Below are 72089 nucleotides of genomic sequence, written 5' to 3'. Positions count from 1 at the left end.
CCAAGTCACCTTTTATTTGAATCCCTAGTCAAAGGAAGGTTTGACTCTATTATTATTGGTCTGCGAAAACAAAGTTCGGGTAAGAAATTCTGTTGACCGGAGAGAAGGTGTAAAGCACTCCCCGAGTCCCGTGGCTCTAGCACAATCGCTTTATTGACTACATTTAACTTATATTATTTTTGAATAAACTTTGATTTATTGGTTTTCATATTTTATCTATCTGCTTTCAATCATTAAAATTACTTTAAAAAAATGATTTGAATAATACGTTGTCATAACCACGCCTCGCAAAGGAATGTGTGATCGAGACAAAATCAATTAACTTATCATAATCGCGCCTCGTAAGCGAATCCGACATCATGACAATCAAATATTTGTACTATTTTGAGAAATTACTATATTTGGGCTTGAGAAAATTATTATTTTTTGAAAATTATAAAAAAAGTTACTATCGCGCTACGCAAGCGAATCTGAGAGTATGGCAAAATGATTAGAAATTAATTAAAGCTATACAGCCTAGTATGATGTTATTGAATTAAATTATTGAATGTTAAATATCATGCTACGCAAGTGAATCCGTGAATGAAAAAGTTAAAGCGCGCCTACTAATTGCCTAGCGTTTAAATTAATTAAAAAAGTGACCAAGTTACTAATTTACTTAGTATTATAAAGGAAAACAAAACAAATTTTTTGATGAGCTTATTTGACTAAGTTAATATACAACAACTGGGCCAGCCTATAGAGTTTGTTTGACTAAGTTAATATACAACAACTGGGCCAGCCTATAGAGTTTGTATGTTTTACCCGAAAGAATCAAGTTCATTTGACCCATTTATTCACTTTGTGACCACATGGCCCAATGACTTAGTTGCCCTAGGTTCCAATCTTATTTCTCAACCCAACCATATATATTATATCCCAACAACATTTCACATTTTTTACCTAACTGTAAAACTTAACAAAAATCTAATAATAAGCATACCCATCTCTACACATGTCCATATTAATACAAACTTAAAAAGAGGGAAAACTAATTATAGATTGCAAATGTTAATCCTGTTTTGAAACTACCAGACAAAGCAATTATCGGTGCATTTCATTGGATTGACCATATGAAAGAATATATAAAGAATATATATATTCTATCATTTTTTCAAGAATTTAATAATGGTAAGCTCATGTCAATGCAGTATCCAAAAATAGGCATCAACATAACAATGACAAGAATAAAAACCAAAAGAAAGAAAAGACTTTAAGCGAGTAAATTAAATTTTTTTTTTTTTACTGCTCACTATTTTAGCCATGCCCGTGCCTCAAGAAAGTTGAGCTTTAACTATTCAAAATAGTCTATACAAAGAAATATTTTTTATAACTGAGATTACTTTTGAAGTTTAAACTAGTTGACCAGAGATCTAAATATGGACATGACTTTCACGAAAGAAAGGAAACAAACTAACATTAAAAACATGCAAAACAATCAGAATAAACTCAAAATATCTTTTTCTTCTTTTATCATTCATTTATATAAAAGCTACATAGATAGAGTTCCAAAGGGTACCTAAGGTGCAGAATGTGAGACGACGAGCTATGAAGTTCAACTTTGACTCAAAGCTAGCTTACGAAATTTCGAGAACGAACAGCAATAAGTAAACCGCAGTAGCAGTGAACAAACCCAGCAAAACTCAGAGAAATCCAGTAGAAATATAGCAAAATAAAATCCCAAGAATTAATACTTCAAACTGAAATGCAAGCGTTTAAGCTAGACAGAAACCTTCTTTCCCCTTTTTCTTTTTTTCTGGAAAATTTCACAGGTGAAAGACTGTTGAAATTTTATCTTTAACTCTCAAACATTCTGACCTTTTTTTCTCTCGAGTTGTGTTCTTTCTTAGAGTGTAAAGGATGTCTCCTCTAAGTGTCATAGAGTGTGTGTGTCTATAGGAGTGAGTTGAGAGAAGCGAGTGTGTGAAGGGTAAGCAGATTGGAGGGAGCCAACCAGGACTGGGTGATAGCTAGGGATTGTTTTGTGTAAAAAGGGAGAGATCCGTTCTTTTTTTTCCTCCTTTTTTTTGGTGTGTTATGTGTGTGTTTTAATGGCTGAAAATAGGGTATGGGGTTTGTGAGTGGGGAACAAAGTGTGGGGGACAAGCATGGGGGCAAGCGTAGGGGACAAGAAAAAGTGGAGTGAGGACAAAGTGTGGGGAACAAAGAGTGGGGACACGCATGGGAAGATGGGAGCAGGAAATATTCAAGCACGGTAAAAAATTAGGTGCTTACAGTATGCCTATCTTTGCTTGAAAATATTAAAAGTTTTCAGGCAAAGATAAAGTGAGCCGTGTGACTAAGTTTTTGACCATATCGTTATTCAAAAGAGGAAGAAAATAAAAGAAAAAGGTAAAACCGAGTCCTGATTTTGGACAGCCTATATATCCCGGGTTATAAGGGAATCAGGTCGCGTGTAGTTCAAGAAGAATGATGGAGTGATGAGCTCGAAAGTCGAGCTAGGTTCTGTCGAGGCTTCGGTCCGTGGCCCTGTTATTACATCAAAATCTAAAGGAACTAAACAAGCCTATCAGTTATAAGTTACAAGATTCCTATTTATAAATCTTCTGAACCTTGATCTTGAGTCTTGACTGGTTGTTCATGCAGACTCTGATCTGAACCTTGATGCTTGCTAGCTGTAGGTGCTAGTTCATTCTTCTACGGCTTCTTCTGAGCAAAACGGGAAATGTGAAGCTCGTAACTTCAGTCATATTTTGAGCAGTCCATATCATTTCTATCTGCTTCTGCATTTGGATTCACTTTTTTTTTCTTTATTTTGGATTCAAACTTTTTATTTTGTTCATCTCGAACCTTGTGCCTCGAGGTAAAACCTGCTCAGATATCACAACAAACAAACGAACGAAATTTTTCTGCCTCAGTTTTCACTAGAAACATTTCGTGAGTTATTGTAAAAAAATTCTAAACTACTTCTTTATTGAAAGCAAATAAAAAATAAAAAAAACCAGTAATGGTGCACCCTGTAAAGGTCATGATGATTTTGTTTTTTTATTGTCCCAAAAGAATGTCTCAACTAAGGATTTGTGTACCTTATGTTGGGAAAATATGGTCAGAGAACGGGATACCCTATATTGGCAATGATACCAGAGAGTGGTGTATCCTACATTTAAAATCAAATCAACTAGGGAGTGGTGTATCCTATATTGGAGATCACAGCTAGGGATTGGTGTACCCTATACTGGTAAGGAGATCAGGGATTAGTGTACCTTATGCTGGTAAGAAAATATAATCAGGGGATTGGTGTACCCTGTATTACTGAGAAGAAAATGTAAACAGAGGTTGGCACCCTGTATTACTGAAAAGGAAATGTAACCAGGGGTTGGTGCCCTGTATTACTGAAAAAGAAATGTAACCAGGGGTTGGCGCCCTGTATTACTGAAAAGGAAATGTAACCAGGGGTTGGCACCATGTATTACTGAAAAAGGAAATATAACCATGGGTTGGCGCCTTGTATTACTGGAAAAAAAAATGCTGAATCCCCGGGGCGAAAAGGGTCTACCTGGGTTAAACTACGAAAAGCAAACCTGGGTGAAGAGTACTTCTACTCGAAATATGAGCTGTATCCCCCTAGGCGAAAAGTTTCTACCCGGGTTAAACTACGTAAAACAACATTAGCGAAGAGTACTTCTACCCGGAACTATGAGCTGGATCCCCTAGGCAAAAAAAGGTTCTACCTGGGTTAAGCTACGTAAAACAACCTGAGCGAAGAGTACTTCTACCCGAAACTATGAGCTGGATCCCCCTAGGTGAAAATGTTCTACCTGGGTTAAGCTATGAAAAATAAGCTTCGCTAAAGAGTAACTTCTACCCGGAAATATGAGCTGGATCCCCTAGGTGAAAAGGTTCTACATGGGTTAAGCTACGTAAGACATCCTAAGCGAAGAGTACTTCTACCTTGAACTATGAGCTGGATCCCCCTAGGCAAAAATGTTCTACCTGGGTTAAGCTACGTAAAACATCTCGAGCGAAGAGTACTTCTACCTGGAACTATGAGCTGGATCCCTCTAGGCGACAACGTTCTACCTGGGTTAAGCTACGTAAAACAGCCTGAGCGAAGAGTACTTCTACCCGGAACTATGAGCTGGATCCCCCTAGGTGAAAATATTCTACCTGGGTTAAGCTACGTAAAACAGCCTGGGCGAAGAGTACTTCTACACGGAACTATGAGTTGGATCCCCCTAGGCGAAAATGTTCTACCTGGGTTAAGCTACGAAAGACAACCTGGGCGAAAAGTACTTCTACCCGCAACAATGAGCTGGATCCCTCAAGGCGAAAAGATCTACCTGGGTTAAGCTACGTAAAATAACTTGAGCGAAAAATACTTCTACCCGGACCTATGAGCTGGATCCCCCTAGGTGAAAAGGTTTTGCCTGGGTTAAGCTATGAAAATGAGAGGTATGGACAGTAGTGATGCATGCTGAAGATTTTAAGGAGCTTACATTTGGTGACATTCGTCCTTTGAGAACCGCCATTCTGCACTGCTTTGTTCCTGCTTCAAACAAAAAAAAATTGTGAGTTTTTAAAGTGGTGGTCGGTTTGTGGCCTTGATGCACTGAGGAGTTTGAGTTCACGGACACCCCGTTGTCGAAGAACTGATTCTATCAGAGTGGTACCGAGATGCTCGGATACTTTGTATCATTTTTTGGAGACTTTGTCTTTCTGACGTCTCCCCTAGTTGTTTCATACTCGGATGTCCATGGTACCGCTAATCCTTGTTCCTAAAGCAAGGCAATTTTCTTTTAAAATTAAACTTACTTGTCTTGCACCCAGAAGTAATTTGTGTCAGTAGTGCTTATCAACTTTTCCCATGAAGCAAGTCTTGCTTAGGATACCTTTTCAGTTTCTTTGAGACACATTGTCCGCCTTATCAAAAGAGATCACAGATAGATTCCTGCTTTCGTCAATGTCGTATATGCTCCAAATTGTGCTCGGTATTACGGGGAAACTATAGCCAGTTTTGCAGCCATATTTTGCTTTGCTTTTGATGCAAGATTAGACCAAAAGGGAATCTAAGAAAAAATTATGGAAAAGAATAGAAGAGCAATTGGAAGTGAAAAAGGAACTGTGTCTAAATAAAAGGTGTCCCTTTCGGGGAGAGAAATAAGGAGACTTATCTGGAGATATGTGCCGACTTCAATGAATCATGACATGCATTTTGGACTGGACACCTGATCTGTCTGAGCTGTCTAATTCTCAAAATACATCGCAAATATTCATCTTGAAACTGTCTTGGTTGTGCTTATGCCTGAGCATCGAAGACCCTCATTCGGCTAGTAGCGCCCTTTGCGGGTTTTCGCTAACTGACCTCTCTCATTTCTCTAATCATTGTTGCCTTATGGTGCCCATCTGGTTTTCACCAATAAGACTCTTGCATTTCTCTGCTCACTATCGCCTTACAGTGCTCATACGAGTTTTCACCGATAAGAGTGTCTCATTTCTTCTTTCTTTTTTTTTTTTGCGGAAGGTTGGCCAATGCCCCTCGCATGGGGACTTCAAGTATTCTCAAATATTGATTAAAAATTCTTAACAGGAAAAGGCGAAAAGAACCTTGAACTGAATTACAACTTTGGAAACTGTTTCTACGGGAAATCCGTAACATAAAAATAAACTTCTGCCCCAGTTTTGGAGTATTGGGAATATGGATTTTTTGTTGCGATGGGACCGAACCCAGGGTAAGGCTACCTACGTATCCTTTCGGAATCAAGTCGGACGTAGTTCAATGACTCAAAAAATTTATTGTTTGACTTACACAGGTTCCAAAAAATGGAAAATAAGGAAGAAAAATACAGCTTAAAAGGGGTAACAAAAGGGTGACACTTGCTTGGAATAGCGAGAAATGGTAGCCTTCGTCATCTCGATCTAAGAAAATCATGCGTGAAAGTTCCACAGTGGGTATATATTAGACATAATATCTTTTGACTGCATCTGCATTAATAGTCATGTCTAGTACCCGTCCTTCTTCATCTACCAAGTGCAAGGCCCCTTTTGGAAACACTTTCTTGATGATGTAGGGTCCTTTCCAGTTTGGGGCGAACTTTCCTTTAGCTTCTACTTGGTGTGGAATAACGCATTTCAAAACGAGTTGGCCTACCTCGAAATGCCTTGGACGCTCTTTCTTGTTGTAAGCGCGTGTCATTCTTTATTGGTATAACTGACCAAAGCACACTGCTGCTAGCCGTTTTTCATCAATCAGCATTAGTTTTTCTAATCGGGTCTTTACCCATTCTGTATCTTCAATCTCCGACTCCACAATAATCCGAAGAGAGGGAATTTTGACTTCAGCCGGTATTACAGCTTCCGTCCCATATACCAACAGATAAGGAGTTGCACCAACAGATGTGCGAGTAGTCGTGCGGTATCCCAAAAGAGCAAAAGGCAACTTTTCATGCCATTGTCTCGAACCTTAGATCATTTTCCTAAGAATCTTCTTGATGTTCTTGTTCGCTGCTTCAACGGCTCCATTGGCTTTTGGCCGGTAAGGGGTAGAATGGCAATGCATAATTTTAAATTGCTCGCATACCTCCTTCATCAAATGACTATTGAGATTGGCTGCATTGTCAGTGATAATGGTATTTGGGATACCAAAGGGGCAGATGATGTTGGAATGAACAAAGTCTACCACTGCTTTCTTGGTGACTGCTTTGAAAGTGACGGCCTCCACCCACTTGGTGAAGTAATCAATTGCAACCAAAATAAATCTATGCCCATTTGAAGCCTTTGGCTCAATTGGCCCAATAACATCTATTCCCCAGGCAACGAAAGGCCAAGGAGAGGACATGGGATGCCACTCCGAAGGTGGCGAGTGAATCAGGTCACCATGAATCTGGCATTGGTGACACTTGTGAACAAAACTGAAGCAATCTTGCTCCATTGTAAGCCAATAATACCCTGCCCGCAGAATCTTCTTTGCCAAAACATATCCATTCATGTGAGGTCCGCATACCCCCGAATGCACTTCACTCATGATCCGCTCAACTGCTGTGGCATCTACGCATCTCAACAAGTTCAAATCTAGGGTCCTTTTGTACAAAATTTCCCCATTCCGAAAGAAACCGCTGGCGAGCCTCCTTATAGTTCTTTTTTGATCTCCCTTGGCGTGCTTTGGGTATTCTCTCATTTTCAGGAATCGTTTTATGTCATGATACCATGGTTCACCATCTGGTTCTGTCTCAATTGTATTGCAGTAACCGTGTTGATTCCGAACTTGGATTTCTAGTGGATAGATATGGGTGTTTCCCGGATAAGGGAGCATCGAGGCTAAAGTAGCCAAAGCATCGGCTAGCTCATTGTGAAACCTGGGAATGTACCTGAACTCGATGGATTTGAATCTTTTGCTCAAATCTTGTACACATTGTCTGTATGGAATAATCTTGATGTCTCAAGTCTCCCATTCGCCTTGGGCTGGCCGGATAAGCAAGTCAGAATCTCCCATAACCAATAGTTCATGCACATCCAGATCGAGGGCCATTTTCAAACCCATGATACAGGCTTCGTATTCTGCCGTATTATTGGTACAGAAGAACCGAAGCCGGGCTGTTGCAGGGTAATACTGTCCAATAGGTGAGATGAGGATTGCCCCGATCCCAACTCCTTTGATATTGACAGCTCCATCAAAATACATTTTCCATAGAGGGTTGTCGTCTGGAACTACTTCCTCTATTGAGTTGACCTTTTCGTCTGGGAAGTATATGGTAAGTGGCTTGTACTCATCATCAACTGGATTCTCTGCCAAATGATCGGCCAATGCCTGTGCTTTTATCGCGGTGCGAGTGACATAGACGATGTCGAACTCTGTGAGCAAGATTTGCCATTTTGCGAGCCTGCCGGTGGGCATTGGCTTTTGGAAGATATACTTCAGAGGATCCATTCTAGATATGAGGTAAGTAGTATAGTCCAAAAGATAATGTCTCAACTTTTGAGCGACCCAAGTCAAGGCACAACATGTCCTTTCTAAAAGGGTGTACTTAACCTCATAATTGGTGAACTTCTTGCTCAAATATATATTGCTTGTTCCTTTTTGCCTGTCGCATCATATTGCCCCAGAATGCATCCAAAGGAATTATCCATCACCGATAGATATAAAAACAAAGGCCTATCAGGTTCAGGTGGGACCAGTACAGGGGGTTTTGATAGATAATCTTTGATCTTGTCAAAAGCATTTTGGCAATCGTCCGTCCACTTGATTGCAGCATTCTTTTTCAGCAACTTAAAGATGGGCTCGTACGTGGTTGTGAGCTGAGCAATGAACCTACTGATGTAGTTCAACCTTCCGAGCAAACTCATGACCTCCTTTTTGTTCTTCGGGGGTGGCAGATCTTGAATGGACTTTATCTTAGATGGATCCAATTCGATACCTCTCCGACTGACTATAAAACCGAGGAGTTTCCCAGATGGAACCCCAAACGCACATTTGGCTGGATTGAGCTTAAGGTCATACTTTCGAAGCCGTTCGAAGAACTTTTTCAAATCATTCACGTGATCAGCCTGTGTCTTTGATTTTATGATGACATCATCGACATATACTTCAATCTCTTTGTGCATCATGCCGTGAAAAATGGTGGTCATGGCCCTCATGTAAGTTGCCCCTGCATTCTTTAAACCGAATGGCATGACCCTGTAACAATAGGTACCCCACGGCGTGGTGAAAATGGTCTTTTCTGCATCACCCTCATCCATTAGAATCTGGTGGTACCCAGCATAGCAATCCACGAACGACTGTATCTCATGCTTTGCGCAATTATCTACAAGAATATGGATGTTCGGCAAAGAAAAATTATCCTTCGAACTTGCTTTGTTCAGGTCTCTGTAGTCAACACAGACTCTAGTTCTTCCATCTTTCTTTGGCACGGGCATAACATTTGCCACCCAGGTGGTGTATCGTACAGCTCTGACAACATTGGCGCTCAATTGCTTCATTATTTCCTCTTTGATTTTATCATTCATGTCCGTTTTAAATTTACGTTGCTTCTGTTGGACTGGTGGAAAATCAGGATACGTAGGAAGCTTATGAAAAACTAAATCGGCGCTTAAACCCGGCATATCATCATAAGACCAAGCAAACACATCTCTATACTCAAATAAAAGTTGAATCAAGGTATCTCTGGTTTTTTGTTCAGTGTGAATGCTTATCTTTGTTTCTCTGACTTCTTCATGACCTCCGATATTAATTGGCTCAGTTTCATTGAGGTTGGGCCTAGGCTTGTTTTCAAATTGTTCCAACTCTCTTTTTATTTCATCAAAAACCTTATCTTCATCATATTCGACCTCTTGATGCATTATTTCGAAATTAGACAGCTTTTTGAGATCTGGGCGTGAATTCTGCATGCATGTCATGTTATTAAAGTCGGCATTAACAAAACTGAAATGGAAATAAAATGGCAGGAATTAGGAAAAGGAAAAGGTACAAAATTTAATACGAAACTAAACTGCATTTCATTGAATTTGAAAGGATAGAAGGGTTAACGTCAAAATAAAACAATCATACTAAGATATTTGGATTACAACCCTGAAAGTAACCCAAAGTACAAAAGAAAGAAGCTGCAAAAGTCAACTACCAAGACTCTTTCCTTGTGGGGAGAGGAGTTGCTTCCCAGTTATTGAGCATGGTTTCTGGGCCAATTAGTTTTATATCGGCACGACTAGTGCCTTCACCCGCCTGGATCATATTCACTTCAGAAAAATATCTGCTTGAGGTCATGGCAAATTTCATCAATGTTTGCATGCGCCGAGGAATTTTGACTATGTTTGAATTGTGGCTCGACAAAAGTGTAGAAAATGTGAGGGATAGGTTGTTTCAAGACCCACCCGTGCTTTTTGCGGTGCTTGGCTTTGTCTTCGTCTGCTTGTGTTGGCCTGAAGCCTAAACCAAAAGTACCCATGTTACTGAACGGAGAAATGGGTTCTGAAATTCCTTGCAATGATGCCCCCAAACCTTTTCCTGGCTCATAACCTTGTCTCATCATAAGTGCAGCCACCATTACAGATGTGGCAGAGAGACGCGGATGTAGAATGGGTTTTCCTTCCTCAACATGGTCCACAACAACCACTTCGAAAGCCTGATAGACAATGGACTCACATCCTTCCTTGGCCTCAATACATGGGATTAACGGGTCTTTATAAATGGATGACTCGTCTTCTCCGTGAACAATAATTTCTTGCCTGTCGTGCTCGAATTTGAGCATCTGATACAAGGTGGATGGAACAGCTCGGGCCGTATGGATCCATGGCCTTCCAAGAAGAAAGTTATAAGAAGTTTCCATGTCCACTACTTGGAAGACAATTTCAAAATCAACAGGCCCAATCGTCATGGTGAGGTTGATCTCCCCAATGGTATCTCTCGCTGAGCCATCAAAAGCCCGGATGCGAACATTGCTGGGTCGGATCCTATATGTATTGATCTTCATATTTTGCAAGGTAGAGAGGGGGCATACATCTACACTCGAGCCTCCATCAACCATGACTCGCTTCACATAATGCCCCTCACATTTGACAATCAAGTACAAAGCCCTATTGTGACCGGATTCCTCCTCAGGAAGTTGAATAAAGGAAACTTTTTTCACCTCAAAAAATCTATTGGCCATCTTCTCTAACTGATTCACGGTGGTATTCTCTGAGACATATGCCTCGTTCAGGATTTTGATTAGTACACGGGCATGCTCTTCTGAGTGTATGAGCAGAGATAACAGAGAGATTTGGACAGGAGTCTTTCTCAGCTGGTCAATGATTGAGTAATCCTGAACTTTCATCTTTTTCAAAAACTCCCTCGCCTCTTCTTCAGTGACCGGTTTCTTTATTGGCATTTGGCCTTCTCTGATTTGCTTAGCCTTCCTCAACTCTTCTGGAGAGTAACACCTCCCTGATCGAGTCAAACCTCCAGTTTCCCCCACTTCTTCTGTGATTTCCTTGCCTTTGTAGGTTACTACAGTTTTGTTGTAGTTCCAAGGGATGGTTTTCGTATTTGTTACACGGGGTTATGTCGCATGCCTGATTATGATCGGCTCTATTATACCCGTCGTACCGCCCTGATTCTACTTTGTGATGGGGTGAACTCCAAGGACGTATAACATTGGGCTTGGAACATTGGAGCGAACTTCCAACCTCAAGATTTTTGGAACAAATAAAGTTGCCCTTTCTGAGCTCTGGGCGCCTTTCACAATCAACGGTGCATCTAGGCTTGGACTTACTTCCAGTTTGGTTCCCTCTTGAATCGTTACCACTGTCATTTCTGCTCGACCAACCGGATTGTATTCATGATCTCGGCCAATCATTCCCACAAAATGAACATCATTGTGTACTGGTAACGGGTTATTGGTCACATTAGGAGGGTCCTTGCCATTCGTGACTACAATCAATTTTTCAACAATGAGTCTTTCTATGGATCTTTTCAGGGTCCAACAGTCATCAGTGTTATGCCCCGGAGCACCTGAATGATATTCACATCTAGCATTTGCTTGAAATCCGTGTGAATTGGGATGCATATGGTGGGGAGCGATGGGTCCAATCACGCCCATCTGCTTCAACTTCTGGGACAGACTAGAGTATGATTCGGTCAATGGAGTAAATTTTTCCACCGGCCTCTGCTCTCGACCATAATCCTGCCTAGGACGAGCATTGTAGGTTGCCCAAAAAATTTACTGCTGAGGTCGGGGGAATCTTGGAGCTCGTGCCCGTACCTGTTGATTGGGAGGACGAGCATATGATTGAGCATTAAACACTGTATATTATGGCAGTCCCACAGAGTACTGAGGAATTGGCGGGGGATAGTAATGTTGAGGGTAGCTGGATTTCCCCTATTGAACTTGCACATAAGGGTGCGATGCCCCTCTTTGAACTTCCGTGGATCCCGAAGTCATCAGGGACCCTTCATCTCTCTTCTTTCTATTTGCCAAACTTTCCGACCCATTTTGGATAGCTTGGGTGGTGGCTTTGAGAGCAGCTTGACTTACAATTCTGCCAGTCTTGAGGCCATTTTCGACCATTTCTCCTATTTTGATCGCTTCCGCAAAAGGTCTACCCATTGCGGACATCATGTTCTAAAAGTAATTAGGCTCTTGAGCCTCCAGAAAAATAGTGATCAACTCGTGGTTATCCATAGGTGGCTTAACTCTAGCTTCTTGCTCCCTCCACTTGATTGCATACTCCCTAAAGCTTTCAGTCGGCTTTTTCTTCATATTGGACATGGAATTGTGATCCGGCGCAATATCTATGTTGTATTGAAATTGTTTGAGGAAGGCTTGGGCTATGTCGTCCCAGACATGCCAGTGAGAGATATATTGGTCAATGAACCATTCGGAGGCTACCCCCACAAGACTTTCCCCAAAATAAGCCATCAGTAATTCTTCTTTTCTACCTGCACCCCTCAGCTAGTTGCAGTACCTTTTTCAAATGGGCGATAGGGTCACCGTGTCCATCATACTTCTCGAATTTTGGGGTCTTGAACCCTGGTGGAAAATGGATGTGAGGGAACATGCATAGATCACTGAACGAAACACTTTTGTTACCCCCTAGTCCCTGTATGTTCTTTATGTTCTGTTCAAGACTTTTCATTTTCCTGTCCATCTCATCCGGCTCAACCGTCTTGGCAAGCTTTTCATTTTCCACTGGTGACTCGTACTGAGGAGTCTGATTATATGGAGCCGAGACCCCGAAAGCCATATTTGGAGAGTAGTATTGGCCATCATAAGCATGAGATGGTGGCTCGTTGATTGGCCTCGTCACAGGAGGTGGAGGCAGGATTGTGTATGCCGGTGCACCAGACATAACTAGAGGAGTGTTCCTGACCGGTGCGACTGGAGGTCGCACATTAGAGGTACCAGGAGCAACGTGGAGGTTGTAGTTTGGCACATACCCTGGTGGTAGGATATGGTCGCTCATTGCATGGAGCAGTGGTTGAGTAGCCAGGGGTATGGTGGAAGTTCCCTCTGAGGGACCACGGGGTGGAGGCTGACCAGACACCCAAGCTTGATATACATCAGACAATTGCTGTCTCAATTTTCTTATTTCCTCCGACTCTTGTTCAACTGATTGACCCTGGGGGTCATCACTGATCAGCTCGATCTCATCATCGTTGTCCATTACTACTACTCCCTTTGATCTAGTGAAGTAATGGTGTGTTGCCAGTTTCACCACAAACCAACCACCTTAAGCTTACTAGCGTAAGAGACAGCAAATGTGTTAGGGTTAAGCATTTTATATATATGAATCACACATAATGTGTCATGCTCCTATCATTGTCACTATTTCTAACATGCTTTTGGAGGCTTTATGTTTCATTCTGGCTTATGAGGTTGCTTCTTATAGACGCTCTTATTTTCTTCTCTTTTTTTTTTTACTCACGCCTCATTTTGATCCCTCATCTTAGAATTATTAAAAAATACTTTGATCGAACCTTTTGTGGGTTGCATACGTATCATGTCGCCGCATGAATCAGATCATTACGTAGTTTAGGGGAAAATAATAAAAAATTTGATTTTTTTTAATTATTATTCAAATTGACTCTAAAGACATAAATATGACTAAAAATGCGACAAATATAAAATTAAAAATACGACAAATGAAAAATGAAACTAAAAACTAATTGACTGCACTAAAACTTTAATCTTCAATGGCATTCTTTCTTAAACTGATATCATCAATGGTCTGCATCCCTTGGCCTCCACTCTCCCCCCAACATCTCGTACAAATTCTGAAACACTCCCGGCAATTGTGGAACGAGGGAACGTGCCTGTTGACCAACTTTCTCATTGTTTAGATGACGATGATCGTCATGAATATATGCTGCTTTCTATGCCAATTGAAGTACTTGCTCTCTAGCTTGCCCCATATTCACGTGACAATTCTGCAACCATATCTGGGTAGTGTTGAGGGCGTTACCCATCTCAGTCTCACGCCCCTCGTATTCTCCAATACGGCGGTTTAGCACAGCTCTCTCAATCATCCACTGACGCCGCTCTACCTCAAAATCTGCATGTTGATGACCTCCCTTATGCCTTTTTATTTCTTCCAATTGTGCAAGAAACTAACCCTTTGAGCGTATCCAATGGGCCCTTTCTCTTTCAAACTGCTCTCTTTGCTGATCAAACTCCAATTGTTGTTGGTGCGCATCCTCTCCAATGATACTCAAGTCTTCTTGCAGCTTATACATTTCAGCATTTTTATTTGCCTCAACTCTTCTGACTAAACCAATAGTGCTTGCCAATTCTTCTTCTAAGCAGGCAGCTTCATTTTTAGCATGCTTTAAATCTTTATCCATTCCCCGTAAGGCCGATTGATAATCTTTCTCAATATTTAAATGAATTTGAGCGACTCCGGCTTGCAGTTGGGTTTGTTGTTTAGATATGGTCATCCGGGAATGCTCTAATTCCTCTTTTAACCTTTCTATAGCTCTTTGATCATTTCTCCTCATGTTGGATCCTTCAGGCCTATCTCTAAGCGACGAAGGGTCATGAAACCAGGTAATATATTCAGGGATCACCTCCCCATGATCTCGGTCTTCTACCATATCATTCAACTCCGAGACTTTACTTGCATACCACATTTTCATAATTTCTTCTTCGTCATGAGGTTGATCTTTACCAAAATCATAACAGAACTTGCTCATATCTCGTGTTGGTGGCACCTCCTGTAGTCGTGCAAATTGGCGCATTACCCGAAGTGGAGCATAAGACTGAACACCATCCAATCCTATGAGTACCAAATAAGAATGGTATGCAGACTCACAAATGACCTCTTTAGAGGAGAACCAATCGTAGTTCCAAGTGATCCGTTTGGCAGACAGAGTAAGAAGTAGTTCTTTCCAGGCGCCAATCCCCTCTGGTAAGTCACATTCGTCAATTCTTTTCTGGTGATCATAAGTATGATTGGGCCATAGCTCACTAAAATTAGTGATCGTAGGATGACGATAGAAATGCTCCAAAAACCATATCTGTAACAAAATGTTGCAACCATCAAAGTTTCGCGCGCCCATTTTACATCTAGTTAAAGCACGGAAAATGCAAGAAAGAATCATAGGGACCAAAGTATAATCACCCCCTTCTGAGGTCAGAGCCTCAACTACACCTGCCAAGCGGATGTCAATATGTCCTTCTCTTTCCGGGAAAACTACACGCCCCAAAAAAGTGACCATAAATGTAAACCTTCTATGTACCTTCCATGTTTCCTTATCTTTCTTTGATTTCAATTTTCCCACATTCCTTTTGAAATTGCATTCTAAGCCATACAACTGAAACAAAAAACCCAACTTAACCCATTTGCCTCCTAGACCTTCATATTGTCCGTAATTTATGTTCAAAAGCTTCAGAAACCTACCCTCGATCACATTTTTTGGTACTATGGGCCTTTGGCAGCGAAGATTGCGGCCCCACCCCTGGAAATGGGCGATTTCCTCCAAGGTCGGAGTCATTTCACAGTCGGTAAAACGGAACACATTGTTTTCAGGATCCCAGTGCGGAATCAAAGCTTCAATCACATCCCTCCTGAGCTTTATCGTAATCATGTGAACCAAATGTCCCAAGTATTTCTTTATCTGGTTTCACTCATATTCCTTAAAGTCTCTCCACCAATCTCACAACAACTGTGGTATCTGATCGACAATGAGAAAATCTGGTATCCCTTCTGATCTGGGCCTCTTTTTAGACTTACCTCTTTCCCCGCTCATGGTATATCTGTCTACCCAGACACAGGGTTAGGCTTTGATCAAATATATTATTGACACACAAAAATTCTGATTTCTCGGGTTTTGACTCTATAAAAGAATATAAATAAATAAATAAATAAAAGCTAAACCGTGGGACTATAAAAAAAATATTTTTGGATTTAGTATTTTTGTTTTTGATTTTCTAAGGAAAGAATTGTAAATAGGGAATTAAGGAAAAGGAAAATATTTTTGAATTTTTTTTTTTATTTATTTTTAAAAATTGGGGCCGGAACCGATGAGGTTTGCCTACGTATCTCACATCCGGTGAGAATCAGACCCGCGTAGTTCGGTAAAATCGACTATGTTCTTCTTCTTTTTTTATGAAAATTAATCTTTAAAAATCATATGCACTAAACCACATCATTTTTTCTCTCTTCGTTCAACTGATATATGCTAAAGTCAGTCGACATGCAAGCCTCCCAAATATTGCAACAAGTAGCACGTAACATGACATAATGGTCTCAACAAAGCCTGTCTTAAAACAGAACTCGACCTCTGTGTCGAGCGCTGCTAAGTCAAATGCACATGATGCAAATAAAGCGTAGCCTACTAGGGATATTCATTGCTTGTGGCTTGTTCTTCTAAGTTTGTAAATCCTAAAGGAGATGGTATCTAGACCTGGCTTACCCGGGCGGACAACCCGAGCCGAGGAGCGTCAAGCGTCACCAGTAGTAGAACAACACTGGCTAGCTAACGGCTCTCCCGCCTAAACACGTGTGACTAAATCCTTCACCAGAAGCTGGTAGGCTAACTGACTTTATCTCAAGACAGAAATTTTGTGATGTTGGTAGGCAAACACAACATAACTAATTATCAGAAGACTCAGAGGGATGCGAGAGAAGATACAATTTATATGTACAGTTCAACAATATCAAAACGGTAAAAACTCGACAAGCAACACATTAGGCCCAAATAAATCACAATATATACAAAAATTAATAAAACCAAATAAAGTCAAAGTACAAGCTCGAATTCTTGAAGTCCCCAGCAGAGTCGCCAGAGCTATCACACTCTTTTTCTACCCCCAAAAGATATATATGTCATATGGATTGGGTTAAAGAGTTTTTCTAATTAAAGTGACAAACTTGAGTAGGGATTATTTTACTTACAGAGTCGCCACTTGGAATTGAGTTTTGGGGTGTTCCAAGTCACATTTTATTTGAATCCCTAGTCAAAGGAATGTTTGACTATATTATTATTGGTCTGCAAAAATAAAGTCCGGGTGAGGAATTCTGTTGACTGGGGAGAAGGTGTAAAGCACTCTCCGAGTCTCGTGGCTCTAGCACGGTCGCTTTATTGACTATATTTGACTTATATTATTTTTGGATAAACTGTGATTTATTGGTTTTCATATTTTATCTATCTGCTTTCAATCATTAAAATTACTTTAAAAAATAATTTGAATAATACGTTGTCATAACCACGCCTCGCAAAGGAATGTGTGATCGAGACAAAATCAATTAACTTATCATAATCGCGCCTCGTAAGCGAATCCGAAATCATGACAACCAAATATTTATACTCTTTTGAGAAATTACTACATTTGTGCTTGAGAAAATTATTAATTTTTGAAAATTATAAAAAAAGTTACTATCGCGCTACGCAAGCGAATCTGAGAGTATGGCAAAATGATTAGAAATTAATTAAAGCTATACATATAGTATGATGTTATTGAATTAAATTATTGAATGTTAAACATCATGCTACGCAAGCGAATCCGTGAATGAAAAAGTTAAAGCGCGCCTACTAATTGCCTAGCGTTTAAATTAATTAAAAAAGTGATCAAGCTACTAATTTACTTAGTATTATAAAGGAAAACCAAACAAATTTTTTGATGAGCTTATTTGACTAAGTTAATATACAACAACTGGGCCAACCTATAGAGTTTGTATGTTTTACCCGAAAGAATCAAGTTTATTTGACCCATTTATTCACTTTGTGACCACATGGCCCAATGACTTAGTTGCCCTAGGTTCCAATCTTATTTCTCAACCCAACCATATCAATTATATCCCAACAATATTTCACATTTTTTACCAAACCGTAAAACTTAACAAAAATCTAATAATAAGCATACCCATCTCTACACATGTCCATATTAATGCAAACTTAAAAAGAGGGAAAACTAATTATAGGTTGCAAATGTTAATCCTGTTTTGAAACTATCAGACAAAGCAATTACCGGTGCATTTTATTGGATTGACCATATGAAAGAATATATATATTCTATCAGTTTTTCAAGAATTTAACAATGGTAAGCTCATGTCAATGCAGTATCCAAAAATAGGCATCAACATAACAATGACAAGAATAAAAACCAAAAGAAAGAAAAGACTTTAAGCGAGTAAATTAATTTTTTTTTACTGCTCACTATTTTAGCTATGCTCGTGCCTCAAGAAAGTTGAGCTTTAACTATTCAAAATAGTCTATACAAAGAAATATTTTTTATAACTGAGATTACTTTTGAAGTTTAAACTAGTTGACCGGAGATCTAAACATGGACATGACTTTCACGAAAGAAAGGAAACAAACTAACATTAAAAACATGCCAAACAATCAGAATAAACTCAAAATATCTTCTTTTTTTATCATTCACTTATATAAAAGCTACATAGATAGAGTTCCAAAGGGTACCTAAGGTGCAGAATGTGAGACGACGAGCTATGAAGTTCAACTTTGACTCAAAGCTAACTTGCGAAAATTCGAGAACGGACAACAATAAGTAAACCGCAGCAGCAGTGAACAAACCCGGCAAAACTCAGAGAAATCCAGTAGAAAAATAGCAAAATAAAATTCCAAGAATTAATACTTCAAACTGAAATGCAAGCGTTTAAGCTAGACAGAAACCTTCTTCCCCCTCCCCCCCCCCCCCCCTTTTTTTTTCTGGAAAATTTTACAAGTAAAAGACTCTTGAAATTTTATCTTTAGCTCTCAAACATTCTGACCCTTTTTTCTCTCGAGTTGTGTTCTTTCTTAGAGTGCAAAGGATGTCTCCTCTAAGTGTCATAGAGTGTGTGTGTCTATAGGAGTGAGTTGAGAGAAGCGAGTGTGTGGAGGGTAAGCAGGTTGGAGGGAGCCAACTAGGATTGGGTGATAGCTAGGAATTGTTTTGTGTAAAAAGGGAGAGATCCGTTCTTTTTTTGTTCCCTCCTTTTTTTTTGGTGTGTTATGTGTGTTTTAATGGCTGAAAAATAGGGTATGGGGTTTGTGAGTGGGGGACAAAGTATGGGGGACAAGCATGGGGGGCAAGCGTAGGGGACAAGGGAAAGTAGAGTGGGGATAAGGTGTGGGGGACAAAGAATGGGGACACGCTTGGGAAGATGAGAGCGGAAAATATTCAAACACGATAACAAATTAGGTGCTCACACCGGGAAAGGATTGTACCTCAAAATGAGTGATGTACGTAGGCTATCATACCGTAAATATAAATAGGTGATTAAACAGCTCGAACAATTTTACCATCGTTCAAGATAACTTTACCGTTACTTCCACCAAAACAACTTTACTATTGTTCCAACATTTCACTTCGTGAATTTAGGACTTACGATGAAATACATATATATAATAAGAGATATTGAACTTGTTATCATCATGAGTCAAATTACTTTTCGGGATCAAAACATCTTTTACTAATCTATTACGCCTCTATTTCATTTTATGTGACATTTCTATTAATTGAGTTAAAAAATATTATTCTTGGACTGTGATTTTTTTAAAATATCTTTTAAATATTTTAAAATAGTAATTAGTAACTATTATGGCTTCTCATTAATTAAGTACTTATTTATTGCCAGATGTACAAAAAAAAATTAAGAAACTTAAAAACATTTTGTCCAAATTCACATAGAAAATTAAGTAAATCGACTTTTGTACTACGATCCTGATTATTGAATAGTGATGATGAGAATCTTAGATTCATAAGGCCTTCGGTATATATAAAGTGGCTGGTTCGTCTTTGTGACGTTTGAGCTGGTGATGATGTAACGATTCGGTCAGTCCTTTTGAATATTATAATCCCGTTTTCTATTTACTGTTTAAGTTATGTTTTACAGTTATTTTATGACTTACCGAGTTAGTTGGTTCGGGTCCGGAAGAATTTCGGGGTGAAATGAGATACTTAATCGCTTAATTGAAAACTTAAATTGGAAAAATTGACCGGATATTGACTTATGCGTAAACGACCACAGTATTCAATTCTGATGTTAAAATATTTTGGCGGACGACATAATTATCTTTGCCTATAGGCTTTTCCTCCTTAAATACTTTCGAAAATAATAAAATTATTATAAAAGAAAAAGATCACAGAAATATACAAAAGGAAGCAGATGGGGACTGCTATTGTCGGTGGCCATGTGCATTTGTGCGGTAGATAATAGAAAGGGTTTAAGTTTCGTGATCTCAGTGTATCTATGAACTTCCGCGTAAGGGGTGTACAAAGAAAACCGATAAATACCACCAAATTCATAATTCGAGTCAAACCGGAAAAAAAAATCCGATGTGGTTTGGTATTGGAAAATAAAATCCGACCATAATTGGTTTGGTTTGGTTTTAATTAAAAAAAGTCAAACCGAAACCAAACCAATCCGCCAGTACATTTATATAATTTTTAAAAATATTTTATACATATAAATATTTATTGTAATGTAATTTATAAATATTTCTTAAACTTTTTCACAGTTTTATCTTTTAACGTAGTATTTCAAATTTAGACTTAACATTCTTGAATAGTAAATAAATTTTATAGTCCATAAATGTAGTAATTCAAACAAAGTTCAAATCAATACTAATGCTAACAAAAGAAATTCAATTCAATACTAGAAATGACGAAAGTGTTGAATAATTATTTTAGTTTTATATTGGTTTAAAATAAAAATACATAACTTAGTTTATCTTTTCCTTTAGTGCTTAGTTATGTAATTAATATTAGTACTTATTAGCTATACTTATTTTAGCATGACCTATATAGTATTTTTAGATTATGTTAATTTTCATTATGGCTTATTAATTAGCAATATTTGCTTTATGTAATTTTATTATTTTATCTTTATTATTGAATAGTTTAATATAATGCTATGACTTATCTCATATTATTGTGTTAGTTTCTTAGAAAACACATTATATAGTTATATTTTACTAGGACTTAAGAAATATTTGGAGCACAAGTTACATATTTTATGCTATGAAGATTTTACCAGGAAAAAAACCGGAAACCCGAAAAAAACCGAGAAATATTGAGATTGAAAAACCCGACTTTGTTGGTTTAGTTTGGTTTATAAATTTAAAAACCTGACACTATTGGTTTGGTTTGATAATTGAAAAATGTGAACCAACCCGACTTTTGTTTGTATCAAAGCTATTTGTTTGAACGGGGCGTTGAAAGGTCTTCCATACAACTTTGCCGGTACTTAAAAGACAACCCGAAAGACCTACTTAATGAGTTTCCTTATGGAGACGTAATTTATTTTCTTCTTTTTTAGTGACAGATAAAAAATTATTTTATTTCATTTTATGGAATAATAGGTTTTCTTTTTATAGTATGAGGCAGATGAGATAAGAAATGTTTTCAACTCTCAAAGAGATTTAACCTATGGACGAAGTAGATGGCTTAACTGTAGCTTATAACAAACAATTAGGCCTTGCAAGAATGGTAAAAAAAATATTCTAATTATTAAATAATAAGATTTTCTTTTTGAGGAATTGGTTAATTTGTATTTAAATATGTTATTTTATATATATAACTTTAAACTAAATTAGTGCGCATATATTTCATTATTTATATTAGGGGTGTTCAAACCGAACCGAAAAATCACATCAAACCGAAAAGTCAAACCAAACTGATTAAAAAATTCGATTAGGTTTGGCTTGATTTTGTTAGGTATTGAGTAAAAAAATGAACCAAACCGACATATAAATATATAATTTTATGATTTTATATTGAATTTTCTTTTTAAAAAAATGTGTACAAATATTTGAGATCTTCTCATGGGATGTAATATTTAATAGAACTGTGAAGTGCATTCTTTTTTATTTACTATAAATAATGGGTTGTATTACTTTCTTATCAAGTGTTATTGAAATGCGTCAATCGTCTCTATGCTCTTCCATATTCATATGTCAAGATTTCTTATATCTTTTTAAAAATTTGAAATGGTATTTCGATAATTTAAAATTAAATAGAATATATCATTACTTAGGAATCATCTTGATTTTTATGTTTAATTATTAAATTCGGTTAACTTTTAAAGCGTACATTAACAAAAAATTATTGTTAGACAACTAAGAAAATTACTATCATGTGTTACTAAAAAAATTCTCCCATAAGAATATTTTAATAGATCATGTGTTTGTCAGTTTTTTAAATTTTTACTAAACATATATTCAGTTATTAAAACTTTATCTATAACTTTAACAAAGTAAGATTGAAAAATATTCATGTAACAAAAAAATCTGAAAACCCCGATAAAACCGAACCAATCCAAACCGATATAGTTGGTTTAACTTAGTTTTGATAAAAACCGAATCAACCCCGTCCATGTACACCCCTAATTCATATGTTGTTTTATTGAAAAAATAATACTCCTTCCATTTTTATTGTATGACAATCTTTCCATCTTGGACTGTTACAAAATGAATTACATTATTTGATCGTTATACAACCTTCTCAACTTTTAAGAATTTAAATTTGTAAAATTATTCACTCTTTATTTTTTATTTATATTGTTCGTCACTTTTGATTAGAGGTTTTGGGTTTGAGTTCGGACTTCCGAACGAAGAAACTCCGGATATGGCACGAATTTACGTGCCAAAAAGTTCTAAATATCATATGATTATTAACCGCTACAGTAGACCCACAAAGCAAAGCCATTAACAATTGTCCGCTTAACGACGCATTTTTATATTAGTAATAACTTAATTTTAAAATACTCATTTTATTTTAATGAGATGATTTATAGCTACACATAAATATTTATGACTTATTTCACACTGTAATTTTTGAAACTTCGGGTTCAAATACCATCATATAAATTGGGATAGGAGTATTTAATTAGGCTTTGCATGTGAATTTACGAGCACATCAGGCGCGAAGCTATACTCTGTCGGAAAATTACACTGTATATACATGTAAAATATTAAGTTTTAGAGGTATATAAAATATATTGAATACTCTTTGTCGGGATTGTTTTTACTTCTTTCACGTTTGAACACGCTAAGGGAAATTACTAGCTTCTCCGCTAGAGCATATAGCATGCTATTTGTATCATTAAATTAAAACTAATGTACTATTATCATAAAAGTACATTAGTTTTAATGATCATTTGCAGAATTTTAATGGTGCTTTCTGCTATAACATTCCTTTCTAAAAGATATACTATCACAATCAATTCACTATTGCTTCTTGAAAACAGCTGTTGCAATAGGACATGGAGTGGGGCTTGCAAAATTCATTCTTGTGGGTCCCTTAATTTCCATTTGCTATCCTTGTAAATGTAAAGTAACAGTCTAATCCACATCTTGTTAAGAGCTAGCTGTGGAGTTGAGTTCCCACTAAAAAAACTCTTCTTTATTCTGTTTTCATTGTAATAATTTCTAAAGATGCAAGTTTTCATGGCATATAGTTGCACTAAAAAACTCTCCTTGTATATTTTCAATGTTGCATTGAGGTAACCTTTATTCTCTTGCTTTAATTCTTCTGGTTCATACCCACATTTCCAATCTGCAGTATTTTTTTTTCTTTAATATATAATCAAGAAATCGCAAGTAGTAGTGTACGGTTTGAAAATTAGTGGATAATAGACACGTTCCTGTGCCCTTCTCTACTTAAATACCTCTCTTTGCCGCAGGGTTTGAACTTGTGACATTCACCTAAGCCACACGTCACGTGTTCTTACCGCTAGACCAAAGCCAAAGCCGGCATTTCCAATTTGCAGTTTGAGGAAAGTTGTTAGCTTTAGGGGGAAAAGCTACAGGTAGTGGAAAAACTCAGTTCTTGTCTTAACACTATTTTTTCTGACTTTGGTGGTAGCCATAGTTTATTGGTAGTTTCTTGTGTTTTGTCAGTCAAGAAAGCTTTTTTCTATTTCACGATTTTTTTGTTGTGTTTTCTCTAGATAGATAAGTAAGATCTACAATGCTAGAATTGTTGATTCTCAATAGTACTTAGGTGGCCTTTGGAGTGCTAATTTTTTGGGAGAATAGGAGTTTAGTGTATAGCAATTGGCTCTTTAGGATAATGAATTTGAGAATGGTGCATTTGATTCCTTTGGTTCTAGCATTAGTAGTGTCAAGTTTTTTGACTCAGGGTTCTAACGCTTCCTTTACTCCTACTGATAACTACTTGCTTGTTTGTGGATCTTCACAAAATGTGACTTATATTGGCCAAACATATGTTCCTGATTCACTCCATTCTTCAGTTTCTTTAGAGAGTAACGAAAATTCTATTGCTGCCACGTCCAATTCTAGTTCTCCGTCTTCGATCTATCACTCTGCAAGAATTTTCTATAGGACGATATTTTACAAGTTTGATATAAAGCAAGAAGGACGACATTGGGTTCGTCTCTATTTCTATCCTCTTCCTGGCCACAACTTAAAGTCTGCCTCAATGACGATTGTCACAGAAAATTTTGTTCTGTTGAATAACTTCAGTTTCAAGAGTTATAATGGTTCATACCTCTTTAAGGAATATGCCATCAACGTCAATTCGGATAGCTTGACTCTTGCTTTAATCCCTTCAAACAATTCCGTTGCATTTATAAACGCCATTGAAGTTGTGTCCGTCCCTGATGAGTTGATTCCAGATCAAGCAGTCGCTTTATCTCCCTTAGCGCCTTTTAATGGTCTTTCAGAACTAGCCCTTGAAACTGTTTATCGTCTAAATATGGGAGGTCCTCAGCTCACTGCTCAGAATGACACATTGGGGAGAAAGTGGGAGAATGACGCGAAGTACCTGCACATTAACAGCTCTGCAGTAAATGCTTCAGTTAGTCCGTCAAGTATAAAATATCCGGCTACTATGACTCCTGAAATAGCACCAAATTGGGTTTACGCTACTGCTGAAACAATGGGAGAAGCAAATGTACCTGATGTGAATTTTAACATCACGTGGATCTTCACAGTTGATCCGAACTTCATGTACTTCATCCGCGTACATTTTTGTGATATTGTGAGCGAATCTTTGAACGCTCTTCTGTTCAACTTATATGTTAATGATGACATTGCTCTATTGGACATAGACTTGTCAAACTTAGCTGGTAATTTGGACGTACCTTTATACAAAGATTTCGTCTGTAATTCCTCGGTGAATTCAAGTATGCTAAAAGTTAGTGTTGGTCCAGACACGAGTGCTGATTATATAAATGCAATTATGAACGGACTTGAAATCATGAAGATTAGCAACGAAGCCAGAAGCTTTAATGGGGTTCAATCTGTTGAGACTTTTCTTGTGTTGCCTCACAAAAAGAGCAAGATAGGTATCATTCTTGGTTTTGCCTTAGGAGCATCAGCTGCATTGGCGTTTATCGGGTTGTGTTGTTGCTTCTTTATAGCCCGGAGATCAAAGAATTCCAACCACAGGCACTCGTGGCTTCCTCCCTTGTATGGAAACTCTTTAACTTTGACGAAAATGTCTACAATTTCTCGAGCAAGCTGCATCTCCTTGGCTTCACCAAACGTTGGACGATTCTTTAGTTTCCAAGAAATATTGGATGCAACTAACAAATTTGATGAAAGCTTGCTTCTTGGTGTTGGTGGTTTTGGTAGGGTCTATAAAGGAACACTAGAAGATGGGACTAGACTTGCTATTAAAAGAGGAAAACAAGGATCTGAACAAGGTTTAGCTGAATTTCAAACTGAGATTGAAATGTTATCCAAGCTTCGCCATCGTCACCTTGTGTCTTTGATTGGTTATTGTGATGAAATGTCAGAAATGATTCTGGTTTATGAATATATGGCAAATGGTCCTCTCCGAAGTCATCTTTATGGAACGGATCTCCCACCTCTCTCGTGGAAGCGACGTCTTGAGATTTGTATCGGTGCTGCCAAGGGGCTGCATTATCTCCACACTGGTGCAGCTCAGAGCATCATTCACCGCGATGTCAAAACTACCAACATACTCTTGGATGAGAATTTTGTAGCTAAAGTTGCTGATTTTGGTCTTTCTAAAGCTGGACCGGCTCTTGATCAGACACACGTCAGCACCGCCGTTAAGGGTAGTTTTGGATACCTTGATCCTGAATACTTCAGGAGGCAGCAGCTTACAGAGAAATCAGATGTTTATTCATTTGGTGTTGTCCTAATGGAAGTTCTCTGCACTAGACCTGCATTAAATCCAGTGCTCCCACGCGAGCAAGTTAATATAGCCGAGTGGGCTATGATTTGGCAAAAGAAAGGCATGTTGGATCGGATAATGGACACAAACCTCGAGGGGAAGGTGAATCCAGCCTCCCTGAAAAAGTTCGGGGAGACAGCTGAAAAGTGTTTGGCTGAGCACGGAGTTGATAGACCTTCGATGGGGGATGTGCTGTGGAACTTAGAATATGCACTTCAACTTGAAGAAGCCTCATCAGCACTAGCAGAGACCAATGATAACAGTACAAACCATATACCTGGTATACCATTAACACCAGTCGAGCCATTCGACAAGAGTGTTAGCAAGATTGAAGGGATTAACTCAAAAACAGATGATGATGCAAGGAATGATGCTAATAGTGCTGTTTTTTCTCAGCTGGTAAATTCACGGGGAAGATGAGAATAAATACTCCCTCGTATACGTGCTCTCAGGTCTCGGCCACTTGACATCCCAAAATTTTTAATTTCATGGATTCAAGGGAAAGTGGATATGATTTCAAAATCTTTATATTAGTAGTACTGAATGATAAGGTATGTAATATACATATTTGTTTAGTCAACCTATTGTATTCTTTGAAATTTGTCCTTCAAATACTGCAAGTTGTAGCATTGTTTCCATTGTTACATAGGTGATATAGCTGCCCAAATTATCTCATAGATAGTCATGAATATGTTTTTGTAAAAGCATTATAATATCACATTAATTAATAGCAATATTAAGCATATGCTTCTGTCTCTTCAGCTGAATTATCTTCTGATTGAAGTGCTTCTGTTTGTTATTTTCATTTTTCTGTTTGCACTAATGCAATAATTATGCTCTGGTAAATTGATTTTTGGAAAATCTGTTTTTGACTTCCTCTTGATTGAGTTGTATGAAAATGGTCTTGAAATAGTTCAGATTATCATTGCATATCTTTTTGTTCTCAATAAAGCCAAATTTTCAGCTTCTCAAACATCTGATGGTTCGTAAGTGTTAGATTAGTTTCTTTATTGTTCATTAAATATATGCTTCTACTATTTCCTTCAATGCACACTTGGCCTAATAATAACACCATTTCTCACTTAAAAGTCTTTGCCCTTTATTTATATCTGTTATCTGCTGTCACTTTGCCACAAGTTTCTAAGGAAAAAATAATTTAAAGTCTTAAATGATGGTGGCGGTAGAGCCAGCTTGTCTCGTACCTCGACTAATTCACGAGACTGGGACGGATGCAGTATGTATGTTACGAGTTTACTTGAATCCAGTAGCTTTGGCTCATACTTTGTATATGTGTTAAAAAAATTCACTAAGTGCGTGAAAAAAATAAATTTCGAACCCAGTCAATCAAATGGGTTGGAGTAGATTTCTAAACTCGAACTCATGAACTTCAAATCTTAGATCCGTTTCTACGCAAGATACTTACTACCTCGCACCAGCACATGGGATAATTCTGCCTTTATGACTTAAGACAAAAAAAGATAAATGGGAAGTCCTAATCTCCAATCCCAATTTGGTCCTCATAAACGGTCATATAGAAATTAGACGGGCAAAACATGTCAATGTTTACTTACCCAACCACTGCAGCTTTATACATATTTGCCTTAAGAGGCACTTGAGTTGCAGCTAATGATGAGGTAAGTGATCGTAAATCATCATATTAAGAACGGCAAAGGTCCAAATATACCCATGTACTTTCGAAAATGGTCTAAGAATACCCTTCGTTATACTATTGCGTTATCTATACCTCTGCAGTCATACTTTGGGTTCAAATATACCCCTCAATTAAACGGAGGGACACATGTCATCGTCCTGTTGGCAAATTCTAAATATCTCCTAATTAATTAAAAAGACTCATTACCCATACCCGAAAAATAATTTTCTAAAGCAATTTTTTTTGTAAAAACTGAATTTTTTTTTTAATAAAAACTGAAAAAAATGAAAATATTTTTTTCCCAGTTTTTACAAAAAAATTGCTTTAAAAAACTGAAACAATATTTTTGTAAAAACTGAAAAAAAAAAAAAACACTTGAAAAATAATTTTCTAAAGTAATGTTTTTATAAAAACTAGAAAAAACTGAATGTTTTTTTACTAAAAACTGAAAAATTCGATAATAATTTTTTCCAGTTTTTAGACAAATATTGTTTTAAAAAAACTGAAAAATAATTTCTAAAGCAATTGTTTTTGTAAAAACTAAAAAAAAAAACTGAAAAGCAATTTTCTAAAGCAATGTTTTTGTAAAAACTGGAAAAAAAACAAATATTTTCTTTTTTTTTCAGTTTTTAGTTTTAAAAAAATCAGTTTTTTTTCAGTTTTTACACGCTTTAGAAAATTGCTTTTCAGTTTTTTTTCCAGTTTTTACAAAAACATTATTTTAGAAAATAGTTTTCAGTTTTTTTAAAGCAGTTCTTTTGTAAAAACTGGGGAAAAAATATTTTCATTTTTTTATATTTTTAGTAAAAAAACAATTCACTTTTTTCCAGTTTTTACAAAAAAAAATTATTTTTCGGGTATGGGTAATGAGTCTTTTTAATTAATTAGAAGATATTTAGAATTGGCCAACAGGACGATGACACGTGTCCCTCCGTTTAAATGAGGGGTATATTTGAACCCAAAGTATGATTGGAGGGGTATAGATAACCCAATAGTATAACGAGAGTTATTCTTAGACCATTTTCAAAAGTACAGGGGTATATTTGGACCTTTGCCGTATTAAAAACTTGAATTGAAGATAGTGTTGAGGTTGGGATCTAGGGTGTGTTTGGTACGAAGGAAAATAATATTTTTTAATTTTCTCATGTTTGGTTGGCTTAAATGTTTTGGAAAGCATTTTCTTCGTGAACTCATTTTCCTCCAATTGGAGGAAAATATTTTCCCTATCAATTTCAAAAACTCTTTTTCAACATTTTCCACCCTATTCCCCATCCCCACCCACCTTATCCATCCCACCCCCAAACCACCCCTACCTCACCCCAACTCCTACCCCCTACCACACCACACCATACCACACCCACCTCAACCTAAATAGAAATATTATTAAGAGTACTTTCTTTTCATGTTGTAAATAGAATACTTTTTTTATTTCAACAAAATGAGTATATTATTTTCATGATGTAAAAAAAATATTTTCTTTCATTTCAACAAAATGAATACTTTTTTTCATGATGTCGAAAAAGTATTTTCTTTTATCAACAAAATAAGTGTTTTTTTCATGATGTAGAAAAAGTATTTTCTTTCATTTCAACAAACTAAGTACTTTCTTTTCCTGAAATAGAAAAAGTATTATTTTTCAACAAAATGAGTACTTTCTTTTCATGAAGTAGAAAAGTATTTTCTTTCGTTTCAACAAAACGAGTACTTTATTTTCATGATGTAGAAAGAAAAAAAAAAATTCATTTCAACAAACTAAATATTTTCTTTTTCTGATGTAGAAAAGGTATTTTCTTTTATTTCAACAAACGAATACTTTCTTTTCATGATGTATAAAAATTATTTTCTCTCGTTCAACAAAATGAATAATTTCTTTTCATGTTGTAAAAAGGATACTTTCTTTTTCAAAAAAAAAAAATTTCTTTTTAATTATCGAGCTCAATGTTGTACTTATGTGAAAAAATAAAATAATACATTAGTTCCTTTGGGTTTGTGTTAATTTTGAAAAGAATAATTAAATTCTTAAAGAAAATAGAGTATCGGAGAGGGGGGAGGGAAGGAGTATAGGAAACATGAGGATTTTGGGGAAGGTGGGTTGAGGAGAGTAGCACAAAAAATTATTTTCCTAAAACTATTTTATATTCTCTAACCAAACACTAGAAAATATTTTTCGGAAAAAGTTTTTCACTCACCAAACAAAGAAAAATAAGTAAGAAAATCACCCATAAAAATATTTTCCACGAAAACATTTTTCTTCGTAGCAAACACACCCCTAATGAATTAGGATTTGGGGCAATTCTTTGACCTCTAAGAGATTGAGGGTGCTACTAATATCGGTACAATGAGTGCTAAGTTTGGTCTTCAAAACACATTAAAGCATGCTTTAGTTGATCAATCCACAAGTCAAGAAACATGGATTTAGCATATTGTTACTCGCCTTTGTGAAGATCCTCTGAATATACTGCCGTCTGGTGCGATCTTAAGGATGAAGTTTCTTGGCATCAGCTTAAAGGCCCTGGTAAAAGTAACATTAGCTCATGACAGTGTCTGAAGATTTGCCAATTACTTGGTACAAAGGACACTAGCTTGGACAATAGAGACCAGTTTAACATTTTAATATTGTATTTAACATTTATTTGTGTATTATACAGCTGGATTGCTTGAAAGCACAAAAAATTTACAGAAGCAGGACTGCCACACTACAAAAGATGAACATCGCAGATTCCAAGACAAGATATCCTGCTTTCTACAACCGAGAGCGAATGAAAACCTTTTTTCTATTAGATTTTGAAGGCGTTGAACACTTGACAGGCTCATCAGAGAACTCAAAGGAATCCAACCCCGCGATACATTTAGCTGACACCTCATTTTGCTGCTTCGTGTTATTCATGTCATCCTGAAATTTCACCATCTTCGCTTGCATCTCCTCCATCATAACAGAAACATCTTGTTTCTCAGCTCTAGTGGAAGGACGTGAAGGCGATTGGTCCTTCAATCCCTCCTTGATAATTTTACTGCCACCTGCAGAAATGACTAAGCATGTGACAATCCATGGTATATCAATGAATAAGTACATAAATGTTCGATGACAATATTAGTGATATTCATCAATTGCCATAAGACGTGTAATCCTAGCAGGCAGTGTTCTTGAGTCACGACCATCAATGAGAATATAATATCAAGTATAGCCAAATCCGAAGGGTTCAACAATCAGCTGTTTGTATTACCCAAATCCAGACATGTCAGGTTCCCAAAATTGACAAGGATCTTCTAGAAATTCCACTGCACGGTTTTTTGTTTGCAGACCGATGAAATTAGGTGGGATTATAATGCATCATGTTAATGAGGGAAATAGGAGGGATTGTTTATCTGTGGCTACCACACATCCAGCAATGTTTCTTTGCCATTTAACCAGAGTCCTGGGGGCAAAGCTCTCTTTTTATTATCTAACCTTACTGCTCGGAAAAAATGCCTGGCATGTTTTGCTATGCATCTGTAGAGAGCTAAAATACTTCTTTTTCTTTTATTTCTTTCTTTCTTTCGGTTAACCTTTATTTCTTGAGTACACAGCACATATCAACTTATTAAAAGATGATTTGAGAACTCACAAAAGTTGATTCTACATTCAAGAAGAAGGAAGAAACTATAAGGGCAAAGTATGGAAATGTAGGTGTGTGAAGTTATGCATGCAAGTTCAGCTACTATTTTAGTCATACATGCAAGTTCAGCTACTACTTTAGTCCACACAGTAAAGGCCATGCTCCATCTATAGTTCATAGGATAGTACATCGCCAAAATGGAGAAGTCGACAATGGCAATCGCTCAAAAGCTAGAGTTCTGTATCATACAAATGGCCTTGCAAGGGTCACTTCCAATTTCCCCCTTCCTTTCTCACCAACAGAAAACACGTGAAGCTTATGAACACTGGAATCATATTGCAGTAGTCAGTGGCGGACCCAGGATTTTGTGCAAGCGGGTTCAATCTTATATGTATATAAATTTAGTCGTAAAATAATAGTTGTCAAGTGGGTTCAAATAAAATATTTATGCAAAATTTACACAGTTTTAATCTTAATTTATACATATACATAGTATTATTTTTTTGTGAAGCCACCACTTAGGTCCGCCACTGGCAATAGTCCAGCATAAAAACAGTACACAAAAACAGATACTGCACCACCAAAAGGCGATCCAATATCAAGGTTTACCTTACCAAGGGTTACTACAATGCAGCGAGAGCAAATGGACATGCTAAGTTACTAAGTGGTCTTAGATGCATCACATACAGCATTTCACAGCAGAAACGGCTTCTACTCAAAGGCGGATTAAGTCAGTGGACGCAAATTACTAATATAGACTCTACATCCTTCTTTGCGGCAACGCATGCGATCCTAGTTTATCTATAAATATTCAAAAAGGATTAAGTTATATACACTGACGATGTAAAGATTTTTTACACCATTGGTGTAGATCGACCTACTATAGCGGGCAGAAGCGGAGCCAGGAGTTTGTCAAGGAGATTCCAAAAAATACTGCAATGTCACACTTGACAATTGAACATGTGACCTAAAGTAAATTTTGAACCCCCTTTGTCACTATAACTAGAATGTTTCCTTGCATCAAGGGATTCAACAATTTATATATAACAAAAAAAACTCATTTTTTTCTCTATTTGCACAATATTAGTTTTTGTCAAAGAGGATTCAACTGAACCCTTTACACCAATCTAGTTGAACCCCTTACACCAATCTACCTCTGCCCCTGATAGCATGTTACTTCCTATCTTTATCATGTTATCAATTAATTCTTATAGTAGAGATTTACCTGTCATTGCCTTATAAATGACCTAATTTTGTAACTATTTTTACACAGTTAGTGCATATAACCTAAAACTCTCCACTAATTATATGCATAATTTAAACCGAAGGCAGTATCAAAGCTAAAATATACTAATACCACAGCTACTGAGCTACCACGGAACAATATCTTGTGAGTATAATACTACTATATAACTTTCCCCTCATATTGCATCATGCTGAACCAGTAAAAAGCTTAGGAGCGGGATACAATGCTTAGGATTCAGAAACACAGCTAAATTCGCATATAGTACAGCTTAACCTCATCAATATATACTCGAAAAACACACAGTAATTCCAACATAAAAATTCAGAGATAAATTAACTTTAACTCTATCTGTAATAAACAACGCATAATTCAAAACTCATATACCGCGCATAATAGAAAGAGAAAAAGTGTGTGTGTGTGTGTGTCAGAGAGAGAGGGGGGGGATTCTGACCAGCGACGGTTTTAAGAGATTCGTCAACGGCAGAGACGACGGCAAATTTCGTAAGCTTTGAGAGAATTCGGCCGATCTTTTCACGGCCGTCAGGGTAAAAAACGTAATCATCCGTCTTTTGAGCGCCGTCATATTTGACGGAACCACCGATTTTGGAAACGGACGATGTAATACCGGCACTGTACTTGCCTTCTAACGCGCATGCGTTTGACGATTTCTGTTGAACTTTCCGGTTCAAAAGTTTGCCGGCGGCTGCTCGGAGTTCATCAAAAATGCCCATTACTTACCCGCTGTCCCACAATAATTTTGCTGTTGGCTGCTCTTTTTGTCTAAATAAAAATTGATTTTCTGTTTGTATATTATCATGTTATATTTATCGTGTGAAACTACCTCCCCGATGACGACATGATGAAAAACAAAATTATAATATCATATAAAATTTTGGCTGTCAAGCACGAGATAAATGTAATCTTAGATTTTATATCAAAATTAATATTCTAACTCGGATAATCAAGCTGCCCTTGAGGAGTAGTTTAACGAGGAAAAATTTCACATAAGAATAATTGGGCTCCCTACTTTTCAATTTTATATCTTATATTTTAATTTATAACTAACTAGCCCAAAAACAATAGGTTAAGATTCAACATCTAACTTCAATAGGTTCTCAAAATTACTATTTATTTTTTAAAAAAAAGTTGCTCAACCTTTTAAGTTAATTTTCGAATCAGTAACTCTGACTCGAATATTAGATCAACAAATCAAATCCATTTGGATGGTGAAAATTATATTTTTAATAAGTTTAAATATGTGGGTTTAAATTACGAATTTGATTTTGTGAAAAAATTGGAGCGGATGTTATTTAGACTTGTTAGAAATAGTATAAGGAGGTTGTATATAAAATTTGAAGTCATTTAATGGAGATTTGGACCGTTTTTTAACAAGAATTGCAACTGAAAATCGTGGAAGAAGTTCGTCTACACATGTGTATAAAGATGTATAAAAGTGTATAATAGTTTATAAGATGTGTTTATACGCTCATATACATTATTATACAAGATTATACATAATTATACAAAAAACTGACTCCGTCTTCTTCCTTGCGTCTTTTCTGAAATTTAACTCAAATCTACTCCAAATCACTTCAAATTTAAATTTTGAACTCCTTTTGATATTTTCAATCAATTGGAACAACACCCAATCCAAACAACAAACAAACTCAAAAAATCCTATTTTTCGAAAGCAAAGCTTTGAATGGCCTTCAATTGTGGACTTCTACTCTTCAATTTTCTTATATTGCATTCAAGTGACACGGGGGGAGCAGAAAATATACGGCCCCTTGAAGCATATGTAGAAGATGTGAGAATAAGAGAGAGTGAAAGCAATGGTTGTGAGAACACAGATTTAACTCCATAGCTTTTAGAATCAATAGTTGTAAGAACACAAATTTTGAATTTGCTCGTGCTTTCAAAATATGTACAATATGGGTTAGGTCGGGTAAAACTTAAAAACACGAGCCATTTTTTGTCACGGTGTAAAGTCACGTGTATTTTCTTGTAATTATTTCATAAAAAAATATGCAGTTATTAATAATAGGAAAAAGGGTCAAATATACCCCTCTACTTTCATATATTGTCTATATTTAACCTTCGTTATACTATCGGGCCAAATTTACCCCTACTATTATACTATAGGGCCAAATTTACCCCTACAATCAGCAAATTTTTAAAAATACTCATTGATCTGTTAAGTAATCCAAAATCTCCCAAATTCTTTTTATTTAAATCACTTGTTGTTCTTCTTGGTCCACTATTTTAAAAATAATTGGCATTTACCTGCTTTTCAAATTAGAGAAAAAAATATTAAATAATACAACCGAATAAGCAAAGTATATTAAATTGAAAAATCTAAATTAGGTAGCTTTTTTAAATTCTAAAAGTATTTACGACATCCCAATTTTAATGAATTCGTTACACCAAATGTACGGAGACTTTGCAAGTATTAGTGATTGAAGTTCATGAGAGACTTTACATTGTCTAATTCAACTTTACTTTAATTAAATGCCTACACATTGTGCACTCTTAAGTTAGTCGACTGAACTTTATACTAACCAGACAATGACAAAATATATTTGAATATACATGTACATACATGATGATCAGTTGCATATAATACACAATAAATAGACCCGCTAAATTATACGGTGTGTATATGATTGAAAAATAAATAAAATTCTAAAACAATTTTATTTATTACAAGGAGAGCAATGTGTGCATTGGTAATTTAAAAAAATTATAAATAATTTGTATAGTCTAGTAACTTTAGGATTCACATCAATAGTAATATTTGAAAATAATGGAGCAAGAAGAACAACAAGTAATTTAAATAAAGGAAATTTGGGAGATTTTGAATTACTTAATAGATCAAGGGGTATTTTTAAAAGTTTGTTGATTATAGGGGTAAATTTGGCCCGGTAGCATCACAGTAGGGGTAAATTTGGGTCGATAGTATAACGAAAGTTAAATATAGATAATATACTAAAATAGAGGGTATATTTGGTCATTTTCCCTCTTATGGAAATTGCCATGTATGCATTAAGTACTTGCTTTTTAAAAAGATATTTTTATCTTTAAATATAACACAAAGATTTATAACTTAATATATTTATTACTCCCTCCGTTTCAATTTATGTGAACCTATTTTCTTTTTAGTCTGTGCCAAAAAGAGTGACCTCTTTCCTTATTTGGAAACAATTTACCTTTATGCAATGATTTATAGCCACACAAAATATATGTGCCTCATTTTATACCACAAGTTCAAAAGTCTTCTCTTTTTTTTTTTTTTTTTTTAACATTGTGCCCAGTCAAATGAGTTCACATAAATTGAAAGGGAGTGAGTATTTATTATCGTCAATTATTCCCACCACTAATTATTCATTACTTATATTTTTCGACAAAGGGACAAATATACCCTTCTACTTTCGAAAATGGTCTAAGAATACCCCTCGTTATTTGGGTTATCTATACCCCTGCAGTCATACTTTGGGTTCAAATATGCCCCTCATTTAAACGGAGGGACACGTGCCATTGTCATGTTGGTCAATTCTAAATATCTCTCAATTAATTAAAAAGACTCATTACCCATAATCGAAATTAAAAAACTGAAATTATTTTTACTAAAAACTGAAAAAAACGAAAATATTTTTTTTTCAGTTTTACAAAAAAACTGTTTTAGAAAAAAACTGAAAAATATTTTCTAAAATAATGTTTTTGTAAAAACTGGAAAAAACAAAAGGTGAAAATCAATTTTCTAAAGCAATTTTTTTTGTAAAACGTGGAAAAAACCTGAATTGTTTTTACTAAAAACTGGAAAAAAATGAATATATATTTTTTTCCAGTTTTTACAAAAAAACTGCTTTAAAAAAACTGAAATATATTTTCTAAAATAATATTTTTTGTAAAAAAAAAAAAAACTAAAAAGTAATTTTCTAAAGCAATATTTTTGTAAAAACTGAAAAAATAAATATTTACTTTTTTGCAGTTTTTAGTTAAAAATATTTCAATTTTTTTCAGTTTTTAATTGCTTTAGAAAATTACTTTTTTCCAGTTTTTACAAAAATATTATTTTAGAAAATATATTTCAGTTTTTTTAAAGCAGTTTTTTTGTAAAAATTGGAAAAAAAATATTTTCGTTTTTTTCAGTTTTTAGTAATTTGTTTTTTAGTTTTTTTCAGTTTTTACAAAAAATAAAATATTTTTCGGATATGGGTAATAGGTTTTTTTAATTAATTAGGAGATATTTAGAATTGACCAACATGATGATGACATGTATCCCTCCGTTTAAATGAGGGATATATTTGAACCCAAAGTATGACTGCATGGGTATAGATAACCTAATAGTATAACGAGGGGTATTCTTAAATCATTTTCGAGAGTAGAAGAGTATATTTGACCCTTTGTAGTATATTTTTCTTTAGGCAGTAAATCAAACGTTAAAATGTTGGAATTAATTACTCGAAATCTTTAACAAAGTGACGCGTAACAACATCAAACAATTTATTATCGAAGACTTAAAACTAAATATTTTTTTTTTATAACAATCATTATTTTTAACAATATTTTATTATAACATTCAAATATTGTTTGGAATCAATTTTTCTTATTATGTTATAATATATATGTTATCTATAACTACACTTCGTTACGGCCGCCCAAAAAATATCGAGACAAAATAAATTTTAGAAACTTTTGACTTTATATGTTATCTAGTACAATCAATTAGATTAACAGTCGTACTGCTGGTCACCCAAAAAAAATAAAATATAAGGAGTAATAAATTTGAGCCTTCGAAATTAAATTATCTAAGCTAACATTATTGGTGGATGATATATAACATTTTGAAGCTAATTTGGAAAAAATTTTGTAAATACATAATAAGCCAATCAAAAACGATATTGCGATTTCTCCTTTCAGTTATACTCCTCGGCGGTCATATAATCGGCGATTGTTTTCCTTCTTTTTTTTTTTCATTTCCGTACGTAGCTCCGACCAGCGCCATTATGAATGAGAAGGCCAACGTTACAAAGGAGCTCAATGCCAAGCACAGAAAGGTATCCACTCAAAATTCTCATTCTTATTGCCTTTGATTTTTTTTTATTTTTTTTTGATAACCATAGAGTTAAGGCTAGCTAACAAGCATGCACTCGACTAATTCCACGGGTACCCGTTTCAGCACAAGTACCATTTAACTCTGCCCTCCAAAGCTAGAAAAAATCACATTGGATTTTTGGCTTTGAGCGAATTTGAATCTGAGACCTCATGATTCTCAATTAGGTGTGGTAAACGGGCGGGACGGATCGGATATGAGCGGGTTGAAAACGGATAATTCAAAATTCAATATATGAATTATCAGACCCGATCTGTATTTGAGACGGATAAAAAACGGGTTATCCGGCAGATAATCCATATTATCCATGGCTTTTTGAATATGATCACTTATGAGAGAATTTCTAGTCTCTCAAACATGAGGAACCCCCAATTTGAGGCTTTACAAATGTAAAAGTTAAACACATTAGTTATCCATTGGTTATCCATTTTCTAAGTGGATAATATGATTTTTATCCGTATTCGACCCGTTTTTAAAAAGTTCATTATCCAACTCATTTTTTAATGGATAATATGAGTGTATAACTGCTTTCTTTTAACCATTTTACTACCTCTATTCTCAACACACTTCATTGACTGTAGGCCACGCCCTTGGGTGCCTTATTGCCTTTGTTCTTATTTCGATTTTAATAGCCGAAGGTTTAGCTTTTGGTTATTGTTTGGTGGATCAATATCGCTCGTTGTTCTTATCATCTTATTTGAGATTTGAGGTTTATGATCCTTTTTTCGATTATGTAACTGTCGCTCTATTGATAATTAATAAGTGAACCGTGTGATTAGTGAAATTTCAAATGAAGTTTGTTGTTCAATCACGGATACATCAGTCAGAACAACCAGTTTGATTTATTTGAGCTGTTAATTGATATGTCTAGATGTTAGCTTTTCAGGTTCTAGCTAACATTTTTAACTGAGTGAAAGTTAGAAAAATATTAAACAGTAGATGTAATTATCCGTATAAATCATTCTGGTGATAAGTTTGCTACATAGACTTGATCAACAACAATAAAGACAACTGTGTCTCAACTCCAAGCTAGTTGGGATCAACTATATGAATCCTCACTATCCAATTTGTTCCATTTGAACCTGTTCCATTGCAGTATTCAATAATTTAGGTTCTCCAGCATTAGAAGTTTTCCACATAGAATTGGCCATTCATGAAAAGACGAAGAAAAAAGAAAAGGTCTTTACATGGAATTGCTCCCCCGTCATGATGGAGGAGAGACATGTCTAGACAACTAGGAGTTTAAGCCAATCACTTACTGAAAGCGTATCTTTCCGTCTTGCTTAAATTTGAATTCCCAAAGTTATGCTAGCATCCTTAGTTGGAGGTGTTAAATTATAAGTACACAGTGGCGGAGCTAGAAATTCTAACAAGGGGATTCAAAAAACACTACATCAAAAGTTTTCTTTGTGAATCTTGTGCATTTGGCCTGCACAATTTGTTTCCTGGCTGGTTTCATTTTCCTTTTACATGTGCATTCATGTTCAATATAATAGCGGACTGTGTTTGTTCGCAGATTCTGGAAGGACTCCTTAAGTTGCCAGAGAACAGGGAGTGTGCAGATTGCAAAGCCAAGTATGTACTAGGATATAATTGAATTTGATATTGTGGAATCAGAACTTATGCTGCTGAGAGGATTGTTGATATTAAACAGGAATTGCCTTTAATGTATTCTTCTTTTTTATGCAGAGGTCCTCGATGGGCAAGTGTGAATCTGGGGATCTTCATATGTATGCAATGCTCCGGAATCCACAGAAGTCTAGGGGTGCACATATCAAAGGTAATTTATTGACTATTCTACTGTCAATCCGTCATCATATGTGAGATTTGCTAGATATGTCTGAACTATGAAATGGTGCAATAGTAATAGTGCATGTTTTAATTTCTAGGTCTTGTGGCAATTGATAGACTATTAAGGCTCATAGTCTTGATTGACTTAAGAACCATTTGAACTACTAAATATTATGTGTAGCGTATACTTATTTTATCCTTTTCCAGCTGACAGCACCCTACTGAAATACATTGATCCATAGATCACCCAGATGGAGATGACTCTACGTTTATTGATTCACCTTAGAAATGACTGTCTGTGAACGTCTCATCTCAGCGCTTTCATGTTTGTCCCCAACACATACATTTCTGCCTTACATGAAACTTGGGCAGATGTGGATGTCATATAGCAACGGGTTCAATTGAACCCATAACTTTTGACATAGAGTATAAATTTATGTGCAAAAATTCACTGAACCATAACTTTCAGTATATAATGAGTTCAATACTAAGAACTTTAAAGGTTGAACCTATAGAGTTTAAATCCTGGATCCGCCTCTGAACTTGGGCAGTGCTTGCTTGTGATAGATAATTATGAGAATATATGCAAAACATGCTTTACATGATCTCTAGCATATCTATTGATAATATGGTGATATCCTGGTGATCAGGCTGTTGAGTGTCTTTTGGACTCGAAAATATGCTTAGTTTTGTGACATTCTTATGTCATCTTCGTCCGAGATCTAAATATGTATATTTACTCCAATTGATGTTTATATATGATGCTCTTTTCTCTTTTTTTGATTCACATGGTATAGTGGATTTCATTTTTTTAAAATGTTTGTGAAGTCTAGAACTAGGGAAGATTCTCTAGAAGAGGAGGATCAATATAGCGTGTGTCCAGGAGACTAGATGGGTGGGCACTAGGACATGTGAGGTTAACGGGTGTAAACTGTGGTACTCAGGGGGCGCTGGGGAACTAGGGGCAAGAACGGGGTAGGTATCTTAATAGACAGGGATCTCAGGGAGCTGGTGGTTGATGTTAAGAGAGTGAACAATAGATTGATGGTTATTAAGCTAGTGGTTGGTGGGCTCACTTTAAGCGTGGTTAGTACATACGCACCGCAAGCGGGCTTGGGAGAGGAGGTCAAGAGGCAATTCTGGGAGGATTTAGATGAGGTAGTGCGTGATGTTCCGCACGCCGACAAGATTTTCATATGAGGTGATTTTAATGGACATATTGGGGAGACGGCTAGGGGCTATGATGATGTGCATGGCGGGTTCGGTTTTGGGGTTAGGAATGAAGGTGGTTCTTCGTTGCTGGATTTTGCTAGAGCCTTTGATTTGGTGCTAGCTAACCCGTGCTTTCAGAAGAGGGAGGACCACTTGGTCACGTTCCGGAGCGCGGTAGCCAAGACTCAGATTGATTACTTACTCTGCAGAAAGAGGGATTGAGGTCTTTGCATTGATTGCAAGGTTATTCCGAGTGAGTCGCTTTCGACCTAACATAGGCTCTTGGTTATGAACTTGGAGATTAAGAGGGAGAAGAAGCAGAGAGCGGTGTTTGGTCAACCTAAGATCAAGTGGGGAGCCTTGACTGAGGACAAAGCTCAGGCATTGGGGGAGAAGTTGTTAGATATGGGGGCTTGGAGGAGTTGTAGGGATGCGAGTAGTATGTGGACCTCGACAACGAACTGCATTAGGGAAGCTGCTAGGGCGGTGTTAGGGGTCACGAAGGGTTTCTCCAGGTGGTGGAATGGAGAGGTCTAAGGTAAAATAGAAACCAAGAAAGCGGCGTATATGAAGCTAGTGGAGAACGCCGATAGGGAGGAGAGGAGGACGCTTAGGGAGTGTTATAAGAAGGCTAAGAAAGAGGCGAAGTTAGCAGTCACGGTGGCTAAGACCGTAACATTTGAACGCTTGTATGCGGAACTTGGGGGCAGAGGTGGTGACAAAAGATTGTTCAAGTTAGCCAAGGTTCGAGAGAGGAAAGCTCGGGACCTAGACCGAGTGAGCTGAATCAAAGACGAGGATGACAAGGTATTGGTAGAAGAGGCGTGTGGGGGAGGGTGGTGGAGAAGAGGGTGAGAAGGAGTGTGTCTATTTCGGAGAATCGGTTCGGTTTCATGCCGAAGCGTTTGACCACAGAAGCCATTTATTTGGTGAGGAGGTTGATGGAGCAGTATCGGGAGAGGAAGAGGGACCTGCATATAGTGTTCGTCGATTTAGAAAAAACTTACGATAAAGTCCCAAAGAAGGTTCTATGGAGATGTCTGGAGGTTAGTAGTGTTCTGATAGCATACATTAGGGTGATTAAGGATATTACGATGGAGCGAATACTCGGGTGAGGACTGTGGGAGGAGACTCGGACTATTTTCTTGTGATGATGGGGTTACATCAGGGTTCAGCTCTTAGCCCATTTTTATTTGCCCTGGCGATGGACGAGCTGACGCGCCACATTCAGAGGGAGGTGTCATGGTGTATGTTATTTGCATATGACATAGTGCTAATCGATGAGACGCGCCGCGGGATTAACGATCGGCCGGAGCTGTGGAGGCAGACCCTGGAGTCTAAAGGTTTCAAGTTGAGTAGGACTAAAATTGAATACTTAGAGTGCAGGTTCAGCGTGGGGACGCAGGAAACAGAAGTGGAGGTGAAGCTTGATTCACAAGTCATCCCCAAGAGAGATAGTTTCAAATACCTTGGGTCTGTTATTCAAGGGAACGAGGAGATTGACAAGGATGTTATGCATCATGTTGGAGCGGGGTGGATGAAATAGAGGCTTGCGTCTGGTGTTTTGTATGATAGGAATGTGCCACCGAGACTTAAGGGCAAGTTCTACAAAGTGATAGTAAGGCCGATTATGTTGTATGGAGCTGAGTGTTGGCCAGTCAAGAAATTTCATGTCCAGAAGATAAAAGTAACAGAGATGAGGATACTAAGATGGATGTGTGGGCATACCAGAAAGGACCGAATTAGGAATGAAGTTATTAGGAACAAGGTGGGTGTGGCCCCTGTGGAAGACAAGTTGCGGGAGTCGAGGCTAAGATGGTTCGGGCATGTGAAGAGGAAACACACCGATGCCCCAGTGAGGAGATGCGAGAGGTTGACCGTAGAGGGTCAGAGGAGAGGTAGAGGGAGGCCTAGGAAGTACTGGGGAAAGGTGATTAGGCAGAACATGGCACTACTTCAGCTTACCGAGGACATGACCCTCGATAGGGAGGTGTGGCGGTCGAGGATTAGGATTGTGGGTTAGTCGAGAGTCTCTTGTAGTCGTACTAGTAGTATTAGTATTAGTCTTGTATTCTCCTATTCCGAGTTCCTTGTTGATTAGACGATGTGGCATTATTGCCGGTAGTTTTCGTACTTCTCTTATAGCTTCGTATTCCTAGTTTCTCTGCTATTACATGCTGTGCTATTTGTTTCTACCATCTTATTTCCTTGTCATTGTTAATGTTTGCTTATTGTGTCCTTTTCACTTTTCTTGAGCCGAGGGTCTATCGAAAACAGTCTCTCTTCCTTCATAAGGTAGAGGTAAAGTTTGCGTACACATTACCCTCCCCATACCCCACGTGTGGGATTGCACTGGGTTTGTTATTATTGTTGTTGTTTGTGAAGTCTAGAGATCCTACCAAGTGACGTTGAGCCTTGTGGAATATCATTCAAGCCGTGCTTGAGCTCTTGGGTTTCTGGTCAATGCCGATCTGTGCTTGAGCTCCCTTATGGACATGTCTAGGCAAGCAAGTTTGTCGAAAGCTCAAATTGGCTCAGCTCTTTTACATTCCTAACCTCAATAATCATCCCTTGTTCTGCCAAATTTCTGATTTAAATTATTTGGCTAAGATTCTGTTATTTGACGGTCTAATCCACTTTTTATGTATGGTAAATGCGTTGATCCTTGTTTTTTTTATAAATGCACGCTGATGTGTATCTGGACCATGTGCGATGAATTTCCATGCCTTCATGTGTTTCTAGATTTTTTTTGTTTTTTGTAATGACTATTGTTGGATTTGTGAAAGATGCTTATTGTTTCAAAATTTTGTTATGTTTTCTGTTGTTTGCGAATTTTTGCAGGTTCGATCAGCTACTTTAGATACATGGCTTCCTGAACAAGTTGCATTTATTCAATGTAAGTTTTTTTATTAAACTCTTACAGTTTTGATGTTGATATCATACATAATTAGTAGCCTAAAACTGTTGATCTGATACATAAATAGCCCAATTGTACATAATCCCTTTTCTGATGCTGGTATAGCAATGGGAAACGAGAAGGCAAATAGTTATTGGGAAGCGGAGCTTCCTCCAAATTATGATAGAGCTGGTATTGAGAATTTCATCCGTGCAAAGTATGTCTTTACTAATCCCTGGCTTTAGCAATCATTTATCCTTTAATCTAGTATTTTGCAACTCATCTAAGGCAGTATCTGTGTTTTGCTTAGATATGAAGAGAAGAGGTGGATCCGTAAGAATGGGAAGGAAAAATCAGTTTCCAAGATTCAAGAAGAGTTGGCCACAGTGCAACGTCAACAACGTTGTGACAAAACTGGCCATGAGCATGCTACTAACTCCGGCGGTTCATCTAATGAGCGGATAAGCATACAACGCCCTAGCATAAAGCAAGATATACCTTCTGCTAGATTCAGTATACCTCTGCCTCCAAGAGCACCAGAGCAAGTACGTCAAACCTATGTTTCAAACTCTGAATCATATAGTTCAACTCATGAAAAAGTATCTTCGGATGTGGTTCCTCAGCAGACAAGTCAGAAGACACAACCAATTGCAGTCATTGAATCTGCAAAGCAGGTCGCAGAAGTTGCCTATCCTCCTAAAGTTGATATTGCTACTGATCTTTTCGACATGCTTTCTATGGATTCTCCAAATGACAATGGAGCAGAAGCTGCTTCTGTAGATGATAACTCGTGGACAGGTTTTCAATGTACGTTAAGTCACACTTTTGTAAGAACTGTCTTTTCTTTATCTTTACTTTCCTCTTTACCTTGGGGAGAGCATGGTCAATCCCAGTACAGACAAAAAACTTAGTTGATCTCCCCCCGATCTACCTAAATCTTGGTGGACAGGTTACACGAACTTTATTTTTTCTTTCCTCTTTAGCTTGAGGGAGAGCATGGGTTCAAATCCCAATAGGGGCAAAAAAGTTAGGCCACCTTCTCCCATAAGCCTAAGCCTTGGTAGGAAAATGGGATAATTCATGTAGCAATTGGAATAGTAGAGGTACGTGCAAGTTAGCTAGGACACCGGCATTATAACCAAATTGGAAAGAAAAAAAAAAGAGCATGGGCATTCTTTTGTCTATTTCTTTCTATTTTAGTATGATCCATAATTTTCCGTTCCCTCTACATCTACTTTTGAGTGAGGGTGAATGAACCCTGAGGTTGCGGGTTCAAGTCATCAAGGGGGCAAAGTAGGGAGCTCCTCCGAAGGGGTGAATGATAGTTTGAGAAAAGCAAAAACACTGTATTGCAGTTGCTATGTCATTTGTTTAGCGCATTTTATTCTAATCGAACCTTGTAAACTTCTCAGCTGCTCAAGAAGCAATAGCAGCAGCGAAAACTGGTGTTGCAAAATCTGATCATCGGAAATCCCAATCTGCTTCTGCGGTAGAAGATTTATTCAAGGATTCACCATCATTGTCATCATCAATTTCAACTTCTTCCTTGACCGAGAAGCTTCCAGAAGATGTCAAAAATGATATCATGAGCCTTTTTGACAAGGTATTATCCCTATTCAGAACTGGAGCTTTAAGTTGTTCTTGGTCTTTCTTATTATAGAAGGTGCAAGTAGCACACGTCGATGATAAAATAGAGGTCACTTGAAATGGTTTGTTTGGTCATGTCTTGCCTCGACCTCCAGATGCAACAGTATGTACTTACGAAAACATGGTGAGTGAAGGTGTTAAAAGGGGATGAGTTAGACCTAAAATTACATGGGAAGGAAATTGTCTCAAAAAACCTACAATCTCTTGGAATCCACGCAGGCCTAGCGAAAAATAAGGCATAATGGAAAAAAAAAGTTTCTATATTGGCGATACCTATTACTTGGGACTAAATTTTAATCACGGTAGTATGTTCACTTTAGGTATTATGTTCTCTAGGAGTCTTTTAGTCGAGATTTATATGTCAAGAGAAAATGTATAAAATTTCTATCATCGTCATTATTGTACAATATGGGCCTAAGATGAACTTAATAGGGGTTGCATGGTCAGTGAGGATTCATATAGTTAACCGTAACTTGCTCTGTTATTGAGGCATAATCTATATAGTCAAATTCCTTTTATTTAAAAATAATGTTGAGTTTTCTGCAGTCCAATATGGTGTCACCATTTGCTATGCATCAGCAACAACTTTCCCAGCTAGCTCAACAACAGTCTCTTCTAATGGCTGCTGCCGCTGCTAGTGGCGCTTTAAAAATCCCTGGGGATGTTCAACAAGGACCAAATGGCTCCAATATAGTGAATCAAAGTTGGCCAAATGTAAGCTACCAGTTCCCTGGAATGACGATGCCAGCCAGTGGAAAGACTGAACTGGAGAAATATTTGCAGGTCAAAAATGCATGAATGTTGAGTTTTTTGTTGGAATATTGCTATAAACTCTGCTAAAACTGTTTTTCGTTGCTTGTAAACTAGGTGGGCACTGGGGGAGCAACACATTTAGCTGGAAACTCTGTGCCACTTTCAACATCGAGGTGCTTACTTCTTGTTCTATGTCATTTGCGGACTGTAGATTGGTCTCATAATAGCTAGATTTAGATGCAACAAGTTCTTTTCTTGAAGGCATAATCTGAAGTGGAAAACCTGAGGATAGGTTCTGTCTAATTTTTTTAATTTTAAAAGAAAAAAATAGTTGTTAATTAGACACAACCTATCCTCAGGTTTTTTACTTCAGATTACACCTTTTGTCCGCATAAAATGGACTGTAGCATAATAAACAAGTTAAACAATAATAACTATGCCTCAGTCCTAAACAAGTAGGGGTCGACTATGTGAGTCCTCACTGACCATGTCATCTATATTATGAGGATTCATCATAATTTGGCAAGTTTTACGCCAGTTGGCAGCCTACTGCAATTCTCCTCCTTTATCAGCAATGTGAGCAAGCTTACATAGACGGAGTTTAGTAAAAGAGTTAACCGACTCAAACAAATAAAATTAATCATCAACTGAAACAGGGCATCCCGTAGATCTATTAGATGGTCATATATGGTAATCTTTTCCCTTTATTTTAAAATTTTGAGAGATCATAGCAGCTAATTTAGTCAAACCATAACATGAAAGCTTCCTTGAGAAAGCACTGCATCCACTACAAATTTATGACAATTTGTCTCTCATGTTTTATTACGATTTACCGCGAAGAGAGAGATTTTTTTTCTAGATATCATCTATCAGCTTCTGAGACAAGACATGTGTTGAACTTCGAACTAGTAACTTTGATTACTAAATTTGAATATTTGTACATTGCTCAAAATGATTTTAGGAACCTGAGATATTCTCATCATTAATAAAATTATTTGTCTTATTAAAAAAAAGGTTTTGGAAACTTGAAGATTTTGTAGCCACAACTATACTGGTGTGCAATCTGCTTTTGATAGCTAGTTCTACATTGGTTTGCCATCCAATTTTGATAGTTGAGTCTATACTATAACCAGGGGCAAATCTAGGCTTCATTTGAACCCATAACATTTAGCCTAGGCATGAATTTATGTGTAAAATATATTGGAATTGTTGAAAACATTGAACTATGAACCCAGAACTCAAACAAGGTGATGGATTATGTGGTTCGAACCCGAGTCCTGAACCCATAGAACCAAAATCCTGAATCCATCTCTGACTATAACATCTTGTAACCATTTCCCTTTTAAATACTCACTGTCTGATACACGATTATTAGAAAGGGAAGTTAGTTAGGAATTCAAAAAGTAGTTAGAGTTAGTTAGACTTGTTACAAGAGTTAGAGTTTGTTACAATAACTAACTTCAGTTAGTTGAAAGAATCTGTTGGCCGAAGGAATCTGTTAGAAGAGCTCTTGAATTTCATTCAATGTAATAGATATAAATACATTGTAGTACACAAATTACAAACATGAATAATAATACAATTCCTATTCTACTTCTTCTCTCTTCTTCTTCCCTTCTTCTTCTCTGCACTCGTTTACTGTTGATTTCTCGAATCATTCCTGAATCAACTCTGTGATCCTCGAGTTAACTAAACTCCTGCAATCGTGTAACACTGTCAAAAATCTGGACTGATATTTTTATATTTCCTCTTGTATATTGCAGTGTTTACCCAATGGGACAGAATTCTTCGGGCAATGGTACAGTCCCCTCTGTACCGAGCAGAGATGCAGCAACCACACTTTCATCAAGTTCTACACAATCAACAAAAGAATGCGATTTCTCGTCTTTGACTCAAGGCATGTTCTCGAAACGCTGAAATTTTTTTGAGGAATTATACTAGTTTTTGGATCATAGTATACAAATAGAGTTATTAACATGAAAGTAGCTATCGGAAATCTATGCGTTACTAGGAAATTATAGACTATTGTAAAGAAACAATATTCAGTTTTCTATGGATGAGTTGATTAATATTTGTAGGTAGAATAATTAGATGTTGAAATTGAATGGACTTTTGGTCCTTTCCCTTCTGACTACAGAAGCAAAGCTAGCCTATTAGGTGCGGTTCGGAGTAACTCAGTCACGTTTGCTTAAACATTGTATTTGTAGTAGGGAATTTATTAAAAACATATAAATATTTAATTGTCAACCCAGTAACTAAGACAAGTTATGGGTTCCATGACAAATTTCAAAACTTATAAATTTCAAAACCTACAAATTTTAAATCCAGGTTCCGCCTCTTGGGCGTGAAAATAAAAAAAGGAAATTAAGTAAAGGACTCCAAAAATGAGGTAAGACCTTGGCAAGTGCGTTACAAATAGCTAGGGCATAAGTGTTTTGACTATTTCTTTGGAAAATCTCTCATTAAATATTTTCATTACTCGCCAATCTTCTCTAGTCATTTTTTATTAAACAACAAACTTCATGTGTATATATATTAACTTGTGTGAAAATTAACAATGAAAATCTTGCAAAATTTTTGAAATGGAGAACAAGTGATAATTCTATTTGTGCAAAAAGTATTACATGAGATATTTTACGTGGTCCTGGCTGTTGTAAGCACATAAAAAACATTTAATTTACCTATTTAAATAGAGGTGCTCAAACCATATGCACAGACCATTATGCGAGTGAAATATGTAATGGCATTCAAAGCAAGTACTTCCGCCACGGGCAGCGGGAATAAATAAATATTTTTAGGTGATACTTTGTTAATAATTTTTTTTTAGGTGTTACTTTGTTAAAGTAATCGGTCTAACCTTTGATTCCTGTAATTAAGATTTTCTTTCTCGCTCCTTCTGTAATTTCTTTTGATTTCATCCATTCTTTTTTACTTTAAGAGTGGGGCATATAGCACCTTGTGTCTCTACTTTTAACTAAAGGCAAACAACCGACATTACAAGCCAATTGAAACCTCCCGACTTGTTTGAGCCGTAGCAAGCTAGAGAGCACATGAGTCGTAAATAGGCCACTCACTCCTTAATAATAACAACTAACAACAACAACAATAATAATAATAATAATAATAATATTAATAATAATAATAATAATAATAATTAGATAATATTATATATCCATCCATATACAAAAATGAAAAAAAATAGTATTAAAGAAAAATCATTTGTTTTATAAAGTCTTCATTCCCGGGAAGACGAAAAAGCAGAGAGGGTCTACGACATGCTCATGATCACTTTGACTCCCTCCAAACTTGGATGCATTTCTGCCCCTCCTTTGCTGCAACAGATTTAAAATGGGGAATAGATGAAACTAATATTAGGTCAAAGAGGAGGAACTAAAACAGTTTGAGACTCTTTTCTGAAGGCTATCTACTGCTCTTCATACTTGAATATAGGTTCAAAAAAATTATGACTTCTTTACATGCAGAATCATGCTTAGAACTGCTTTTCTTGAGCCGAGAGCCTATCAGAAACGGTCTTTCTACCGCCACAAAGTAGGGGTAAGGTCTGCATACACATTACCCTCCCCAAACTCCACTTGTGGGAATACACTGGGTATGTTGTTGTTGTTGTTGTTCTTTACATGCAGAAACTTGTGGGAAACAACAGAGAAACCTTTACATATTCAAACAGGCATCGGTTTGACTAGACATTGATCTGCTAAAATGTTTGGATAGTTTGCACAGATAACACCAACAGCTTCCCTGGATACATAGCCAAATGCATTGAAGTGTAGCCAGTCCTGTTCCAGGACATCGAGCTGAAACCTGTAAAACAACATAATCTTTCATTTGTAGATTATGTGACGAGATTGTTGGGTTCACATATAACTTCAGCATCCAGGGCGATGGGGGCAGGGTCACGGTTAAAGGGCATTAACCAAAGTATCAAAATCATCATCAGATTGTCGTTGCAAACAACCTGTTTATAACACATTATTGCCAGCAATAAAATGGTGTAAAACTGTAAGTGAAATAATTCTCCAGTGTAATAATTTATTACCTGAAGATAACCAGTTGTTAGGTACTTAACGTGATATTTCATGTGTCCCTTTTTGGTATTGAGGTTCGGACTTTTTTTTTCTGTCGACTAAGGGAAATTTGACAAGTTTAGTCAGCATGAGACGAGCAAAGTTGAGGTCAGACGAAACGGGATTGTCGTGTCAAAATGCAAACAATTTAGATATCTAGGCTTATTGTTTCAAGGGAATGGAATGATATCATACTCAAAAAATAGATGATGTTACTCATAGGATTAAAATAGGATAGTTGAAATGGAGAAGTGTTACCGAGGAGTTATGTGATAGAAGGATACCTACCAAAGTGAAACGTAAGTTCTATAGAACATGTATAAGACCAGCAACGTTATATGATACTGAATGTTGGGCCGCTAAAGTCTAACATATCCACAAGATTAGTGTGAAGAGATGCGAATGCTAAGATGGACTTGTTCATAAGATTAAAAATGACCACATTCTCCAGAAGTTGCAGGCACCATGCATTGAGGATAAACTAAGAGAAAGTCGCTTGAGATGGTTTGGTCATGTCCTGCGTCGACCAGTCTGTAAGTGTGAAACTATGGTGAGTGAAGGTGTTAAACGGGGTCGGGGTAGACCTAAAATCACATGGAAAGAAGTTGCCTTGAATGACCTACAATCATTGGAATCAATACAAACTTAGCTAAATATAACACAATTGAAGAAAAAAAATTCATACATGTGATATCTACTAGCCGGGAATAGCTTTTTGAGAACTTCTAATATTATTATTATTACTATTATTGTAATTATTACTATATTATTAATTAATTTATATACACATACCATTTCAGCACATAGTGTCGGCCCTTTTCTTGAAATAAAGGGCAAAATATAGGCCGATTCTATCATAATAGAACCATGCGAAAAGAGAAGCTCTGATCAGCTAGAAATTATCTTAAAAAGATGCAGAATTTTAATTGGTTAGTAAACAAAATCAGAAGAGTATGTCTTGCATACCTATGAGGTGGTAGAACCAGCAGAACTTTTCCTTAATCCCATGAACAATTTCTTTCCTGGTTCAATTCGATAAAAAGTAACTACAAAACCAAACAACTACTGGTCAGGGTACGATGATAATGTCCCATGCACGAGTAAAAGGAAGTAGGAATATATCATCTTCAGATTGTTTTCTTAAAACTTAAATGGTACTCCAATGAACTTGAACATGCAACTAACCTCCTTTAGCTTGAAAACTACTTATACTACAGTCAAACTTCTCTATAACAGCCTCGTTTGTTCTGAATATTTTTGGATGTTATAGCGAAGTCTGTTATAGAGAACATATATTATAACATAATATAAAAATTGATTCCGAAAAGCTTGGCTTTTATGGAGAAGTGTTATATAGGGATGTTGTTATAGAAAGGTTTGACTGTACTATGATCAACTAATTCACTAATGGTCATCATAGATCAAAAGGATATTCTATCACTAATCTCAGTCAAAAAATGCATGCTGCATTAGCGGGAGGGATGCAACCGGCGATACCAAGTTTTGCTGGGACCAGCAGAGATTCTCCAGGTGGCACTCGACGTTCATGAGACAAGCAATGGTTCCGTGCCTGCAAAAAATATATACATATATATATAACATTAGTTTCCTCATCCTAAAAAGGAATAGCAAAAAAACAAAAGAACAACATCTTGAAGCATCCCTAGATAGTTTTAACCTAAAAGAGTTGAGCTTTGACACATTTAGAAGTTCAGAAAGAAGGGAGAAAATATGTATCACAATTGAGACAGATATAGTTCAAAGTAGCATAAAAGTACTATGTCTATAACTGTCTAAGCGCAATTTAACTGAAAACAGGAAGAGGTATGAACAGCTCTGTTTAGCTAGATTGCCTATAATAGTTGTCATTGTATCTTACTAAAGCAATCAGCCAAAAGTCAGTTATGACTGGTAATCACAGACCTACTTTTGCTCGAGGCACTTTCACAAGATTTAGCAAAGAAATGATTAAATACATTCTACTTGTCGACAAAAGAAAGTGACTCTTATTATACATAGTACAAAAGGATGGAGGCAGCATAAGCTGACTCTTAAAGAATCCACAACAACAAACTTAGTGTAATTCCACAAAGTAGGGTCTGGGGATAGAGTGTACGCAGACCTTACCCTTACCTTGTGAAGGTAGAGAGTTTGTTTGAATCATTCCAACAAATATTGAGAAATGATTGTGGGAGTAAAAGAGAGTTAACTGGTAAAATCAAATGCCTTAAAAATTCTTACAAGAACGAAATTCTTCTTAGAGCACTCCATGCACATAATTCCACCAAAATCCAACAGCAGATATGCGTTGAATGATACAATACATCCACAATGGACCAACTGCGAAGATAAAAATATTACTGATAAGAAACTTTTCTCACAAAGCTTACAAGTATATATACATATGAACAAAGACTTTTTATTCATAGGTAGTGGTGGCAAAATGGTTAAAAAAAAACAGTTATCCATCCATATTATCCATTAAAAAATGAGTTGGATAATGAACTTTTTAAAAACGGGTCAAATATGGATAAGAACCATATTATCCACTTAGAAAATGGATAACCAAGTGTATAACTAATGGGTTTAAATTTTACATTTATCAAGCCTCAAATTAGGGGTTCCTCAAGTGTGGGAGACTTGGAATTCCCCCAAAAGTGATCATATTCAAGAAGCAATGGATATTATCCGCCAGTTAACCCATTTTTTATCTGCATTAAATATGGATAGGGTCGGATAATTTATCCGTTTTTTTGCATTACCCGCTTTCGACCCGTCCATATCTGACCCGACCCGCCCGTTTGATACCCCTATTCATAGGCATAGCTAAGTTTCTATATGTAAAATTATGATTGATACCTTTTTCCACTCAACTTGCCACATGACTCACAATATCTCCAGCCATCATCTCTTCTATGGAAAGTCTCGCAAAACCTATCGGCCTCATATACAGAACTAGACGAAAAATAAGAACTAATCAAAAGATAAATCACATTCATTAATAGCCTTATAAGCCTCAACATGTTACACCATATTAAGCTAAGTGAAGGGAGGGACTGATATCACTTCATCCAACTAAACAGAATTATGACACTCACAGTTTCCTGATTCGGAACTCGTCATGTCATTCATTTCTCCTTTAACCGCAGAGAGCAGTTAACATTCCATTCACCAAAAAATCAAGTTATATATTGACTTTTTTCGGCAGTCATTAGCAGTTAAAAAGAAATATATGAGAATACATTCTGACTTCATCTTTGGAAAATAAAGTCGTGCAGAAGCTCTTACTTGGAGGTCTTTCCGTATACAAGTCAAATCACCTAAGAGTGTTACTCGCCATAACCAACCACATAATTGATTAGTACTGATGTCAGTTTTAAGGCGAGTATCGACTTAAAACTGCCAAAAAATTTCAGAATGGAAATGCCAAAAAATTTCAGACCAGGCATTTTGAAATTGAATGGAAGATTAGATCAATTCCTAATAACCAGTCCAGAATACTTGCAACTTTTAGTCCACTTTATATCTTTTGGACAAGCAAGTTGCAACTAACAAAATGAATCCACATTCATAAAAATCAATATACTAACTGTACAAACAACTTACCCACGCACAGAGTGCTCTCAGCTAGTGCTTGGCATGGGGAGAGTGGGTGTACACCAAAAATATCAAATATATAAGAAATTAATCGAACCGATAGATGGATAGCTAGCAGTAATCATGAAAAAGGCGCACGACAAGACAGCAAAGAGAAAATACAGTTTATCAACAAATTGCTTGAGAAGTAAGAAAACTTGATACACGCAAACTAATTAAGAAAATACCAATGAAACATCGACATATCCAAATACTAAGCAACATCCAAATGAAAACTCCTCTTTTACATGCATTAAGTGCAAATCTACTGCCAGACACGCTCAATTCACAAACTTTAACAACCTACTCACTTTAAGGTTCCCATATTCTTGCACTATTTCTCACAATTTTATCATCACCAAGAAAGGATTTCGGACAGCTATGTATTGCATCCAGGTATTTTATGTGAGTGTTATGTTTTAAAAGATTGCTCCAGAAACATGAAAACTTGAAACAAAGGAACTGATTAAAAGAAATGCCAATGAAACATCCACACATCCAAGAATTACAAAACCTACTGTTTTACACCCATGTATGGAAAATCTCTAGCCAGACTCAGTAACAAAATTCACAAACTTAAATAAACAAAACATTGAAAAAAGGATTCCCATCTCTGGGCACAAAACTACCATCATTAAGAAAGCATTTACGAACAGCTATTTTGCATCTCTGTGTTTTATGTCTGCGCTATTCTTTAAGAGATTGCTTAAGAAGCACGAAAACTTGAAACAAAGAAACTATTTAAGAAAATGCCAAAGTAAGAAACATACATACGAAAACCCACTCTTTTATACCCACTAAACGCAAAATCTCTAGACAGACACGCACAAATTTCAATAAACCAATAACTTAAAGGGACGGTCAGCTGAAACTAATTGAATTCTAGCTGAAAAGTGTATAAAATATGTATCTTTTTTTGTATATAATACACATATATACAAAAAAAAAAAAAAAAAAAAAATCGGCTGTTATTTTTAAGAGCGGCTAAAAAAAATATATTTTTCTAACTTAAAAGGCTTCCCCATTTCTGTCACAAATTATTATCACCCATAAAACTTTTGGTGGGACAAGTGAATAAATACTCACGCGCAAAGATGACAGAGCTGAGCGAATTTGCAACTGCGAAGACGCCAACCATTTCTGAAATTATCTGACGTTGATTCTTCACAATGAAAGCAGGAACTTCTTGAGGAAAAAGAAGCCATTGAAGCTTTCAGAAGAGAAGCCAAAGGAACCCTAACGGTATTGTTGTTAAGCTTTGCCTGTTTTGTTTAGTAGCAGATTTACCTTTCACTTTGTAGTATTTTAGAGAGACAATTATTTCAATTGAAACCCGCGCCATTTGGATACAAGAAAGAGGAGGGAAATCAACCGACTTGGAGTGAAAGAGCGGGAATTTCTTTTGCAAATATAGCACTTGTAAAAATACCCCTTCCACACAAAATGTTAGACTCGGATCTAATATTTGCACATAGAGTATAATTTTTCAGTTTGCTCACATAATATTAATTTGTAGCCTAACGTTTGCCATAACTTATAGTAAAATTTTAGACCGTAGTCTAATATTTTCTCATAAAATATTTAGTTTCTTAGAAAAATCTTTAGATCGTGATTTAATTGATCCATCATTATAAACAAAAACTAAACAATTGATACAAAAAAGGACAATTAGTCACCAAGGCCCAACCATGGCCCATAAGGCGGGGATGTGTGAAATAATGGGTGATTGACATGAATGGCTCTACTAGGGGTGGTCTTTAAATATTGTCCTCGATTTTAAAGAGCAACAACGACAATAACAGCAACCTATTAAAATTTCACAAGTGGAGTCTGAGAAGGGTAGAGTGTACGCATACCTTACCCCTATCCCGGAGGGATAGAGAGGTTGTTTCTGAAAGACCTCGGCTCAAGAAGAAGAAAATAAATAATAGGCAATAGATCAATGATGGCACCAGAAGCCAGAAAAATAATACCAGCATCGTAAAAAATAAAAAATAAAAATGGAAAAGCAATAACAATAACGAGTAATAATGCCATAGAAAATAGTGTGAAAACTACATAAACCACTAACAAACTAAGGCGAAACATTATCAGCCTAGCCCCGCCCCTGATACAACATAGAAAAACGCTCAATTCTCTCCTAACCTACAACCATAATGCTCGACCTACACACCTTCCTATCAAGAGCCATGTCCTCGGAGATCTGAATTCGCGTCATGTCATGCCTGATCACCTCACCTCAATACTTCTTAAGTCGCACTCTACCTCTCCTTATACCTACCAATGTCAACCGCTCACACCTCCTAACCGGGGCATCTATGTTTCTCCTCCGCACGTGCCCGAACCATCTAAGCCTCGCTTCTCGCATCTTGTCGTCCATGGGAGCCACGCCCGCCTTCTCCCGAATATCTTCACTCCTAATCTTATCCAACCTAGTGTGCCCGCACATCCATCTCAACATCCTTATTTATGCCACTTTCATCTTCTGGGTATGAGAATTCTTGGTTGCCCAACACTTAACCCCGTAAAGCATGGTTGGTCTAATCACCGTTCTATAGAACTTGCCTTTAAGTTTCGGTGGCACTTTCTTGTTACACATACTCCAGATGTTAACCTCCATTTATTCCACACCACTCATATATGGTGTGTGACATCCTCGCCTATCTCCCCACCCCTAGATAATTGACCCAATGTACTTGAAACTTCTTCTCTTGAGGATGACTAGTGAGTCGAGCCTCACGTCCATGTTTGCTTCCCCCGACTCATCGTTGAACTTACACTCCAGATATTATGTCTTAGTACTACTCAACTTGAAACCTTTAGATTCAAGGGTTTGTCTCCAAACCTCCAGCTTTTCGTTAACGTCGTCTCGCGTTTCATCAATCAGAACTATATCATGAGCGAACAACATACACCATGGCATCTCCCATTGAATATGGTGTGTTAATGCATCCATTGCCAGGGCAAATAAGAGTGGGTTGAGCGCAGACCCTTGGTGCAACCCCATAACAACCAGAAAGTGCTCCGAGTCACCTCCCACAGTCCTAACCCGAGCCTTAGCTACCGGCACACTTTTCACCTCTAGGCATCTCCAAAGAACCTCCATGATAACCTTGTCATACACTTTCTCTAGGTCAATAAACATCATGTGCAAATCTTTCTTCCTATCCGTGTACTATTCCACCAACCTCCTCATAAGGTGGATAGCTTCTGTAGTAGAACGACCCGGCATGAAACCGAATTGGTTGTCGGATAGAGTCACTACCCTCCTTACCCTCCCTTCCACCACCATCTCCAAAACTTTCATGGTATGAATTAGTAACTTGATGCCCCTAATTGCCACTGATTTTAAACGTATTTAAAAATTTAACCTTCAGAAATACACACATACATTGCTTGTCAGGGATTCTCTACCGGAATAGTAGATATTATGCTATATTTACTCTACCATATTGACATAATTTGATGTTATATGCTTTCGACCTATTTGTTAAATTGTTCACAAACTTTATTGAGGTGGTATAATTTTGTGCTTGTTCAATTATTCACCAAACTCTACCACATTGGCATAAGTTTTCTGTGTTGTTTAACAAACCCTACCACATTGATCAATTTATTGAGAAGCAATTTTCTGAAGTTTATTTTATGCATCTCTTTCTTTTTCCAAGATTGGTAATACTTTTATTTTATAAGCTCTTGCTTGTCTTTTGAAACATAGGCACTATACCAGTTTTAGATACTGCAACTAGCAACTATAGTGTAAATGGAATAGATAAATAGTAAAGTGAAATTGTGAATCTTTAAATGAAAGAACCAGAAAACTTTTCAGCTCTCTACTCGCATAATCCATAGTATGTGTTAGTTTTAATAAGAGGGTTCAAACTTCAGTTGAAGGAGCATGCTAGTTTTGTTTCAAGGTTGCTAATATTGGCTACATGTTAAATATTTTTGAAAAAAATGAACATAGTTTAAATAGTGTGGTTTTTGCAGATGTGTTGATCTCGGTGGATTTATGCAAATGTTCCCTTTTTAGACTGTCTGGATTTTATTTCAAAATTAAAAAGTTTTGCAAATATAGCACTTATAAAATTACCCCTTTCGCACAATGTTAGATTCGGATCTAATATTTGCTCATATAATTTTTAGTTTGCTAACAAAATATTAAATTGTAGTCCAATATTTGCCATAATTTATAAAATTTTAGAATGTAGTCTAATGTTTTCTCATAAGATTTTCAGTTTCCTAAAAAAGAATCTTTAGACTGTGATCTGATTGATCCATCAATTGTAAACAAAATAAGAAAAACTAAACAATTGATACAAAGAGGACATCTAGCGAAAACTTCATATAAAATTATACCCAAGGACCTTTAAAATGGATGATCTTGATTTTTGACTCTCCTTTGTCCCATGGGTGAATATATAATATCAAAAGTCAAAGTATCGCCCATGGAACAAGTGCGGAGCAATACTTGTTAAACTTAAAGTTATGCTAATCGGGTAAGTAGGGTCAAAAAACGAGAATGGCTCCTGAAATGTCCTATTTGTGTAAATCACCCGAAACCTAACGTTGATCTTAGTCGCTTAGGCCCGACCATGGCTCATAAGGCACACAGTGTGTGAAGTAAAATAATGAAAAAATGATATTGTATAGCAATTCTCAATATATATATATATATATATATATATATATATATATATATATATATACACACACACACACACCCCTGAAATGTCCTGTTTGTGCAAATCACCCTAAACTTCACGTTGATCTTGGTCGCTTAGGCCCGGCTATGCCTCAGAAGTTACTGTGGCGACAGTAAAATAATGGAAAAATGATATTATATAGTCGCTATATATATATATATATATATATATATATATATATATATATATATATATATATACACACACACACACATACATACATACATACATACATACTAAACGCATACACACTTTTATATACTTTTTTGACTATTAAATGTAAATAATTTCAGGTGCGAGTTAAAAATAATGTTCACAATCCACTATTTGTTTAGTGGCTATTAACTTCATATAGTTACAATATGCATAATTACTTCCTATAACTACTATTCAGTTGTTACGATAGTGTATTCGTTGTATTCACGCTATAGCAGCAAAAAGCGCATAAAATCATGACAGTCCAGCCGTACGCGCACATATTTACATATATTCGCGCCATGTATTCATGAATATAGTAACGGCAACCACCTTAAAAACAGGTATATTCAGTTGTTTAATAACGAAAATAGTATCAATTAGCGTGATACACTCCTAATATAACTCAACAAACTAAATTTCACTACTAAAAATTCGGCAAAAACCGACCAGGGTCGACCGACCAACTTTCAATATATATATATATATATATATATATATATATATATATATATATATATATATATTTATTTATTTTTATTTAATATTTTATTTTTTACGAAACCGACCAACTTTGGTCGGTCGACTTTGGCGCAAAATGCAGGAAATTATTTTTGAATCCCGCGGAATTTATATTTTAAGAAACCGACCAACTTTGATCGCTTTTTCAATTAAAATAAATAAAAATTAATATTAAAAAAAACAACCAAAATTGGTCGGTTAATTCGGCCGGTCATTTAAAAAAACCGACCAACTTTGGTCGATAATTTTACTTTTTAATAAAACTGACCAACTTTGGTCGGTTATTTTCGTGCGAAAATATAATTAAATAGTATAAATCAATTAAAAGACAGTCTTAAAACAAAATGTACCAATTGTCTAGTGGTAGAATAGTATCCTGCCACAGTATAGACCCAGTTCGATTCCCAAATGGTGAATCTTTTTATTACATAATTAAAATATCGACCAACTTTGGTCGGGTTTTTTTGCAATTATTTTTTTTAATTCAATTGACCGACCAAAGACAAAGTGGGTTGCTCTGATGGTAAGCACCCTCCACTTCCAACCAAGAGATTGTGAGTTTGAGTCACCCCAAGAGCAAGGTGGGGAGTTCTTGGAGGGAAGGATGCCGAGGGTCTACTGGAAACAGTCTCTCTACCCAGGGGGGTAGAGGTAAGGTCTGCGTACACACTACCCTCCCCTGACCCCACTAGTGGGATTATCCTAGGTTGTTGTTGTTGTTGTTGTTGTAATTGACCGACCAAAGTTGGTCGGTAATTTCCGACCAACTTTGGTCGGTATGCCTTCCCGACCACAAAAATACCGTCCACAAGTAAATGGTCACGTTTTGGCCATTACTGACCAACGTTGGTCGGTTTTTACCGAATTTCTAGAAGTGTTCTAACATGCCTCATTACCAACTCAATTAATTAGAATGATTTTTCAGTTGTATATAATTATTGTATTAAACTTTTGTATTTAGTGTGTTTCAATATATTTTTTACTGTTGGATTCATTAGATTCAATGTTTATATTTACAGTATTCGCTATTTTATATTCAGTATATTCAAATGTATTTGTATTAGCAGCATTTTAGTTGTTCATAATAGATGTTATTACTGTTGTATTCAGTATATTTTATTGGTTGTATTCATTTTATTTCTATTTGTATTCAATGTGTTTTACTGTATTTCATTGTATTTTAAAATTAAATGTATTCACTATTTATATTTTATTCTATTTTACTGTTTGTATTCAGTATATTTCAATGTTTATATCATGTATTCATACATATTGTGTGTAAAGTATGCATCAATACACGTGCATTCAGTTGTATTAAAAAAATATAGATTTTTGAAATACACAAATACATGCAAAAAAAGTATTTATATAAAAATAAGATGTGTTTTAGTGAATTTGTACAGAATACAATATATTTGTATCATTGTATGTGACTAATAGCAAATAAGAGAAGAAAGTTTATCGGAGATGGCGTTTTCCGGCAAAGAAGAGAAGAAAGTTCATCGGAGATGGCGTTTTCCGGCAAAGAAGAGAAGAAAGTTTGTCGGATCCGTACAACAAATTTATAATAAGAGTTCATCACATTACTCATTTCCGTTCGAAAAATTCACTCTTTTTTGTTTCCTGAATGCCTTCTACTCTATTGTAATGTCTCTTTAGCCATCAATACTCGGGTGTGTATCTTGACTTGCTTGAAGAGATAGAGATTCTTCTTTCTCGTGAGCCATCAATATTAGGGCTAGAGTTGCTCAAAGAGACAAAAGGGAGAGAGAAAAGGTAGAAAAAATATGACAGAGAATCGAAGAGAGAGAGATTCTTCCATATCGTCGGCCATCAATAATAGGGCTTGAGTTGCTCGAAGAGAGAAGGAGGAGAGATAAAGAAGAAAAAATCTGAGAGAAAATCTTGTGTTAATTGAAAGAATGAAAGAGGAAAAACATAAATAGCGTATTTCATGCCTTAATAGTAGTATATACCATAAATACCTATTTTGCTATAAAATATAAAAGATAGCTATAAAAAATAATATTTAAAAATAAATTTAATTTATAATAAATATAATGTATACCTTTGCTATAGCAGGTAGAATTTTAAAAAAGAAAATTTGAAATAATTGATGTTGGGTTGCAACTCAATGGATGTGATGAGCCCTTCAGAAGAATGTCTTATAGTGCATATCCATGTCTGTCTGTTTGAGGATCTTATGTTACAACCGTGCATCAACTTCCAACACTTATCCTTGTCTGGGCGATCTTTCTTTCTTTCTTTCTTTTTTAAGGAAAAGGTTTTTATTTATTTTTTATTTAGCGCTCGGTACCTATTTTAAGACTCTGAGTAATTCATAGTCCTATCAAAAAAATTAAAAATGTTCCCTACTAAAAGCGATTTTATATTCAGTGCTCTATCTATGGTTTTTAAGTATGAATGTCAAAGAGTATATCTATGATTTTTAATTTTTATTTTTTATTTTTTATTTCTCACCCGGTGTTCGGTACCCGCATTGGAGCTCGACTATATCCGGATTCGCGTCGCGTAGAACCCCATTCGGGAGAAGCGCTCCCTACTAAAAATTTTTTTATACTCGGGGCTCGAACCCGACACGTCTGATTAAGGGAAAAACAGTCTCATCCATTGCACCAATTACTTTGGTGGTCTATGGTTTTGAATTTTTGACTGGTCTATTGGTGCACGTCTTTTTCCCTAAATTAAATGGGGTACATTTTTTGCTACTATTATGTCTTTTTTCCACAAATTAAAGGGGGCACATTTTTTGTTACTATTATGAGACATCTCGTATCAAACCACTCCCATAATAATTAATATCTACCCTTTATTTAATCGTAAAAATACATAAATTGCCCCAATAAACTTGTCCGATAAAATTATATCTTTATTATATGGACAACCTATTACTCCCTATACTTGTTTGAAATGGAATTGTTACCAACGTAAAATAGCACAATCTATTTTTGCCCTCGATGTGTATACATATAGGGACACGTATCATTGGCTCGTTTTTTCACCTTTTTCTTTGATAAAGTGGTAATTACTATTTTCACGACAAGTTTAGAGAGCAACTTATGTATTTCTAGTTATTTTTTAATTACTAAAACAAATGTTAATATAATTCAATTTCAAATATATCTTTTATGTTCTAAAATTTAAAACTCAAACCTATAATATAATGAAAATCTTTCTAAATAATTAGCATTAGTTACCATTTTATTGAAAATTAAGCTTTGAACCTAAAACAATATAGGGATTGTTACACAAGTATCCCATCCAATTCAATGTTTATTTTTTCTAGCAAGTATATATAAATTATATATCGATTATACACAGTTATATATATATTGTACATAAAATATACGCATATTATATATATACCAGCTATTTTCAGTTTAAGATATTAAGTGGACAACTATTTGGGTTAATTCTTCGAAAATATATAAAACATAGCGAGCGAGACAGAGATATAGAGAGAGATATGAAACATAATTACTCTAACAGACTAGGAGTCCATTACTTAACTGGTCACTCAACTATTCGAAATTATCTACCAAAGTCATCTTTCTTTCGTTTGTAACAACAAAGTCACTTAACTATGTCAATAGCACTCAGAAGGTCACTCAATTAGATTTCTCAAAATTTTGATCGCCAAATATCTATTTTACCCTCTAAATTATCAACTTTTATATTCTTTTTATTTTTTAGCTTATTAATATAATAATTTTTTTCTCCTTTTAATTTATATTATGGACTTACCTTAGAATAAATAAATTTTATTTATAATTAAAATAAAAATAGTATTTAAGCATATATAGTGTTGGAAGAATAAAATATTGAGCATAGTAGAAAGTTAATTAGAACAATTTGTTCGTAATAATAATTTTGATATTAACAAAAAAACTTAAAAAAATATTTACATAATTGAGAATGAAAGAAAATAAAGTTTTAAAATATATATTCCATGCACGTACTATAGAAAATAATTATTTAAAAATAAAAATATTTTTGTAATATATATTACATATTCTTGAATATTATGCTCAATTATATTATTATTTCGACATTATAATGCTAGATTTTTCTTTTTATAAATAAAATACTTTTGTTCTATAGGTAAGTCCATAGTGTTGATTAAAAAGAGAAAAAATCATAATATTAAAAAGGAAAAAAAAAAATAGAAGATAAAAGTTGATAATTTAGAGGGTAAAATAGGTATTTGGCAATCAAAAGTTTAATAAATCTGGTTGAGTGATCTTCTGAGTGCTATAGGCATAGTTAAGTGACGCTGATGATACAAACGAGAAAAAAGATAACTTTGATAGATAATTTCTGACAGGCACAAGCGAGTTTGAAAGTTGTAATGATAAGACATAATGTTAAGATCTCTTTTAAGCATAAAATATTTCCAAATAGTACTACATATTTGTTAAGGAAAGCACATATAATAATATTTCTAATGTCATTGTTACCCTTAAAATACGTTAATACTATATGTTAGTTTGTCAGTCTTATGTTTGTTATTTCTGGAACTACATATCTTAGATCTATCTCTAGTAATAAGGTTTGTAATATTTTGCCAAATCTTAGCAACTTATTTCTACTTTGACCAAAAAAAAAAGAGAATTATTATTATTATTATTATGGAGAACACGTTAGTAGAAGAGTATGCTTTTTGGTTTCTCACCCAGATATTCGATACTAGCATTGAGACCTGATTAAGTTCGGACTCGCACCGAAAAATTCCATATTAAAGATAAAAAGTTCCCTAACAAAAGTAACTCAATACGCAAAAATAAAATAAAAATAGTACTACTAATATAATAGTTACACAAAGATCCATCTCGTCAGCAAAAGTTATAATTGGCAGCTATTTACATCTGTTAATTTTTTGACTTAAATTTTTTGTGAATTTGAATGAAATTAAATGGTCACAGAGTTTGTATTCTCTATCACAAAATAGTAGTGGTTGAAGTTTTAAATCTTGATTTGCTAGTAGTTGTGGTGCTAAGCACAATAAATCAACATTAACTTTACCAATAATTCAGCATTAAATTTTACTAAATGAAATAAGGAAAGTTCTAGTACAATAAATAAAATTATACTTTAATCAACTACATTTAAAGTAGATCAGTTACATTTAAAATAAATAATTTAAGATCAACACAAAGTCTTAAGTGTGTAATAATCTTTGACAAGCGGATTGACTAGTTGATTAATTAATTAATAATGTTGATACTTTGCATTTAAAAATTCACGATTCTACGTGCTTTAAAATTTGTAAAATTCATTACATGGCTCCAACGAACGGCATGAGAAGGTCAAAGACAACCACGTTTTCGTCTTGTTCTCCCTTTAATTTATTTTAATCTAAACTTTTTCGACCATGACATATTAGTTATGTACATTTTCTCCGCCTATCCATGTTCCGTATTCGGATTGGGGTCTGATTAAATTTTGATTCACGGAGAAGTATTATATTATGTAGGGGCGGAGTTAGAGTGTCGGAAGCGAATTCGGCCAAATCCAATAACTTTGATCTGAATTCTGTATTTGTCTTAAAAATCTATTGAATATGTATAAATTATTAATTTTGAATCCGGTAACTTAATACGATTAGAATTTCAAACCCATAAACTTGAAATCCTGGCTCCGTCTATGATATTGGGATAAAGCGCTCTTAAGTAAATGTGACTCTGTACTTGTTGACTAGCGTTAGTGAACAAGCTAATAAATTAACTGTATTTAACTATGTAATTGTAGTCGAAGGTTAGTTAGTTAGTATAATATTAGGAGTTAGTTATAATGTACAGTATAAATATACTGTACTCATCGTATAAACGATACACTGTATCATTTCTTCTTCTTCTTCTTCTTCTTCTTCTTCTTCTTCTTCTTCAAAATAACAGAATTATGTTTCTCTTGAGTGCTTCCTTCATTTGTATGTCTTTTTCCTCAAGCTCAATCCTCAGATCCATGGCAGCTAACATGGTATCAGAGCCGCCGAAGTAGATCGAAGGTAGTTCTCAAGTCAGTTTTTACACTTGTTACTTCAATTTTGCAATTCTTCTGAAAAATTATCCGATTATAGCGTGTAGTATAAAGTCTAGGGTTTACTCTTAAGAAGCAGCTGGAAATGGCGATTGGAGAAGAAACGGTAGGTGATACTTCACATCCAGCAACTACAACCTCTGGTAATGTCAATTCTGTCACCGGCGTAACTGCATTTTCGTCAATTGACTACAATCACCCACTATTTCTTCAACCAATAGACACTCCAGGTAGTACTCTGATCTCTCTTCGGCTTACTGGTTCAGATAACTACGCACTATGGAGTAGGTCTATGAGGATTGGATTGTTAGGGAAGAGCAAGTTAGGTTTTGTAAATGGTCGATTTCCTAAGTCCAGGTTTGAACCTGAACTTCATGACCAATGGGAGACAGTGAATGTTATAGTTCTCTCATGGACAATGAATGTAGTAAGGCGAGGTTTACTTAGTAGTGTAGTATATGCCTCTAATGCTCACAAGGTATGGGAAGACTTAAATGAGAGGTTCAACAAGGTCAATGGATCTAGGGTTCTGTATTTTCATAGGGAGATTCATACTCTTACTCAAGGTACCATGTCTGTTGTTGACTACTTTTCCAAATGGAGAGATCTTTGGGATGAATTTGATGCGTCAATGCTTTGTCCTGGCTGTCCTTATCCAGAGTCAAAGAAGTATGCTCAGCACTTTGAGTATCATAGGCTACTGCAGTTTCTAATGGGATTGAATGAGTCATACTTGTCGCGCCCTTTTTCTCGCGAAATCGGGCTTCTACATTGTGACAACTCTTTTGAAGGACGGGTGCTAAAAGAGAGAGTCGACACCTAACAGATTAAGGTGTGTTAGGGCACCTATTTTGCAAATAACTCTAGATTAATCAGTTCGCGTCACCAAAGTTCAGGTAAGGGCTCAAATTACCTTGAGGAGAAGGTGTTAGTCACTCCTCGAGGTCCACAACAGTGGTCCCGGCCGAACTCGAATTATATGAATTAGTCTAAGAGAAGGGAAGCAATTTGGGTAAATAAAATAGTTGACTTTAAACAAAGGTGGGCGGGGGGTCCTAAGTTTTTTTTTAGCCTAAAGGATCACCCTGTGCAATGTAATTAATACTTCGTAACTCCCTCAAGATGGGGTGTTACTCATATTATTCAGCGGGTATAGACTATCATCTCCTGCTACCCGATTACTATCTTTAAGTTGTTTACCTAAAGTGCACTAGCCAATTCTAAGTCGTACTCTATGCGTGCACTACCCGTCCCATGCCTATGGTTCAAGAGGCATTTGAACCTCTATTTCAGGGTGGTTCTAAACTTTAACTTAGGTTGCTCAAAAAGGAAAATACTAGGTGACAAGCAAAACATTTAGGACTTTCACATATAAGCAAATAAGGGCTCAAGTTATCCTCCGCATTTAGACAACAAAATACACGCCAAACTGATTAACATTGACAGATTTTAATGAGTTAAGGTTGCAGAATTCTTTTATCAGGATCTCCATGTGATACCAAATTAATGAGCAGACAACTACACGCAAAAGCCATTTCCTAAATACGATTTCGAGAAACCTACATAATTTGCCTACTGATTTTAAACATAAGGGGATTAAACCTATAGGCATGATGTCTAGGTGTTCTACTCAATAATAAATAAGGGTAATCACGCAAGGATATTCATAATTGCTTATTTAGTGGTATATGCAAATTTTCTAGTGATAATAATGACACAGTGTCGAGAACTCCTGAATAAACGAGCAAGATGATAATTAAACTAATTTAGACCTATAGGCATGCTTTCTACAATTTAATCCGATTTTAGATCCTATAGACATGTTCTCTACAATTTGTGAATAGGGCAGCATGTAAACGCATATTGAATCATACAATTCCCTATAGGCATGATTTCTAATAAGCATAAATAGAACACAATTAAACCAAGTATTGAAACCATATGCAGGATTACTAACATATAATGACTGAACATAATATGATACCTATATGCATGATTTCTAACACACGATAACTAAACAAACATTATTGAACCTATAGGCACGATTTTTACCCTATTTATTACAAATATAAGATAGGGAAAAGGCCCAGAAATGACCTTATGGTATTCGAAATTGATCAATTATAACCCCCGTTTAAATTTGAATCCAAAAATGACTCTGCCGTTATAAAATGGGTCTAATAATGCCCTTGTGTTATTCAAAATGGATCAATAATGCCCTGAAATTTTTTTTTATAAAAATACTTTTAAAAACTGAAAAATATATATTTTGTAAAAACTAGAAAAAGAAAAGAATTTGCCAAATATATATTTTTAAGTCTTTTCAGTTTTTTTAAAGTTATTTGTTTTGTAAAAACTGGAAAAAAAAATTTAAAAACTGGGAAAAAAAACTCTCCTAAAGCAGTGGACTACATATGCATTAGTTTTTAAAAAATAAAAATATTTTGCAAAATCTTTTTTTTTTCAATTTGACGGTTCAATATTTTTTTGGTTTATTTTTATAAAATAAAAAATCTACCGTAATTATCGGTACAGTTATAGATTTATATAAAAATATATGATTTTATTAAAAAAAAAACTAAAAATCGGTTCGGCACGGTACGATTATGTCGGTTTAGTCGGTTTTTAAATATTCATTTACACCGACATATAACTGTAAATGAATATTTAAACCGACTAAACCGACATATAGGTGTAAATGAATATTTAAAAACCGACTAAACTGACATAATCGTACCGTGCCGAACCGATTTTTAGGTTTTTTTTAATAAAACCGTATGTTTTTATATAAATCTATAATTGTACCGATAATTATGGTAGATTTTTTATTTTATAAAAATAAATCAAAAAAATATTGAACAGTCAAATTGAAAAAAAAAAGATTTTGCAAAATATTTTTATTTTTTTAAAACTATTGCATATGTAGCCCACTGCTTTAGGAGAGTATTTTTTTCAGTTTTTTTTTTTCCAGTTTTTACAAAATAAATACTTTAAAAAAACTGAAAAGACTTAAAAATATATATTTTGTAAATTCCTTTCTTTTTCTAGTTTTTACAGAATATATATTTTTCAGTTTTTAAAAGTATTTTTATATAAAAAAATTCCAGGGAATTATTGATCCATTTTGAATAACACAAGGGCATTATTAGACCTATTTTATAACGGCAGGGTCATTTTTGGATTCAAATTTAAACGGGGGTTATAATTGATCCATTTTGAATACCACAAGGTCATTTTTGGGCCTTCTCCCTATAAGATAAAAATCCCTTTCCCAATTTTACTAATACCCCAAATGTTATTACAATAATTATTACAGACCCATAATGAATAACATGAATTGCATAGGAGAATAACTATAGGGAGCCTACAAAATATCTAAACAAAAATTATCAAGAATATTTAAGCAAATATTAAAGGAAACACAAATAATACCAAAACAAAAATTATTCAGAATATTTAAATAAATATTAAAGTAAAAATCAGAAAAAACATAAAGAAAGAAAGTAATCGAACACAAAAAGGAAAGATTCACCAGAATCGGTAAGAAAAGGAGAAAGTTTCAAATCCTAGTTTTAGAAAAAGTGTGAAATCAGTGGAAAATAAAGTAAAAATCGCACAAAATAAGATGAATAGAAGCGAAATAACATTAAAAATCAGAAAATCGGACCTATTTTGGTCCGATTGAAAGGGTGAGAAAACCCTAATTTGGGGTAGGTAAGAATCATCAACAGATATGAAGAATATTCGTTACTCACAAAGAATCAATAATGAACATAGACGGAATAGCCACATAAATTAGAGGTGTGAACAGATTTGGTTCGATTTTGGCAAGATTTGCTTGCCATGTTAGGCAAGCAACTAAGTAAGATCATAGACGAGTGGCCAGTGGTGAGGGGAGGTAAATAAGGTAAGGAAATCCATGTTGGATTCCGTTTTGGGGCCGGATTTGGGGGGGGTTTGATAGGAACGGTGGCTAGGGTTCATGAGAGATGAGAGACTAGGGAATTTCAGGGCAGCGAGGTGGTATAGAATGATTAGGGTGAGGGTGTAACGTGGACCGTTAATTTTAGAGATCAACGGTCACGATTTAAAGGGGTCCTATGTCGGATGTTTAAATGGGTATGGGGACTGGGCTAATGGGTCTTGGTCCAAGGGTATTGGGCTGGTGTAAGGGTGTTGGGTTAAATCCGAAAATAGGGGATTTTAGGGCTAGATTTAAATACCCACTATTTAACAAATAAATAATTTATAAAAATAATTAATAAATAAAAAAATATTATTTATGCATTAAAATGATTAAAAATAATTAATTAACATTATAAAAATATAAAAAGTTATTTTTTGTATGAATAATATAATTATATATGCATATGGGCTATTATTGTAAAATATGCAAATTGGCCCTAAAAATGCAAATGTAATTAACTGAAAATATTTAAAATCTCATATTGGTATAAATGATAATTTTAGATGATTAAATCATCATAAAAATAATTGTATGGTAATTATTGGATATTTATATAATAAAAATGCAGAAATAAATTGATTTAAAGTCTTTAAAAATTATGAAAAATTATGAAAAATACTTGTGTATGCTTGTAAATCAAATGATGATGCATATGCGCTATTTTGAAGGTATATATATATATATATATATATATATATATATATAGAGAGAGAGAGAGAGAGAGAGAGAGAGAGAGAGAGAGAGAGAGAGATATGAGGGCAAAATTGGGTATTAACAGCTGCCCCTCTTTACCCGGGAATGATGAAAGAGTTGTCGGGTAAAGAAAATGATAACCAATTTTATTTGAAGTGAGTGAGGAATGATGTATTTTGGACCCTGATTTCTGAGCTGCCTACATATCCATGATTTTACAGGAAATCATGCTATGTGTAGTTCTGGATCCAACGGTGGAATAAACCAATGAAGTTATTGTAAGAACATACAAGATATTCTAGGTAAGACGATATCGGGATTGTAAACGGATATATCTGGGAATGGTTATCAGATGAAAATGGGTAACAGACGGTGGTTGGTTACGTTTGAAATAATCGCTGGACATGAACGTTGAATGGAAATCGGAGCGAAGATTGCTCCAGTTAAGAGAACGGCTACTTCTTGGATCACGTGCAAACTCAAAATACGATGCATATAAATACATATAGATTATTGCATAAATTTAAGCATAATGTAAATTCCCTCTGGACTATGAAGATCGTCTTTGGACTGTGAGGATGGTGTCCTTAGACCGTGATATCCCGGGCCATGAATTGTGAGATAGGGGATTCGCAGACCATGAAATGATGTTCTCGGGCTATGAAGATAGTGCCTCCGAACTATGATGCCTTTGAATAATGATGTGCAATATTGAGAAATCCTCGGGCCATGGCATGGTGTCTTCCGGCTATGAGGATGATGCCTTCGGACTATGACGCCTTCGGAAAATTTGGCTATGCTTCAGCCCATGAGATGCAAAGACATGATGCTTGAGATGAAACAAGACAGAGCTTAGTCTTGTGTAGAACCGGGGGCAGAGCTTAGCCCCGATAGAAGAGAATAATGCAAGGTTTTGAACAGCACAACATTTGTGGTTATGTAAGGAGAGACAATGCTTAGTCTTGTGCAAGATTGGAGACAATGCTTAGTCTTGTGCAAGGTTGGATACAATGCTTAGTCTCATGCGGGATTGGAGATAATTCTTAGTCTCGTGCATTGGGAAGGCAGAGCTTAGTCTTATGTAATTAAAGAGGTAGGGCTTAGCCTCGTACAAGATGAGAGACAATGCTTAATCTCATGCAAGATTGGAGACAATGCTTAGTCTCGTGCATTGGGAAGGCAGAGCTTAGCTTTATGCAATTGAGGAGGCATGGCTTAGCGTCATGCAAAATGGAAACAATGCTTAGTGTCGTGCAAGAGAAAAGGCAGAGCTTAGCCTTATGCAATTAAGGAGGCAGGGCTTAGCCTCATGCAAGATGGGAGACAATGCTTAGTCTCATGCAATAGGAAAGCCAGAGCTTAGCCTTGTGCAATTGAGGAGGCAGGGCTTGGCCTCATGCAAGATGGGAGACAATGCTTAGTCTCATGCAATAGGAAAGGCAGAGCTTAGCCTTGTGCAATTAAGGAGGCAGAGCTTACCCTCATGCAAAATGGAGACAATGCTTAGTCTCGTGCAATAGGAAAGGCAGAGCTTAGCCTTGTACAATTGAGGAGGCAGGGCTTAGCCTCATGCAAGATGGAGACAATGCTTAGTCTCGTGCAATAGGAAAGGTAGAGCTTAGCCTTATGCAATTAAGGAGGTAGGGCTTAGCCTCATGCAAGATGGTAGACAATGCTTAGTCTCATGCAATAGGAAATGCAGAGCTTAGCCTTGTGCAATTGAGGAGGCAGAGCTTAGCCTCATCCAAAATGGAAACAATGCTTAGTCTCATGCAATAGAAAAGGCAGAGCTTAGCCTTATGCAATTGAGGAGGCAAGGCTTAGCCTTATACAAGATGGGAGACAATGCTTAGTCTCATGCAATAGGAAAGGCAGAGCTTAGCCTTGTGCAATTAAGGAGGCAGAGCTTAGCCTCATACAAAATGGAGACAATGCTTAGTCTCATGCAATGAATAGATAATAAGTGATAGCAGAGTATTTCTTAGCTGGAGATATGTTTGCGTTCGGTAGCTTTGTTGTTATGAAGATAGTGATTCTAAGGTGCACATGTACTCACGGCTATTCCTTGTTCCTGTATCCAAAGGAAAATTGTGAGTTTTACGGGGAGGTCGGTTTGTGCCTCCGCCTGCTTGCTTTGCTTTGCTATGCCCCAGTTTCTGATTGTGGGGAAAATGAGAATTTTATTGAATTGTGACTGAACCCACAGGGCTGCCTACGTATCCCCTATTAAACGAGAATCAGGTCAAGT

At 36.0% G+C, this 72089-nt stretch overlaps 5 protein-coding genes across 11 annotated transcripts; 3 read left to right on the top strand and 2 right to left on the bottom strand.

Annotated features, from left to right (window-relative positions):
• The first annotated feature begins 23246 nt into the window (after positions 1-23246).
• LOC107781692 (receptor-like protein kinase THESEUS 1) lies at positions 23247-26818 on the top strand. Of its 3 annotated transcripts, XM_075227065.1 has the most exons (3): positions 23255-23412; positions 23593-23718; positions 24163-26818. In XM_075227065.1, exon 3 carries the CDS (start codon positions 24351-24353, stop codon positions 26493-26495), a length of 2145 nt encoding a protein of 714 aa, XP_075083166.1. In that variant the 5' UTR covers positions 23255-23412; positions 23593-23718; positions 24163-24350; the 3' UTR covers positions 26496-26818. The 3 variants fall into 3 exon arrangements, with proteins under 3 accessions (XP_075083165.1, XP_075083166.1, XP_016457917.1); XM_075227064.1 differs by having other exon boundaries at positions 23247-23718; XM_016602431.2 differs by having other exon boundaries at positions 23593-26818.
• Positions 26819-30323: 3505 nt separating this feature from the next.
• On the bottom strand, positions 30324-33414 carry LOC107781698 (uncharacterized). Its single transcript, XM_016602437.2, has 2 exons — positions 33020-33414; positions 30324-30744 (listed from the first exon to the last, which is right to left on the bottom strand). The coding sequence occupies exons 1-2, from the start codon at positions 33297-33299 to the stop codon at positions 30470-30472; spliced, it is 555 nt and encodes a 184-aa protein (XP_016457923.1). The 5' UTR covers positions 33300-33414; the 3' UTR covers positions 30324-30469.
• Positions 33415-37372: 3958 nt separating this feature from the next.
• LOC107781706 (ADP-ribosylation factor GTPase-activating protein AGD5) lies at positions 37373-55201 on the top strand. Of its 4 annotated transcripts, none has more exons than XM_075227062.1 (11): positions 37373-37625; positions 39198-39256; positions 39371-39461; positions 43526-43580; positions 43707-43797; positions 43891-44387; positions 44993-45183; positions 45774-46010; positions 46095-46153; positions 47744-47877; positions 54881-55201. In XM_075227062.1, the coding sequence occupies exons 1-11, from the start codon at positions 37398-37400 to the stop codon at positions 54889-54891; spliced, it is 1653 nt and encodes a 550-aa protein (XP_075083163.1). In that variant the 5' UTR covers positions 37373-37397; the 3' UTR covers positions 54892-55201. The 4 variants fall into 4 exon arrangements, with proteins under 4 accessions (XP_075083163.1, XP_016457934.2, XP_016457947.2 ...); XM_016602461.2 differs by lacking the exon at positions 54881-55201 and having other exon boundaries at positions 37376-37625; positions 43891-44125; positions 44207-44387; positions 47744-48114; XM_016602455.2 differs by lacking the exon at positions 54881-55201 and having other exon boundaries at positions 37376-37625; positions 43891-44125; positions 44204-44387; positions 47744-48114.
• LOC107781729 (uncharacterized) lies at positions 49666-54912 on the bottom strand. 2 transcript variants are annotated; one of them, XM_016602475.2, is made up of 6 exons: positions 54788-54912; positions 52925-53020; positions 52307-52405; positions 51563-51635; positions 51032-51111; positions 49666-49802 (listed from the first exon to the last, which is right to left on the bottom strand). In XM_016602475.2, the coding sequence occupies exons 1-5, from the start codon at positions 54904-54906 to the stop codon at positions 51064-51066; spliced, it is 435 nt and encodes a 144-aa protein (XP_016457961.1). In that variant the 5' UTR covers positions 54907-54912; the 3' UTR covers positions 49666-49802; positions 51032-51063. The 2 variants fall into 2 exon arrangements, with proteins under 2 accessions (XP_016457961.1, XP_075083164.1); XM_075227063.1 differs by lacking the exons at positions 49666-49802; positions 51032-51111 and having other exon boundaries at positions 51362-51635.
• A 10065-nt stretch (positions 55202-65266) lies between the features above and the next one.
• LOC107781684 (uncharacterized) lies at positions 65267-66004 on the top strand. Its single transcript, XM_016602422.1, has one exon. It carries the CDS (start codon positions 65267-65269, stop codon positions 66002-66004), a length of 738 nt encoding a protein of 245 aa, XP_016457908.1.
• Positions 66005-72089: the final 6085 nt, after the last annotated feature.

This window comes from Nicotiana tabacum, chromosome 12 (assembly GCF_000715075.1).
Source record: "Nicotiana tabacum cultivar K326 chromosome 12, ASM71507v2, whole genome shotgun sequence".
In the NCBI taxonomy this organism is placed as follows: domain Eukaryota; kingdom Viridiplantae; phylum Streptophyta; class Magnoliopsida; order Solanales; family Solanaceae; genus Nicotiana; species Nicotiana tabacum.
Note: the sequence above shows the minus strand (reverse complement) of the source record. Positions and strands in the feature narration are given on the sequence as shown.

Excerpts from the sequence above, each read along its gene's own strand:
- LOC107781692 (XM_016602431.2), top strand. The coding sequence starts at position 23,982 with ATGAATTTGAGAATGGTGCATTTGATTCCTTTGGTTCTAGCATTAGTA.
- LOC107781698 (XM_016602437.2), bottom strand. The coding sequence starts at position 33,299 with ATGGGCATTTTTGATGAACTCCGAGCAGCCGCCGGCAAACTTTTGAAC. Across the intron at positions 30,745-33,019 it reads ATCTCTTAAAACCGTCGCTG|GTGGCAGTAAAATTATCAAG; the intron begins GTCAGAATCCCC and ends TCATTTCTGCAG.
- LOC107781706 (XM_016602448.2), top strand. The coding sequence starts at position 37,398 with ATGATATATAACATTTTGAAGCTAATTTGGAAAAAATTTTGTAAATAC. Across the intron at positions 39,462-43,525 it reads TAGGGGTGCACATATCAAAG|GTTCGATCAGCTACTTTAGA; the intron begins GTAATTTATTGA and ends GAATTTTTGCAG. Across the intron at positions 43,581-43,706 it reads ACAAGTTGCATTTATTCAAT|CAATGGGAAACGAGAAGGCA; the intron begins GTAAGTTTTTTT and ends ATGCTGGTATAG.
- LOC107781729 (XM_075227063.1), bottom strand. The coding sequence starts at position 54,906 with ATGGCTTCTTTTTCCTCAAGAAGTTCCTGCTTTCATTGTGAAGAATCA. Across the intron at positions 52,406-52,924 it reads GGCAAGTTGAGTGGAAAAAG|TTGGTCCATTGTGGATGTAT; the intron begins GTATCAATCATA and ends TTATCTTCGCAG. Across the intron at positions 51,636-52,306 it reads CTAAGAAGAATTTCGTTCTT|GCACGGAACCATTGCTTGTC; the intron begins GTAAGAATTTTT and ends TATTTTTTGCAG.
- LOC107781684 (XM_016602422.1), top strand. The coding sequence starts at position 65,267 with ATGGCGATTGGAGAAGAAACGGTAGGTGATACTTCACATCCAGCAACT.